Genomic DNA, 72,089 nt, shown 5'->3' with positions numbered 1-72,089 from the left:
TATTCAGTGAGTGCTTCCCACAGCTCCTGTGATTGGCAGAGGCTGGCTTTCCGGGACATCTCTTTCTACGTACTGATCCTGGGCCCAGGTCTCTCTCTGCATCCTCTATCCTGGTGTTGCTCTGTTACTGTGTCTTTGCCTTTTGCTCCCCTCTCTCTCCACCTGTGTCCCCAGAGTTCTTTCTCAGTGTCTGTCCTCCCCCACCTCCATGTCTTCCTCTCTCCCTGACACTGTCGCCCCTGCCCAGAAGGTGAAGATTCTCCCCTTTAGGAGCATCCCAGGGACATGGGCCTCTGTACCTCTCTTTTGCTTTGCCCTCCAGAGCGCCATGTGCCTGAGCAGGGAGAATACTCAGGACTGTGGGGACCAGATGCCTTGTGCAGAAGAGCCAGATGGACCAGGGTGCCCAGAGGGTAGGGGCTGGGGCTGCATTTGGGCCAAAGGAGTTGGGGGTAAAGTTGAGGAGTGGGGAAAGAAAAACAGCTCTGAGGGATGCTAGCTTTGGGAGACACCTGGGCTGGGTCGGGGATCAGAAGGCCCTTCGTGGGGGAAGAGAGCAGTTGGGGGTCCACCTGGGGCTCCCGGGGGAATCACCAGGGGACCCACAGCCCTGGAAGCTTAGTCTCGGCCTTAATTCTTGTTTGCCTATCACTCCACAGGTGGGCTGTGTCCTGACTCACCGCCTGCACCCTGTCCCCCTGGAACTTTCTTCTCCAGAGTGAGACCCCACAATGCCTCCTCCTGCCACCTCTGCCCTCGGGGATTCTTCAACTCCTGGCCTGGCCAGGATGCCTGTTTCCCTTGTGGCTCAGAGGCCACCCAGCCAGAGGAGGGCAAGGACACATGAGTATGCCTGGGACCTGGTCGAGTGTTCCAGGTATGTGCTCTGGCAGGAGGGACCCAGGGACAGGCTGCATTTCCAGGACTGTTTTGCTCTTAAGCCAAGTTCAGCTCAGGTGTAACCTGACCAGGGTTAGTTCAGGTTTCCAAGTGACTTGGGGACAGGGTTGCCAGGTAAAAGACAGGGTGCCCAGTTAAACTTGAATTTCACATAAATTATGGATACGTTTTTAATATGTCTCAAATATTTTATTTATTGATTGATTGATTTTTGGCTGTGTCGGGTCTTCGTTGCTGCGCACAGGCTTTCTCTAGTTGTGGTGACCAGGGATTACTCTTCATTGTGGTACACGGGCTTCTCATTGCGGTGGCTTCTCTTGTTGTGGAACATGGGCTCTATGTGCACGGGCTTCAGTAGTTGTGGCACATGAACTCAGTAGTTGTGGCTCGCGGGCTGTAGAGCACAGGCTCAGTAGTTGTGGCGCACGGGCTTAGTTGTTCTGCGGCATGTGGGATCTTCCCGGACAAGGGATTGAACCCGTGTCCCCTGCATTGGCAGGCAGATTCTTAACCACTGTACCACCAGGGAAGTCCCTGTCTCAAATACTGAATGGGACATACTTACACTCAAAAAGTATTCACTGTTTATCTGAAATTCAAGTTTAACTGAGCGCTCCATATTTTTGTTTGCTAAATCTGACAACCCTACTTGGAGGAGAGGGGCAGACTTAATATTGTTCTCCACCATGACCACTCCCAAAATACGCCCCAAAGTCCAAGCCCTTCCAACTCGAAGTTGTCCTATAAGCCAGCAAATACGCATCTTAATTCTTCCTTTCCGAACTTTCCATGTCTTTTTGACAGAAAAGATAGCACCACCTGGACCCTAAGCAGCATGTGTCTGTAACTTCCCCTCTGAGCTGACTCTTCCCTGCCCTGGTGATCCCTTACTTCCCCTCCCCTGCTCTTGTCCTCTGGTCCATCTCACGCAGGGTCACAGCCAAAGGGTCCTGTGTGGTTCACAGCAACCAAGTACTACCAGCCAACCTGAAATTGCTTTCCCTCCCCACCTAACCTGCAGCCCAGTGACGGGCAGTGCCCCTGCCTCCAGGGCTACCAAGATGTTGGAGAGCCAAGGGGCTGTGTCCAACGGGAATACAAGAGCTGCAAGGATGGGGCCACCTGGAACCAAGAGGGGGTCTGTTTGACCAAGGATCAATGGAATGACCACTGTGCCCACGAGGTAGGAGGCGCCCACATAGTGTACCTCCTGCACTCCTGGCCCTCTGCTCACCTGTTCACCTGCCCAACCTCCTAGCCACTGGAGGCTCATTCCACTAGCCCCCTTTTGGAAACATGGAGACCTGCGCTCTACACTCTGAAGTTGAGGAGAACTGGGAGCAACCTCCCCCAGGGAGGTGTCCCCAAGAAGTGTGAGTCTTCATGCAGGTGTGTGCCACACCAGAGGATGCACGTGGCTATGACCCAGGCCTGGGGCTCTGTCTGTGCTGGGGACAACACTCAAGTGAGATGTGCGGTCCCCTGTGCCCAACGAGACAGAGACACGTCCTGCAGCTCAGCTGTCTCGAGGGCATCCCGCAGATTTCCATCACCGAAGACACCGGAAGCCAGGTACGACGCCCCAGGTCCAACCCGTGCCGAGCCGGGCCCACTGCAGAGCCATAGACCCAGCCCCTGCAGCCCCTGCCTCCTTTCTAAGAGGGTAAGGTGTGTGACACGTTCATGCACGGGGTCTGCAGCCCTGCGCACTGACCCACATCCCTGGCCCAACCTCTGGTGCCAGAGAAAAGATATTATTGTTGATTTAATCTCATCCTATAAAACTTCTTGAAAAAGTCATGGCGTACGTTAAAGACGGGCAAGTGTCATGGAAATCTTCCCACATGAGCAAGGGACAATATTCAAAATCATGACTCCAGGTTGCCCCTGCCACTCCCAGGACTCTCAGACCTATTCCCACAACGACTTCCCCTCCAACCCCATCAGGACACTCAGACAGGGCTTGAGAAAGCACCTATGCTCTCCCCACCTCCCTGCCAGGGGAGGGTGTTACTCACTGTGTCTTAAGAGAAGAGCTAACACTGGACCTCCCTGTTCCCAGGAATTTTACCTTCTAGACAGGCCTTCCTCACCACGTGCTGTGGGCCATCCCTGCCACTTGAACCAAAGGCAGAATTCTGTCCCTCTGTATGTGGTCAGCGTGGATGGTAAGAAAGCTGGACAGAAGGAGGCCCCAGGGAGGTCTGTGGCTCAGGTCCACACGTGGGCAAATCTTGTCCTTACCACGGCATAAACGTGGCCCCTGTACACGGAAGCTACGGGGGTGATGGGCAACTCCTCTCCAGAAAGGGGTCCCCAAGAAATGCATGTGAATCCTGACGTCCCTCCCACAGTTTTTTAGAAAGTTGAATCCTGCCGAGTGCAAGTCAGGAATGGACAGCTTCTGCTGTATCCACACACTAGGACCAACTCTCTCCCCAGCCCTGCAGGCTCAGGGAGATGCCCGTCTTGTTCTAGGGACTGGCTTCCTGGGCCTGAGTAGACCAGGCCGTGACCTACTGCGCTCCCTCGGCCTGCCCCTCAGGGATCCCAGGCTCCCAGGCCAGGATGCAGGTGAGCATTTTGGCTGACACCTGTTGCCTCTCCTCTCCCTACTCCAACCTCCCCAGATCCTGGCACAAATCCACCTGAAGAGTGGCTGCCTTTCCTTGTGTTCTGAATCTTGCCCAGGAAAGTCCAGGGAAGCATATCTGAGCTCTCCTTCAACACTGAGCCTCAACTCCACGCACCTTGGGAATCTGTCTCCCCCAGAGCCAAGCATCCGAAACCCCACAGTCTGCCTCCAAACCAACGATACACTTGCCTTCCTGGTGACCCGTGAGCATTACCCCGAGTATGACCTGTGAGTGTCAGAGGGCACGGCCCTGCCACCACCGGAAATGCTCCTTGTGCCTACAGCCAAGAGACAACACGCCCCTTCCTTCCTCCACCCCAGGGGCCACTTCTACAACACACAGGGGGAATTTGACTGGGGGCACCTCCGGGCCCTGGCTGAGGAGTCCCAGCTCCAAGACCAAAGCCCTCACCTCTTTCTGCAGCAGTTTCAGCAGCCTGGGGTCTGTGTCTTTCGCCTGAACAGCAACTGGCATCGGAAGATGGTTTGTCTGTGATGGCTTTTGCCTTTTTTAAGACATTATCCCACCATTTCCCCTCTCTTTAAAAAATACTGCCTCATAATCACCCCAGACAGCTCTCCAGGGAAGGAGGTGCCCCGAATGACCCTATCAGAGTCTCAGGGTCCCACAGTCCTAACAGATAATTCTGGGGACGCCAAGGTTCACTCCAAAGCAGCCCAACCTGTGATGTGTAAGGAAGGGATGCTTGTGAGGATGATAATCCAATGTGTCTCGAAGGATATAGAATGTCTAGCCATCTCTCACAGCCCTCCACTTCATTTTCCCCTGCCCACCCCTCTTTCATCCCGAAGGTACATATCCCGAGCCAATCTATGCAGGCTTTTATCTACCCGACCTGTGCGTGATGCCACCACTGTTCCCGGTGCACTGTCTTGGTCACACACAGGATTCAGTATCTCAACCTGTCAGTCCAGCTTCCGAGAGACTGTGTTGACCTAGTCCCATAACGTGCAGACAGTTCTCCGGATAGCTATCTGATACAGATTCATTTCCCAGGGATCCAGGTATGCGCAAAGATCTGGACTATTTGGTTAGTGTCAACAGGCCTGGTTTCCCACTCTGTCCCCTGGCCAGGCTCTGGCAGACAGTGGGACCAAGGCTGAACAGGTTTCTTTCTCCCCAGTACGTCCGCACCCTCCCGCCAGGGGGCCAGTGCTTTGGGGAAGGGCCCTTTGTCCCCACAACTCCCAGGTATCTCATCCAAACTGGCATCGCCAAGATCCCCAGGCCCCTGAAGAGGTCCGACTGGCCGGGAGTCCTTGGGGAGATTGTCCTGCTCCTGGGGCTCTGCCTGCTTCTGTTGGTGAGTACAGCTGGGCAAGTGACATCTTAACCACTGTGCCAGACCACCTCCCCAGTGCCGTGGAAATGGGTCTCCCAGGGCCCGTCTGCACTAGGCATTATCCTAGTTGCTAAGATGCCAAGGTGGCAAAGGTGCAGCCTCAGGCCTCCAGCAGTCAAAGTTGAGCAGGGAGAATACAGACAAGGAGGCAAATAAATGCCAGTGAGTGTTGTGGAGCTCTGGTGAGAGTGTGCCCGGGGCCCTGGCTGCACAAAGGACAGAGATGACTGTTCTCCCTGGGTGGTAAAGACAGGCCTTCCTGAGGAGGTGATCCCCGAAAGAGGCTGGAAATACGACACGAACAAAAGTTCCGTCCCTGTACTGACAAAGGGGTTAGTGAGTTGAGGGTGGGAGGATCATGCACTTAGGAGGAGAGGTGGGGAGTGTTACGAGCCAAGGCACAGAGGCATGAAACAAGGTTCACCTGCTCAGGGAACCAAACCTGGTCCCTGTGACTGCAGCTTCAGGTGCAAGGACAGGGATGAGGCTGGAACCAGGGGAGAGAGCAAAGTGTGGATGGTCTCATGGACCCTGCTAAGAAGTTTGGACTTTAGGCAGTGGGGATCAATTAAGGATTTTGAGCAAGGGAGAAAACCTGGTAAGACTTTTATGTTTACTCTAGCAATAAGGTGAAAGAGATGGATTAGAAAGGAGAAAGTTACAGAGAGAGAGGCTGTTAGAATGGTCCAAAGAAGCAAAGATGAGGTGCTCCCTAACCACACTGAGCAGGGGTCCTTCTCCTCCGAGTGTCCTCAGAAAGGATGCTTCTCCCTCAGCTTCCCTTTCCTTCACATCGCCCATGATGTACCCTGTAGATTCAGTGTCACAGACTGAGCTGGGCCCGGAAGGCTGCTCCCCAGCCCGCCTTCAGGAAGCATCAGCAGGGCTACAACCTGGATGCCTACATTTCCCCAAGAACCAGGATAACCTCTCTGAGGAAAGGCCTACCACACCAAGACTCTGATGTCCCCAGGGTTGAGAGAGGTCATGGTGAGTGACAGGCTTGGGCTGGAATCCCAGAGGTGCCCCCAAATCCAACTGGCCAGCTCCTGCTTCCTTTGTTCATTGTTTCATTCCTCTCCACTCATTCATTCATTGCTCAGTACATGTTTATTCAGTAGCCACTGTATGCCAGACACTGCCAGCTTCCAGGCATACAGAGTGTAGAAGGGGACAGAGACAGCTAAACACAAACTTTCATAAAGAAATGTACAGTAACCACGTACAAAGTGGCCAAGTTAGGAAATGACCAGTACTTCTAAAGGAGGCATTACGTGGGGCTTCCCTGGTGGCGCAGTGGTTGAGAATCTGCTTGCTAATGCAGGGGACATGGGTTCGAGCCCTGGTCTGGGAGGATCCCACATGCCGCGGAGCAACTAGGCCCATGAGTCACAACTACTGAGCCTGCGCGTCTGGAGCCCGTGCTCCGCAACAAGAGAGGCCGCGACAGTAAGCAGCCCGTGCACCGCGATGAAGAGTGGCCCCCGCTTGCCACAACTAGAGAAAGCCCTCGCCCAGAAACGAAGACCCAACACAGCAAAAATAATTAATTAATTAATTAACTCCTACCCCCAACATCTTCTAAAAAAAAAAAAAGTAATAGTCTCCTCAGCTGTAAACCAGGGACAATAAAAAAAAAAAAGGAGGCATTACGTGTCATGCTGAGGTGTTTCCCCTTCTACTCTTGCTACTCCAAGTATGGGCCTCAGAGAGTAGCAGTTTGTTCTTCTCAGACTTCAAGGTGATTATGAAGCAGCTGGGGATCTCCTGCTGCAATAGGTCTGGAATGGGGCCCGGAATTCTGCATTTCTAACAAGTTCTTCAGCAAAGCTAATGCTGCTCATCCAAAGACCACACTTTTAGTAGCAAGTCTGTGAGGATCTGAGGAGGAAGATACATTGAGAATCTGTAGGGAAGCTCGTACTTACGTTTCAGGAAGATAACCCTGCTTCCCATCCCCCCCACAGGTGGGGACTGGCAAGCCGAGGAGCAGGTGGACCTGGAGGGCTTTGACACAGAAAACTTCTTCAGGATCCTGCTCAGGCAGTCTCTGGCAGTGACGACCAAACTCAGCCAGACCAAGGAGGAGGTGAGTAGAGAAGCTGGGCTAGCAAGCGAATTTGTCTCTGGGAGCGTTAGTGATGGGACAGAGGGCCTAAAGAAATCCTCAGTGTATCCATAATGAACCAGAAAAAAAAAAAATTCATTCGGGGGAAGGGAAGAAGATTTCAGCTTAAATTTAGGGCTGATTTTATGAGCCCTCAGGCTTCAGATCACTGGTAGGGAATCTATCCAGACCACCTGTGGAGTCTCTTAAGATCCCCACTCCTGATCTGGGTAGCCCATCTGGGTGAGAAAATGCAGGCCAGTAGGTGACAGATATTGGGAGCCAAAGAAGCACACTAGAAGTCCAAGTTTCTAAGCTGGGCCAGGGGTTCCCTAGGCGAAAGGTGTCTTGCCCTACGGCTGGGCTGGTCTTCACGGGTTTCTTCCAGTGTAAGGTCACTTTGTCCTCTGGAGTCCCTCCACAAACTGGCAGCAGAGGGCGCTGCGACCACAGCCGTGAAAGCTGCTGGGGCCTCTTGGGGCAAACTCTGCCCTCTCTCGCAGCTCAAACTCCTCTGCCTCAAACTTGGGAACGAAGCCCGCTCTCTCCAGCAGCTGTGGGGTGCTGAGCACCGCATCCCAGCTTCCAGTGGCCAGCTTCCAGAGAGCCCCCAGAGGGAGCAGCAACAGGTTGGGCTGTGTTCACGCTTCCCATCTGGTCCCGGTGCCCACATGCAACTCTCTCCCTTCACTGAGGCTGCGCACCTCCTCAGCACCTTTTGCATCTCCCAGGCCCCAGGTGTCTTAGCCCCACACCCTGCGCCCCTTTGCCACTGCTGCCACGCCCACCCTCATTGCTCTGCAGTGCCCAGGGGGAGCGGGGTGTCCAGTCCCCGAGGCTGCTGTCTCTGGCGGCTACGGCCCCTGCAGGTAAGCAGACAGGGTGGTCTCTGACCCCAGGCTGCGGAGGCAGCTGCCAGGGCCGCAGAGGAGGAGGCCAGGCGGAGGGGGCACCTGGCAGGCGAGTACGCAGCAAGCCTCAGTCACCAGCTGACGCTCCTTCGCCAAGACCTCGGCGCGAGGCGAGAGCACTGGGGCTCTTTCTGCTCAGCGCTGATGGCAGCGCGGCGGCTGCTGAAGGCGTATTCAGGCTCCAGGCCCACGAAGTCCTCCCGGGCTGGGCGGAACCCAGAAAGGTGTGTACCTGGTGAATCTGAGTCAAGCTGAGTGAGATCTGGGGAGGAGCCATGTGGCTTCTTAGGGTCCCAGGACGGGCCGCACCAAAGTGTCCTTCTTCTATCCCTAGTTGCCCCTCCCTCTGATGGGTCCTCCCTCATCCTCCTGCAGGGAAGTCCCTCAGCTGGACGCTGTGCTGGACCGCCTGTCGCAGGCCGTGCTGCAGGAGGGCCACCGCCTGAAGGCCTGGGGCGTCCTGGGCACCAGCACTGGGGCGGAGCTGCTGCGGCCAGGTGAGCCCTGCTCGCCTTCAGACAGGGCCCCGCCCGCCCCCGCCCCGGAAACCTGGCCCTGTTTTCAGGCGGAAGGAAGGGAGGAGGAAAGCTAAACCAAGTGGAAACCCCCAAGGTTGGGAGGGGCTTCCTGTGCAGCGTCCTGGGCGAAGGTCTGTGTTACAGAAGAGGGAGCCTCCAAAATGGGAAGAGCAGAGGAGGAAACAAAAAAACCACCACAAAGTATAGCTTTACATATAAGGTAGCACTTCCTGAGAGCGAAAGCCTGACTGATGAATGCAAAGGCCAGGTGTGGAAAATGCTGGACTTACCTGGAAAGGAAGAGAGGGAGAAGGATCCTGCAATATGATGATGTCAGGGTCACATCCCGAATGCGGAGTCCTGAACTGGACTCGGCACAAACACAAGATCCCCTTCCCATGGGGAGCATCTGCTACACCCCCATACCAGGGTGTGGATTGGGTAGGGTTCTCACCAATTCCTTTCAGTCTCCAGCCAAGGGAGCCCCTAACCTGCCAGATGGCCTCAGACCCAGGACTGAGCAGGAATTTGCTTTCCTGCAGCCTCAGCAAGCCCTTCAGGGGACGCCGAAGACATCAGCGTGAATCCTGTCACCAAGTTAATGGTCCCTGGCCCCAACTGTGTGATGCTCCCGGCCAGTGGCCACACAGGGCCCATACCCCCTGGCTACTTCATCCACCCTGACACTGGACGTGTGCTGCCCGAGGCTGGAAATCTGGGTTATGATCTGCAGGAAGCTACCCTGGTGCCCACCACTGACTCCAGTTCTGGTGAGACTCTGACCACTACCTAGCCCCAACCCAGCACAGGGCCCACTGGGGCCCTCTGGAATGAACTCCCCAGGGGCACAGCATAGGAGGCAGGGCTCTCTCCTTGGACAGTGGGGCTCGGTGAGCAGCAGAGCAGTGAATGCCTTCTCCCCCCTTCCTCACTTTAACATTCTTGCTGAGGAGGCGCCATGCTGGAGAGAGCTGCCAGGTGAAGGAAAGCGGTTCTCTCTGCCCCTGCCCTGCAGGGCATGCCAACGGGTGTCAACACGTCGCTCTCTCCCTGTCCAGGTGGCGTCCGAACCTCAGAAGCTGCCATCCTCCCCTATGTGCCCTACCCAACCTGTCCGGCCACACGCTCCCCTCCAGCCACCTGCCTGCCTGTCCTGCAGCCAAGGAGGACATCACAGCTGGGGGCTCTCATGACGGACCCCATAACTGGCATCGAAGTGCCCGTGCTGGCTGTGACTCTGCACCCACAAACAAGGCAGTGGCTCACTCTTGCGGGGACGTACTGCAATCCCCTCACCAAGACCTTGGCCCCTCTAGAGTTGGGGGGGCCCATGGAAGATCCGGTCACAGGAGGCATCTCGCCAATCCTGGGAGTCGGGTTGGATGAAAACACAGGTCTCCTGGCAGCCCTTGGTGCTATGCTTCTGCCTCTCCTCCCTGCCTGGCCTGGCTTCCCAATCCTCTCCTCTCAGCCCCTGGCTCCTCCACGTTCTGGTCCAGTCTGCAAACTCCACCCCAAGCCCGTATTTCCACACTTCATCCTCCCTCTGCCTCTTACCCCCACCTTTCCTCTCCTTCCCAGTTCCCCTCACCCTTTGCCATCTTTGGTGTCCCCCAGTGGGGAGAGAACAGAGTTGCTTCTGCAGCAAAAACATAGGGATGTTTTTCAACCAAGAAGGCCATTCCTCCTCCTGCCACCAGTGTGTGCTACACGCGCCCCCCGCCCCACCCTCTCCCTCACCCCATCCCCTGCCCTGCCCCTGCGACCTCCACGTGCACCCTGTCACTCACCCTGTCCTGGGTCCTGGTTCTCACGTGCCTCCTCTGCCTAAATCCCTTCCCCCTGCTTCCAGGTCAGGTGCTTGCCCTGGGAGGACTGCGAGACACCTCGGGGAACCTAATGATGCCTGGTGACAGCTTTGTGGAGCCACTGAGCAGGAAGCCAGTCTGGCTCCAGGGAGCTTCCCGACAGGAGGGCCAGACTGTGCCCCATACCGGAGGGTCACAGGCCCTGCTGGATGCCAATGTGCTGGTGGCCCAGAGGCGAGTGATTGCAGTACTCCGGAGGTCCCAGGAGAGGCCAGGGCGGAGGGTACAGGGGCTTCTGGAGACTGCCATCGAGGACATGAGACAGGCGCTGGCTTTGAGTCTGTACCACGTCCTGCAGCAGGCTCGGAGACTGCAGAGACAGAGGGAAGCAGCAGAGAGCATGGAGGCCAGCGGCGGCAGGTTAGGTACGTGTTGACCCGGGCCAAAGGCTCCCAGGCCCTGAAATCCCAGGCCCAGAATGTCCTGATGCTTCAGTGCCCCTCAGCCACCCAGGGACAAGACGACAGTCCCACTGGCCAGGCACACATGTGACCAAAGGAAGAGAGAAGGATTTCGATGACTTCATGCCCCAAGCTCATGAATGGCTTGGCTTTTAATCTCTGTCTTTTAAGCTCTTGCCGATTCCACTGGGTCTTACACTCGATGGTTGTAAAGTGTATATTCTCATGTAACTTCATAGGATCCCCAAGCACCATAACATGTTATGACACCCATTTTACATTGCAGGATCTGAAGTCAAGGAAGTTAAGAGACTTGACCGCCAGGGTCCTATAGCTCGTTAGCTGCACAGCCAGGCATAAAGCCTGAGTCTCCTGGGTCCTCAGTCCTCTTGTCACTTTCATTCCTGCAGCAGCCTTCGGCTTTCCATTAGTAAACTCAGGAGAGGAGCCCACTCAACTCCTCTACCACCCCACAGCACTAACTAGCACAGGAATGGCAGGGAAAGGAAGTAGGAGTGGCATCTTCCTGGAGCTTATCTCACTCACTCTTTCTAGAACCTTCTATCCAGGGTGTGTACAAAAAAAGAACCAGGGTTTGGGATCACAACTGACTTGAGTTTGAAGACCTGCCCCACTGTTTATTACCTCTTTGACCTTGGGCAACTTACTAAACCTCGCTCTGCCTCTGTTATAGCATTCTTAAAATGAGGATTAAAATAGTATATACTTCAGAGATCTCGTTGTAGGACCAAATAAAATATAATTTATATGGAGTTCTGAGCTCAGACTCTGGCACATGTAGGTGCTCAAGAATGTTTGTCCCCTTCTTTTCCACCTTCTCAGCCTAGCCTAGAAATTGTTCTCAGCTTCCCCAAAGTCCTGCTGCCACTCAGTCCTTCCTTTATGAATTCAAAACGCTAAGCTGGGCCCCAAAGGAAACAAATGCAGTCTTTGCAGGGAAGCCTCTCTAGTCAGAGATGTAGCCCTTTGAGCCTGGAAAGCCCCTCAGTGTGGCACTCAGCCCTCACCTCCTCCTCCCTGTGTCCCCTCCCCCTTGTGTTAGGGATGATGTGCTATCCTGGGACAGCGCTGTGGGTCCCGGTCGTATATGGGATGGAGATTCCAGACCCTGAGGGCTCAGGGCTCATGGTACCCATCCTGGGCATGGAGATTGATGGGAATTCCAGTGATGCCACGCCCCTGGCAGGTTCAATGGAAGATGCCAACGGCAAAGGTAGGAGGGAATTTGGAGCCTCCTAAAGCCCTGGGGGATCAGGCATGTAACTGAAAACCCTGTAAAGCTCCAGAAGGGTACCCCCAGTCTACTCACTCATGAGCCAAAGAGTGGGGTCATTCTGACACTACCACTAGGGCTGCTGAGACCCAAAATAGAGGTGCTCAGTGATTCCAGAACACTGGTACCACAGATCACTTATCCCCTACTGAGAAAACTGGATCCTTCCAAAGATGAGCACTTCAGAAATTCCCCATGCACCCTCACCCTCAGGGTCTGCGCCTTCCAGGAAACCCTCTAATCCCACTCAGAGCCCCTCGAAGGGTGAGCAGATTTCTCAGGCTCCTTTAGCTCCCTCCCAGCCGTGTTTCCTTCTTCCCATGACTGCCCCTTCCTTCTTTCCCCATCACTGGTTCCTGAAGCCAGTGATGGGCTTGGCATCCCACAGGTCTGGTCCCAATTGCAATTGGGGCTCAAGCCATAGACCCCTTGACTGGGGAACCTGGTCCCGTCATTGGCGCTCACATGGACCCTTCTGCCAGGGTGGTGGTGCCCGTTGTCCAGGTGCTGGAGGCCTTACCTCGGGGAGTGAGAGACCCCGGTCTGGTATGTAGGAGGCGATGACTCTATTTCTTCATTCACTCAGCAACTACATATCAAAAACCTTCTGTGTCTCAGGCACTGTGTTTGGTGCTGAATGCAGAAAGCTAGACAGGGCCCCTCAGGGCACTGGGCAGCTGTAGGTGCCAGCCGTGATCATGGTTTACAAGGGTGTTAAGGGGGCACAGAGGGGGGGCATCTAAATCACGGGGTGAGAGTTCAAGGAAGGCTTCCCTAAAGAGGCAACACTTGGGATGAAACCTGAGGAAGGAGTCAGAGAAAGGCCTCAGGGACCAGCAAGTGCAAAGGTGGCAGGTGTGAGACCACGAAGGTTCCAGGAGAACGAGGAAGGCAGAGGGGCAAAGGCAGCAGGTGAAGCCAATGAAGAAGGTAGGAAATGAATCATGAACAGCCTTGTGTGCCCGGCTGAGGCCAAGAAATGTAACTTATCATGAAAGCCATGGGGAGCCCCTGAAGGATTCTAAGTAGACATGTGATATGATCGGATACAAATATTTTCAAGACTGTTAAATTTGGAAAATTTAGAACAATACAAAAAGAAAATAATTACTCAAAATCCTACCACATTTTTTAAAGTATCTAAATAAAGATGCAAGAGCTCCCTCCTCGCCATTCCTCTCTACTCCATCTGCCATCAACAACTACCCCTTTTTGCTCCTCTATCCAGACACTACTCACCTCTCCTCCAGTCTCTCCCTCCAAATGCAGCCACTATTAACAGGTTGGCACACCTCCTCCCAGACATTTTTATGCTTGAGTATGTGTGTACCTAATCAGCATTCTAGAAAGTTCCCTCTGGTAGCAGTGCAGAGGATGGATGGGAGCAGGGCCAGACTAGAGCATGAAGCCCTGTCAAGAGGTCGTGGCAGTAATTCAGCCTTTGGCAGGTTCTCCACTGAAATGAAAATGATCTAGGGTCCTCCCGTGCATTCTCAGCCTCGTTGCAATTTCAGAAACAAAGATAGATATGTTATAAAAGATTCTTGGTAAAAGCTAAGAAATATAAATTCCAGCCCCCCGCTCACAGTTTCACAGATGAGTTTGAAGGAGCAATTCAAGGATCTGAGAACTATTTCCTGCTGCCATGTGCCCATCTCCCCTGGCCTCCCAGGAGAAAGGTGGGCAGGGGGCAGGTGACCCTGGAGAGTCCAGGTGTTAGAAAGAGGGAGGGAGGGCCTGGGAGCTTGCAGAAGGTGTGTGGTGATTATTTTTCCATCTACCATCAAGTCGTTTGGCTCACCAAGCTTAGTCACAGATGCCCGGAGCGGGGGAGGCCCAGGTCTCGAAAGGCTTTGGGGTTCTTCAGCCAGAGCCCAGGCAGTGAGGAGGAAAAGTGTGTGGGCCCTAAACAAGCTGGACATTGCAGCTGGACACCCTGGAGAAAGAGCTGAGAGCCCGGGAGCAGTACTGGCACCACCAGGGACACGAAGAGGCCCGGCTGGTGGAACACCTGAGCGCCCTGAGCCAGCAGCTGCTCTCCACTCCAGGCGAAGATGTGGGGCAGCAGGTGAGGCCCCGAGGCCCCGCCTCATGGCCTCACCCACCCATCTGCCCAGACTGCACAGGCTCCTCTTGGAAGTGGGGAGCCCTTTTCTCTCCCCAACCACAGGAATGGAGCCCATCTCAGGGCAGAAAAATCCCAGGATTTCCCAGCTCCAAGCCCAAACTAAGTGTCTCCGCAGGATGGAGGTGGGGGGAGGGGGGAGGAGCTGGCCCGTGCCCAAGCTCCTGCCTTCCCCTCCACGACGCATCCCTCAGTGCCCCCTGTCCCACCCCATAGCTGAGGGCTGCTGAGGAGGCCTGTGTGGCCCTGGAGTCCTGCTGCCTGCGGGAGACCGAGAGGAGAGCCGGAGCCCTGAGCAGCCACAGCGGCCCAGAGCGGGTCCTGCTCTCTCAAGGTGGGGAAGCAGCATCCCCGGGGCCCAGATTCCCAGAGCAGAAACCTCCTGGGAGTGGTGCCACCAATCCCAGGTGCCCAGCGGCAGTCCTCCTGCCCTCTCCACGTGTTCCTCTACCTCCCAGGTTTCCAGCCGGGCCCTGGCTCTGACCTGGCATGTTCCCCTGGCTCCAATAAACCATTGTGTCTTTCCTTCTCCTCCCTAACCCCAGAGGTGGCACTGCCATGTGGTCCTTTTCTCTGCCCCTTGCAGCAGACAGGGAGGAGTGGATACAGGAGGCGCAGGTGACTCTGGGCATGCAGAAAGTCCTGCAGAGTTTAGGACAGGCAGCAGGAAAGCTCAAGCAAGCAGTTGGCCGGCTGAGGGGCCAGGAGGAGGAGATGTGGCTACAGCAGAGTAGGAATCAGAGCCCCCAGGTCTGGAACCATCCCAGGAAGGTGAGGCTCGGAGGCTGACAAGGGGACCCGTGTGAGATAGCACATTTGCCCATGTCATCAGATGTGGCTCTTCAGGACAATTCAAGGATGGCTGGACTCAAGGAGCAGCTGGTAGTCTGGGAGGGGAGCAGGAAGAAAGAGAAAGAATCTCCATTCTACGTGGGGCATTTCATTTTCTGTGTTCTAGGTGATTTGGCATCTCTCCAATGAGTTTCAGGAGGTGGTGAGAGCGAGACAGATCTTCCTGGATAGGGCCCTCGGTCAGTTACAGTACCAACGGGAGCTGAGCCGCCTCCAACTCTTGCACACCCAGGTACTGACCTCCGGACTTGGCCAAGGGGATCTGTATGCCAACTTTTGTTGGGGGTTTCAAAGAGAAGCTCCCTAAGCAGCCACGTGGGACATGTAGGAACCAAGCACAGGACTAGGTTCTGACTATTTCATCCTAGATTGTTGCCTCAGGAACCCCTGTGTGTTTGGAGAATTACCCTGGAGACAGATTTTATGGAACAATCATCACTTCTCCCAGGGACCAGGCTGCTGCCTGCCCGCTGTTGATCCCCTTCCTGAAGAGCCTCACTGCAGCACTAGCGGGAGCTCAAGGCCATGGCTTAGGATTGGAGGATGGGGGGCCAGGAACAGGTAAGGCTGTTCATGGGTCCAATGTTCCCCTCTGCTGCTAATGCTGATCATGTTTTGATAAGTTCTAATACTATAATCAGAGCTTCAAGCTCCGTAAGAGTGTGGCCATGGTAGCTTCTTTAGGGAGAACATAAAGAAACCCAACGTGGGCTTCCCTGGTGGCGCAGTGGTTGAGAGTCCGCCTGCCGATGCAGGGGACACGGGTTCGTGCCCCGGTCTGGGAAGATCCCACATGCCGCGGAGCGGCTGCGCCCGTGAGCCATGGCCGCCGAGCCTGCGCGTCCGGAGCCTGTTGCTCCACAACGGGAGAGGCCACAACAGTGAGAGGCCCGTGTACCGCAAAAAAAAAGAAAAAGAAAAAGAAATCCAACGTATCAGTTATACACTGCCGTGTAACAAACGATTCCAAAGTTTTGTGGCTTAAAGCAACAAACATTTATTACCTCACAGTTTCTGTGGGTCAAGAATCTGGGTGCAGCTTAGCTGGGAGCCTCTGGCTCAGGGTGTCATACAGGCCACAATAGCCACAATGAGGTAGCATCAGGCCAGGGCTGCCATCGTCTCAAGGTTTGACTGCAGAGTCCAAGTTCACTCTTGTGGCTATTGGCAGACCTCAAGTCCTCACTGGCTTTTGTCCAGAAACATCGATTCCTTGCCACATGGACTTCACAGGGCAACTCACAACACAGTAACTGTTCCTTCAGAGCAAGTGAGAGAGGGCCAAAAAAAGGAAACTACAGGGTTTTTTGTATCCTTATCTCACCACTTCTGCCATATTCCATTCATTAGAAGCAAATCAGTAGATCCAACCCACACTCAAGGGGAGGGGATTACACAAGGGCATGGATACACATGGGGGATCACGGGGGCCATTGTAGAAGCCACATACCACACCTGTTGCTACGTCTAGCTCTTTTTGTCTTTGGCCACAGTCCTGTGGTCACAGTTCCCGACAACTACTTTCTTCTCCTCTGTTCAGATGCAGATAAAGTTGATGTCACATGGACCTCACCACTCTTCTCCACCCTGAGAAAACTAGATATCAGGTCCCAAGCTCACAAGGATGGAGCTGAACTGCAAGGACAGGTGCATCACAGACCAGGTAATCTCCTTCCCCTGGGAGCTCCTGTTTAGAATTATCACGGCGCACTGAAGGTATTCCATGGTGTAACCCCTAGGTCTAGGAGTATCAGAACCCTGCCTTGCCAATCATCCCTTTCTCCCCACCCATATCCTAGGATTCCCAAGGGATTTTTCCATATGAGGAATAACAAATAGAAATCAAAGTCCCACTGTAATAATAACTTGGCCAGTCCCCCCAAAGGGAATTCCTAAAGGCCCTCTATCCCCCCACCGAACACTGAATCTAAATCTTGGGATTTTATCCCATCCACATGTTACAAGGAGTTAATGGAAAAGTGGGATACACAGGGAGATAGACAGAGGAGACAGAGAAAGACGACCTTGCCCTAGAAAGAGACTCCAAATCACTTTACCAAAACCACCTCCTTGAAATTGAAAAGAGAATGTGGCTGGCTTGAACTGAAGACTCGGGTCTGTTTCAACTCACCTACCTCCCAAGTGGGAGAAGATTAACAGGAAATGAATGTAGGCCTTTCAGGTGACCACGATGCAGGCCACTAGTAAGCACAGTTCCAAAAACATCTTTGAATTTGACTAGGGGTCAGCCAACTATTGCCCACAGGCCAACTCCAACTTGCTATCTATCTTTGTATGGCCCACAAGCTTAGAATGGTTTTACATTTTTAAATGATTAGGAAAAAATGTCAGAAGAAGAATAACATTTCTATGGAGTGCTTTACAATATATCATGTGCTATTCTAAATCTTTGGTTATGTTAGCTCATTAAATCTTTATGATAATGCAGCAAAGTAAGTAGTATTAGTCATTTTATAGATAAGGAAACTGAAGCTTCTGAATAGGTCAAGCAAGCAGTGAAAAATTGTATTGCTATGGAGAAGTTCAGCTGGAATTCAGTCCCAGAGAGTCTCACCCTAGAGCCTGTGCTCTTAACCTGCTTCCCCATATGAAAAAGTATCCAATACTGTAAAGGCAGTGCCGAAAGGGAGATGCAGGCAACATATTCTGCTGAGTTCCCAGGAGGGTAGGTCACTGTATCAGAGAAGCAAGGGAAGCCTTTATAAAGGAATAAAGCCACACTTCTACCCTGATGATAGGGAACACTCAATCTGAACCCCAATTTTGTCTCTTGGCTAGAAAACCTAAAATATTTACTTTTTGACCCTTTACAGAAAACGTTTGACCATTCTCAATATTAATTCTGTCTCCCCTTGGGGTAAACTAAGAAGAATATGGGCAGAGAGGTGGGCCCTCCTTTGAGAGTTCCCACCACTACTTCAATTTTCATTGTCTTATATTTGACTTTATAATGTTGAAATCAATTTTGTATACATTGTCTTGTTTACACCTGGTAACCCAAATTCTGATTCTGTAAGACAGTGGAATTTCTTTTATAGATGAGAGAACTGATAGTCAAAGTCGTTAAGTGACTTTCCCAGGGTCTTACAGAACCTGGACCAGAACTCAGGTCCTCTGACTGCTAGCTCAGCATTCTTTCCTGAGAATTTCCCGAGTGTTTACTGTGTGCCAGTTCCTGTTCTGAGTACATTACATTTAATGCTCCAAACAACCCTATGAAATAGAAGAAAGCCTGTCGCCATCTTTTCTGGACCCTCATTCTGTTGTTCTGGAACCTCTGTTCCTAATGACTGGAAGTCAATTGCTTTTCCATGACAACTGGCAGGACAGCCTGATCCACAGTGTATATACAGCACTGGAGGATGGATGGCTGGATACAAATACACCTTTTCCTAAGCTGAATTGTGTTGCTGTTGTTCTTGTTCTTTTCATTAATATATCATTACTGTATGCAAAAGTCAGTGAAATCTTACTGTTTTCTCTTGATCTCTGCAGCCCCCAAAACCTCTTTGCAGGATCTCCCAAAACCTCAGATAACGCAGAAGGAAGAGCTGACAACCGTGCAATCCACAGACCTCTCTGCCAGGGAGTTTGTGGTTTACCAGCATGGCCTTTCCATCCTGCATCTCCTCATCCCACAGCTTCATGTGAGTCTGGTTCTGGTCGCTCTGTGGAGCAGTCATCCCTGGAGCCAAGAAGGTCAGGGTCACCAGGAAGGAGGCTTTGAGGTGGTGGATATTCCTTAGAATGAAGCACTCAGAGCAGGGAACTTTCCAAGTCTCCCCTTTAAGGAGAATGATTGGAGTCATTTTACCAATCAAAAGTCTAATCTCTCAAATGATAGAATAATACGTAGAATGAATTAGGTACTTTGTACATAACAGAAAATGTTCTATTAGTTTGCATGAATTAACTCATGTAATCTTCGCAAAAACCCTATGGCACTGATGTTATTTTTTTTCTCATTTTAAAACTGGTGGTGGGGGGGCGGGGGAGATACAGAATGGTTGAGTAAACTTATCCAAGAGCACACAACCAAAAGGGGAGAGCCAGGTTAGAATCCAGGCACCATGGCCTGAGAGCCCTCATGCCTGACTGCCACTTTACCTCTGTTTAGAAAAGTAGTAAATCAATGCTTGTAGTTAGCATAAATTTCGAACACTGAGTTAAATACTCCTTCCACTTTCCTGTAGTCTATACTGAATCCACTTATCCTGTTACAATTTAAATTGATGTCTCAATGCATTGACTTCCCTTTCTTGGTTGGTGCTACATAACTGAGCTACATGAGAATTTTTTAGCAAAAGGGTGGGTTTTGTTTTTGTTTGTTTTTTATTCTTTTCAGGCTCCAGAAATCACCCTGCAGATTGCTTCTCGTCTTCCTGCCATGGAAGCCTCAGACAATGCCTTCCAAGGTTCCTTCTTCTATCAGGTGCTTCAAATTCCCAGTCTCAGATGCGGGGTTTGTAGAATTCTAGGGTCTAGTAAAGAGAGACAGAAGCAAAAAGAACAGATGCAATAGAACATTTTTCTCTCTCAAGTCCTCACATATTTTATTCCCTCTAGGTAATGTCATTTAGGTAAGGCATAATAAATGTCCCCATGTAAGAGCTTTCTCTAATTAGTGAAATGACTATGTCCTGGCTTGTGCCCAGAGAATCATAATGGCTTTGTGCCCATTAATGAATCTCTGTCCTTATCAAAGCGGGTGGTTCCAGACTGGTGTTTCCCGTAAGAGTCATGGTCCCAGCTCAGGAAATCCTGTGCATTCAGCATCTTTCTACAGAGAGGGATCTAAATTGTTCCTGTCCTGGTAGTTCCTCAAATATGTAGACTGGCAGTGCCTTGGTGGAACACTCAGCTGGTGTATATCGACCTTACACACTATGACAGTAAACAATGATTGTGAGAGGGGAACTGCTAACCAATGTTAGAGGACTAGTAAATGGCTTATACTTGACTAGTAGGTTGTTAGGGGATTTAATAAAACCCAAAAATACTCATATATGATATTCTCCAGGCATTAATTTACTTGATCCTCAGGGCAATTTATTAAGTAAGCAAGAATTTAATCCTTTCTTACTGATGGGGAAACAAACTCAGGATTCATTGAGTGCTATGTGCCAGGCACTTGGCCATATGCCTTACATGCATTATCTCATTTATAACTTACAGCACCCTAACCCCAAGGTAGGGGGTGTCGTTTCCATTTTATGAATTAGGAGATTGAGACCCAGAGAGGCCACGTAACTTGCCGGAGATCACAGCGTGGCAAGAGTTGGAACTCAAGTCTGGGTGTATTTGACATCAGACTTTAAATCACTAGTCTGTGCTGCCATCCACAGCTAATTCCAGAAACTGACCTCAGTCTGATTCCAAGCCATCTAAGGCTTTTCCATGCCAACCTATTGCCTCTGAAGAGAATGAACAAGGAGTTATTTCAAATCAATTAGGCAAGACAGGAGATTTGAGAACCTGATTACAATAATGGCACAAAAGACAAAGAAAGCCTGAGAGCCCTGAGAAGGCAATGCTTCTCAAACTCCGGTCCTTGGATCTCCTGCATCAACCACCTGGGGAGTTTGGTAAAAATGGAAATGGTGAGCCCACAGAACCAGAAATTCTGGGATGGGCCCCCAAAATACAATCACTCCTAGGTGATTCTTATTCACACTAAAGTTTGAGAACCACTGAGTAAAGAAACAGTAATTGGAGGACATTGATGATAAAAAAAAACAGAGATATATGGGGCTTCCCTGGTGGTGCAGTGGTTGAGAGTCCACCTGCCAATGCAGGGGACATGGGTTCGTGCCCTGGTCCGGGAAGATCCCACATGCCGCGGAGTGGCTGGGCCCGTGAACCATGGCCGCTGAGCCTGCACGTCCGGAGCCTGTGCTCCGCAACGGGAGAGGCCACGACAGTGAGAGGCCCGCGTATCGCAAAAAAAAAAAAACCAGATAGATGAATAACTTTTCTCTGAATTTCCAAGTTTGTTTTCTGTAAGCTAGGGGTAGCAAAAATATTGGGAGACAGATTTATTGGGAAAATGATTTATTCAGAGAGTTGAGCTAAAACGATAATTTTTCCCTTGACCTTTGAATCTTCCCTTCAGTAAATTTTCATTAAGCCCAGGGAGTCCGTGACTTTATGATTCCCATAGTTGTTTTAGATCATATAAAACTAGAAAAAGAAAAGAGGCAGTGGAAATGTTCCCCAAGGTTGACCTCTCTGTGTTTGGGTATTTTCTCCACTCAGAGTGCTGAAAACACACTGTTTGTTAGGAGAGAGTGTTTGGCATCAGTGGGAAGTTTCGTTCTGCTGTTGATCCACTGCCTGGCCCACATCGCTGTCGATGACCTCCAACAGGACTCCAACCCCACCTTCCTGAGGTCATTTTACAAGGTATTTATAGCATGCACAGGCGTTTTGCTTCCCCTTCTCTGTGACTGACGCCCCATTCCCCAGGACAGTAAGTGCTATGAGCTTTGCAACATTTCAAATCTACTTAAGTCCCACTGGCGGCCTTTGGTTCCTACTGCCTTTCCCAATCAAATTTCCCGTGGCAGCATATGACAGAATGCATGCACCACTCTAAGAATTCTGGAGAGAAGTGGTCTTCCTATGCAAACAGCATCACGGCTTTCTGTGGATGTTTCATTGTCAACACTTGGAGCCTCAGCAGAATTACAAATGATAATAGTAACCCGTGGTGGGGGCAAGTAAAGACGATAAATCTCAAGCCCCATTTTTCTTTCAACTATTACTTTAAAGCTTTAATAGCAGTTGCCTGGAAGCTGAACTGATATGCCCACCTCACCTTTTCCTTGACCAGGGGTTGAAGGCCTATTTCAGGGAAGCATTCTCTATCACCCTGCGAATGTCAGCAGTTTCCCAGGACAGTAAGCTTGGCCAAAGCATAAGCGCTATTCTGCTGGGAGAGCAGCCCATGTCTGAAAGAGGAAGAGATCTTCTCTCTAAACTCATTGAAAGGAAACATGAGTCTCACTTGGAGCCAGAGTCATCAGAGGAGGTAACTGGCTTTAACTTGTGTAGCACATGGTTTTAAAATTGACTCCTTCGCAGAGTAAATGCCTCAGTGTATGACCTATTCAGATATTTCTGGCCTCCCTAGGTGGTACACTGCCTTGACACTCAGGCTGCTTCTCAAACCACATATGACAATATTTTTTAAATCCTATATTCTGCAGGGCAGACAGTGGGGACCTGGCTCATGGGGATTGCAAACACGGCTCCACAGTTAATTCATGTCCCACTAACATATTATCAATAAGTAAACAGATTTCCATCTATAAAACTCACTGTGACTTAGAGATTAAATTCAGATGCCCAAGTGGTAGCCTATTTACCCAGGCTTACTGTGTGCTGTTTTCTGTGCAAGCTTGACAATGATGTTCTTTTTTTTTTTTTAAAAAAAGATGCTGGGGTGGGAGTTTATTAATTAATTTATTTATTTTTGCTGTGCTGGGTCTTCGTTTCTGTGGGAGGGCTTTCTCTAGTTGCGGCGAGTGGGGGCCACTCTTCATCGCGGTGCACGGGCCGCTTACTGTCGCGGCCTCTCTTGTTGCGGAGCACAGGCTCCAGACGCGCAGGCTCAGTAGTTGTGGCTCACGGGCCTAGTTGCTCTGCGGCATGTGGGATCTTCCCAGACCAGGGCTCGAACCCGTGTCCCCTGCATTAGCAGGCAGATTCTCAACCACTGCGCCACCAGGGAAGCCTCGACAATGGTATTCTTAATACTTATTAAGCACTTTTCTAAGGATATTATCTCAGATTTTTTTTTTTTTTTTTTTTTTTTTTTTGCAGTACACGGGCCTCTCACTGCCGAGGCCTCTCCCGCTGCGGAGCACAGGCTCCGGACGCGCAGGCCCAGCGGCCATGGCTCACGGTCCCAGCCGCTCCGCGGCACGTGGGATCCTCCCAAACCAGGGCACGAAGCCGTGTCTCCCGCATCGGCAGGCGGACTCCCAACCACTGCGCCACCAGGGAAGCCCTATCTCAGCTTTTTAACTATTAAAATATAAAATTTAAATCTATGAACTTCCACTAAAAGACTGTCTTCCACTAAAGGTCAATTCATTCTTGAGTTATAAAGAGGAACATATTCTTTTTTTCACTATGTATATAAGACTTCATAAATTTCAAGGCATATATATATATATATATATATATATATATATATATATACATGTATGTCTCATTTGAGCCATGCAGCAATCCTGCAAAATAGGTACCATACATATTTTTACTCACATTTTGTATTTAAGGGGAAATTAAGCAATTTGCCCTAAACCGTACAGCTATTTGTAATGGTGGATCTGGGACTAGATTCTAGATATCTGACACCTAAGGAAATATTCCATATACATCTCCCTGTAATCAAACCTCCATTAGTTACTAAGTCAGATTTATTTGTGGTTGTTGGAGGTGATGGTGATGTTGGTCAATTCTCTATCCTCACCTAACAGCAGCATTTGACAATATGATTACTTTCTCCTCCTCCATCTACCTTCTTTACTTGGCTCCCAGGACACCGGCCTCCTCTGGTTTTCCTCCTGCCTCGATGACTGTTCCTTGTCACTCTCCTTTGCTGGTCTCTCCTCTTCTCCCTGGCCTCTTAATGTTGGAGGGACAGGATTCAGTCCTGTCCTCGTCCCTTCTATATTCACTCCCCTCAGGGGTCTCCTCTAGTGATCTAGCTTTAAATCCCACCTATATGTCAACAACTCTCAAATTTCATCTCCAGCCCTGACCCAACTCTCTAACTCAACTCATATATCCAGCTGCTTACTAACCATCTCCACTGGGATACCTAGTAAGTATCTCTAACTCAACATGCCCCAAACCAATCTTCTTTCCAAACCTGCTCCACTTGAAACCTTCCCCATCTCTGTTGATGGCAACTGTGTTCTTTTGATTTTTCAGGCCAAAGTCTTCTCTTCAGGCCAAACCTGTCTCTCTGTTACATACACTCCCAACAAATCCATCAGGATATTTTTCAGAAACTCTTCCTTCGCAAACTGCTCCTTCAAGTATATCCATAATCTAACCACTTCTCATCACCTGTGCTGCTACCAGCCTGGTGCAAGGCATCTCTTGCCTGGGCTGCCATTAGACTCACTAACCCATCTCCCTGAGTGCAACCTTGCCTCTCTTCAGTCTGTTCTCAGCATAGTCCCATAGTCATCCTTTGAAATTGAAAGTTGGGACTGCTCAAAGTCCTGCTGTGGTCCCCATTTCACTAGGGTAAAAGCCAAAGAAGCCAAGTCCCCTTTGTGTCTCACCCCCTCACCTACTACTCTTCCCCTCATTCATTCAACTCCAACCACACTTCCCTCCTTGCAGTTCTTCAGACACACCAGGGACACTCCCTTCTTAAGGGTTCCCTCTGCCTGCAATGTTCCTTCCTCCAAGGCAGTAGCTCCCAACCAGGAGCAATTTTATCCCTGGCTGGACATTTGGCAATGTCTGGAGACACTTTTGATTGTCTGACTCAGAGGAGGTGTGTGCTACTGTTAGCTAGTGGGTAGAGGCCAAGGATGCTTCTAACCATCCTACAGTGCATTGGACAGCCCCACAACAAAAAAATCATCTATCCCCAAGTGTCACTAGTGCTGAGGTTGAGAGACCCTGGTCTAGGCCTGACTCCCTTGCTTCCTTCATGAATTTGACTACTTCATGAATAATGACTACCGTGGCAACCCTGTCTTAATCTGCAACCCTCTTTACCCTGTTCATCAGCTTTTCCTTACTCTGCTCTACTTTTCTTTATCCTATATCATGTCCTAATGTACTACATAATTTACTTACATTTGGTTATTGCTTTTCTTCCCATGCTAGGATGTCAGCTCCATGAGGGCAGAGTTGTTGTGTTCTTTGCTTTTTCTGCTATAGCCCGTGTGCCACTCTAAGAACAGGCTTTCAATATATTTACTATGCTATTGAATAGATTTATATGAACCCTGATGCTATGCAGTAAAACATTTCAATCTACCAGAGCTAACTAGGAGGCAGATAATAGCAAACATTACACACTTGCCACACGTCAGATGTTCTGCTGGGAGTTTTACATGCATTATCTCATTTAATCTTCCCCATGCCCTTACAGGGTAGATGTTACTTTTATTCCTAACTTACAGATGAGAAATCTTCTGAGGCTTAGAAGTATTAAAAACAACTTTTCCTGGGCTTCCCTGTGGCGCAGTGGTTGAGAGTCCGCCTGCCGATGCAGGGAACATGGGTTCGTGCCCCCATCCGGGAAGATCCCACATGCTGTGGAGTGGCTAGGCCCGTGAGCCATGGTCGCTGAGCCTGCACATCCGGAGCCTGTGCTTTGCAACGGGAGACGCCACAACAGTGAGAGGACCGCGTACTGCAAAAAAACAAAAAAAAAAACAACTTTTCCAAGACAGAGATAGTTGTGGAGCTGGGATGTTAGTACTCTGCCAACCACCATCTATGGAGAGGTCTCATTTTATTTTAATAGCAGAACTGTATATAGTACACTCAGGTACTGGTTAAGAAGATTCAAGAGTACTTAAAAGAAATGAGAGCCAAGATATTAAGTATATTATCATTTATCTTCCATACCCTCTACAGTATATTAGGAAAAACAAAGATCTTCTCCTTTTTACCAACATGGAACACTTTCTGAAAAGCATCCTCGCTGCAGAGCAACAAATCCCAAGAAAACCAAGAGATCAGCTTGGGGATGAAGATAAGGTAAGATGCCCATATGATCTACAGCATTGAGACTGTACTCTGCTATATACTCTGGAACTTTTTATTGTATGTTTAGGGCCATATTTATCATTGAGCATGTCAGCAGAACAAAGGATGGGAAATTAATGGTGGTATGAACAGGTAACATCATCAGTCACTTATTAAAAACTTTACCAACAGATGGTGGATCTTAGATCTTAGAGTTAATCCCTCTGCCTTCAGGCAGGTCAGGCATTAATCTTAGAGAGCAGGAACTGAGACTCAGACTTGCCCCAGTTCACCCAGCTAGGAAAAGACAAACAGCAACTAGGTCCACTGCCTTCTCATTCAGGGTTTCTCCCACTGTACAGTAATGATGCCTACTGCTGTTTTATAAAAGGTTGTTTTCAGTCTTAAGCACTTAAAATGTTGTTATACTCTTAAAAACCAACAAATATTTTGGTTCCAAGTGATCAGAATTAATATTTTGTAATGCATAATTAGCAAAGAGAAAACCCCAAGCATCCTCATTTTTCTCATGCAGAGCAGTGATCTAAACATGTTGAGATCAAGATCAGAAACAAGCACCCTAGAGACGTAACCGAGCACTGACTCTAGCCCTGGGCCCCTGTCCACTTTAAAGTTATCACCAGAGTCTGGGGTGAAAATTACTTTTAAAACTTTATTAAAGTATAATACAACTTTTTAAAGTGCACATATCATAAATGTACACCTCTTGAACTAGCCAAATGAACGTTCCCAGGTAAGCAACCAGACCAAGAAATAGAATGTTACCAGCTCCCCAGAAGCACCCCATGTCTCCCCTCCCAGTCACCTAAGAGTGGCCACTATCCTGACACCAAACATCATAAATTGTTTTTGCTTATTCGTGAATTTTATATCAATAGAATCATAAACTATGAGTTACTTTATTGCTCAAATTTGTGAGATTTATCCATATTGTTGCAGGTAGTTGTAGCTTGTTGATTCTCTTTGTTGTAAAGTATTCCATTGTACAGATATATCACAATTTATTCACTCTATACTGATGCACAGGTGGGTATTTTCCAGCTTAGGGTTTTTACAAATAGTTGTGCACCTTTTGATGACTATACCTAGTCAGGTATTTACTTAGGACTAGAACTTCTGGGTCTGAGGGTATGGATATGCTCAATGTCAGTATCTGCTATCAACCAGAGTCCCACCAGCCATGGAACAGAGTTCTGTTTGTTCTCCATCTTTATCAGAACTAGCATTTTCCATCTTTTTTATTTTACCCATACTTCTGGGTGTGTGGTTTTAATTTGCATTTCCCTAATGGCCAATGGAACCGAACATCTTTCATATATTTATACAGCATTTGACTGTACTCTCGAGAGAGATGCCTATTCAAGCCTTTTGCCAATTTGTCATTGGATTGCCTATTTTTAATTGATTTGCAGGAATTCTTTATTCTGCGACTATTTTTCCTCATTCTGTGGATTGTCTTTTTATAGAAATAACTGCATGTTTCTTTTTCTGTTTTATTTTTAGATCTAGAAAGAAAATGGTGGCCTCATTTCAAGTCTGCATTATTAAAAGGTGTTAAATATATCAGTATAACATCCAATGGAGCTGAAAAGAGAACATTCGTATATAAATCACATAAATGTGTATTATAATTTGGGGTAGGTACATAACATAAAGGGCTACTTCCTGACACGAAAGAAAAACATGCTGACATTTTCACTGTGACTAAAAGATTAGACCACATATATTATTATAATATTCATTTAAAGATATTGACTGAACCTCTTTTAAAAATGTAAAATTTGTATATATCATCATTTATCAGGCTAACTTATCTAAAATTGTTTGTTACCAAGTCACACAAAAGGAGATGGATATAGTTACAAAATATTTGGTGATCTGGAATGAGAATACATAAAATATAGGCCATGTGGCATACGTAAAATTCACTTTGGAGGCCCTGATTGGAAAATTTCAAAGGGATAAGCAGTTACCTAAAACTGAAGCTTCAGGGTAGATTTGAATATTAAGTAGGAGAGATACAACCATCACATGAATTCAGTGTAAGCCAAAATAAATTTTTTAATATAAACTCCAAACCTCAGATTACAATACAAAGTCTGCAACTCAAGCTGTTTCTCACATGGATAAATTTCTTACTGTGTTTCAAGATAGCAGAAGGGTTTTTTTAAATATATAAACTGATATTGAGTCTCCCAAGCAATGCAAGGAAAGCAGACAAGTTAAGAATTAAAACTGTAATTTAAATAAAAATTATATGGATGGATAATGAATAATAGCTAATCATTTAATGCAGTGACCATCTCATAGTCAAATTTTTAGTCCTGCAGGTCTTTGTCCTAATTAAAATATGTTCAGATATGGCTGAGGATTTAGCTTTAAATCCAACCAATCAAAATACAGTAAATTACTTTAGAGAAAAATTAAAACACTGAGACAACATGACAAGAAGATTTACAATTAAGGTTTAACAAAGAGTTTTAAATCAAGCCCTAAGGATGATCTGCTCAGAATCAACTCACTACATCTAACCTCTCCATTTCTCCAATCTTACACTGACATTGGGTTTTCATTTCTCTGTTGCTAGAGATTGGTCACTTAGTCATCTTAAACATTCATTCAGTTTAAATCATAGATTAGCCATCAGGCAAAGCAAGTACAAAATTTGTCAGCCTTAAAGCTGTTTCATTAGTGGGAATTCCCTGGCAGTCCAGTGGTTAGGACTCTGTACTTCCACTGCCAGGGGCCTGGGTTCAACCCCTGGTTGAGGAACTAAGATCCCACAAGCCACGCAGAGCAGGCAAATAAATTTTTTTTTAATTTTTAAAAAACTGTTTCATTAGTTACTATCTCAGTTAAAATTACCTGCTGCCTTCATAGAATAGATACCAATAAAATGATAGTTGCCCTTAATAATGGGCTATGTGGGGCCTCCCTGGTGGCGCAGTGGTTGAGAATCCGCCTGCCGATGCAGGGGACACAGGTTTATGCCCCGGTCCGGGAAGATCCCACATGCCGTGGAGCGGCTGCGCCCGTGAGCCATGGCCGCTGAGCCTGTGAGTCCGGAGCCTGTGCTCCGCAACGGGAGAGGCCGCAACAGTGAGAGGCCCACGTACCGTAAAAAAAAAAATAATAATAATGGGCTATGTGGCAGCTGTTCTGTCTCTTCCATGAACTGGGAATTCTTAAATAAAGCATACCTCCGAAATCATTGCATAATAACTTCATAAGATTAAAGCCTTGTCCAATACTCTGAGAAGGTAAGTCTTATTTTGATACGATAAATATTGAGTGTGTGTCAAGAACTTTATTTAATTATTCACATAAATTATGCAATGTATTTCCTAGAAAGCATCGTGAACATTAACTAAGCCAGACATACAAGACTATTTAGAATAGTTAGACTAAAACTCCAGATCCTCACAAAGAAAAAGTCGTGCAAAAACAAAAGTTTTTTTTTTTATGTTCCTCATACTTTGCTGAACAAGGCACCTACCAAAACATGACTCTATTAACCTCTTGGCTGAATTCTTGGGCCCTCCATTTGATTCTATTAATACACTAACAGCTGCAGGCTTTTACTAAGTGCATGATTTTTAATGGAAATACCATAGATTATAAGGCAGAGATCATGTTCTTCTTCCTGCTGCATTATGCGTTTTATTGCTGAATCAAATCAATAGTAAGCTTTTAAAGTTTTGAGACTCTAGTATCTTTAAGGAATTAGGAATTAGCTTGTGTGCACGCATATATACACACATGCACAACTCATTGATCAAAAAAAAAGAATAAGAAAACCTCAATAGATACAGAAGCCATATTTTACCAACTACCAGCAATAAGAACCTTTTCCCAAAAATACAATGCTTAAAATAATTCTTCTTGAAACAATTTTTATTTCAAAAGTGGTACATAGACTTCTGCTTCCAGAAGGATGAATCAGACATACTTTTCCCTATTCCTCCCACTGAGAACAGCTAAGCCTCTGGACATTACATACAAAAACAAACAAGAAGATTTTGAAATGCATAGAGAAGAAAGTAGGCCAGCTAGGGAACTCAGAACCCAAAGTAGGATATGGTGGTGAACTCCACAGAGTCCCTTTTTCCCTTAATATTCCAGACTTGGATATAAAGAAGCCAGCAACCCATAAATACGAACGAGCACAGACCAAGAAAGCCCCCCAAAAGCCTTCTCTCTCTAGCCAAAGGACTAAGAAAGGGGCAGCCTAGCGAGACAGAAAACTTTGAGATAATAATTGCTTTACTCTAGTCAAATATCAGAAAAAAGCTGACTCCACCCATGCCAGCAAAGGTTGAGTGAGGAATCTAGACCTTCACCCTTGCCAGGCTGCAACAAGACACCACAACCTCCTTTGGGGGTGGTGTCAGAGTAAAGAACCAAGCAGAGAACTAGGAGTTTTTACCTTTCCATCCGCCCCAGGCAGTAACAAACCCCTCTACACCTCATGGTATCAGTGGAGACCACATGGTGAATCTACCAACATATGGCAGTAATGCGCTACCTTATTACCACCACCTCCCTGCTGAAGTAGCATCAGTGGAGGCCAAGTGGTGAGTCAGAACTTTTACCATTGCCCACTGGTAATGATACCACCCTCATTAAAGCATTTATGAGTACCACATGGTGAGGTGGAATTCCCATACCTGCCCAGCAGGTATAAGAAACCCCTTCCCTGCATGTCAGTGGAGGCCAAGTGGGGAACCTGGACTTTCATCTCCCATCAGGCAGTAACAAGGCAGCATCCTCTCCCCTCCCACCCAAAGTGGGTGGAATAGTGTCAAAGGAAATCAGCTAAAACAAAGTTTAAATAAGATCCCAAGCCTTATAATATCAAAAATATACAGGTTTCAGTCAGAGAACCAGAAAGATATAAAACTGAGTGGAAAAAAAGACAATAGATGCCAACACCAAAATGACAAAGATATTAGAATTATATTTCAAAGAGTTTAGGGGCTTCCCTGGTGGTGCAGTGGTTGAGAGTCCGCCTGCCGATGGAGGGGACACGGGTTCGTGCCCTGGTACGGGAAGATCCCACATGCCACGGAGCAGCTGAGCCCATGAGCCATGTCCACTGAGCGTGTGCATCCGGAACCTGTGCCCCGCAGCGGGAGAGGCCACAACAGTGAGAGGCCCGCGTACCACAAAAAAAAAAAAAAGAGTTTAAAAGAACCATCATAAAAATACTTCAACAAGCAATTATGAACATGCTTGAAACAAATGAAAAAAATGGCAGTCTCAGCAAGAAACTATAAAGTCACAAAAAAGAAACAGAAGAAAAAGAAGAAACAAATGAAAAATTTAGAACTGAAAAATATACAAACCAAAATAAAAAGCTCAATGGATGGGCTCAACAGTAAAATGGAAAGAATAGAGGGAGGAAAAAAGTGAATTTTTAGATAGAACAATAGAAATTACCCAATATGAACAACAGAGAGAAAAAAAGACTGAACAAATGAATGTATCAGTGCCTCAGGGAATTATGGTACTATAACAAATGATCTGGCATTCAGGTCATCAAAGTCTCAGAAGAAGAAGAGAAAGATGGCAGGCTATAAAAGTACTCGAAGAAATAATGGCTGAAACTCCTCAAATTTGGAAAGAGACATAAACCTACAGATTCAAGGAGCTGAGTGAATATGAGACAAGATAAATCCAAATAAATCCGCACCAAATGCACCATAATTAGATTTCTGAAAACTAAAAGCAGAGAAAAAATTTGAAAGCAACCAGAGAAAAATGACACCTCACCTATAGAATAAAAACATTTTTATGACAGCAGATTTCTCATTAGAAAGCATAGAAGCCAGGAAGAAGTAGCACACTTTTCTAGTGCTGAAATAAAAACCATCAATCCAGAACTCTATATCTGGTGAACATATTCTTTAAAAATGAAGAGAAAAATCAATACATTCACAGATGAAGAAAAACTAACCCAGACTACCCTAAAAAAAAGCTAAAGGAAATTCCCTAAAAGGAAAGGAAACAAAACATCTTGGAACACCAGGAAGGAAGAACACAGTAAACAAAAATAAGGATAAAAACAATATCTTTCTTTCCTTCTCCTTTGAGTTTTCTAAAGTATGTTTGAAAGTTAAAGTAAAAATTATAATGCTGTCAGATGTGGCTCTAAAATCTATGTAGAGGAAATATTTAATACAATTATAAATGGAGGAGGATAATGAGAAATGAAGGGGGTTCAGGTTTTGACACTTCATTTGAACTGATAAAATAACAATCGTAAATCATGACAAGTTTTGTACTTATAATGCAATACCTAAAGCAACCACTAAACACACACACAGAGAAAGGCAAGAAGACAAATGAAAAGCAGAGAGAACAAATGGAAAACAAAAATTAAACAGCAGATTTAAGAACTAACATATCTATAATTATAATAATGTAAATAGTCTAAACACACCAATTAAAAGACAGAAATTGGCAGAAAATATGACTCAACTATATGGACATCATCAACTATAACCAGGTTCACAGCAGGTTGAAAGTAAAAAGATGGGAAAAGATATACCATGCATACATTAATCAAAAGAAATACACCATGCATACATTAATACACCATGCATACATTGATCAAAAGAAAGCAGGAGTGGCTACATTAATATCAGATAAAGCAATATCAGGGCAAAATAAATTACTAGAGACAGAAAGGAACATTATATAATGATAAAAATGTAGGTCTATCAAGAAGACACAGCAGTTCTAAATGTATAAAACAACAGAGTTGTACCATATAAAACAACAACAGAGTTGTACCAAATGTAAAACAAAAACTGATAGAACTCAAAGGAGAAATAGACAAATTGCAATTATAATTGGAGACTTCAACATCCCCTTTCAACAATTTATAAGACATCTAGACAGAAAATCAGCAAGGATATAGAAGAACTCAACACTTAATCAATAGTACTACTTAACATTAGTGGAACATTCCCCCAAACAACAGTAGAATAAATTATTTTCAATATTCTCTAACCAGAATATAATCAAATTAGAAACCAGTAACAGAAAAATAACAGGTAAATCTCCAAATACTTAGAAACTAAACAACATCTAAATAATCCAAGGATCAAAGAAGTTGTCTCAAGGAAAAATTTTAAAATACATTGAACTGAATGACAATGAAAAGTCAACATATAAAAGCTTGTCGGAACAGGTGAGCAGTGTTGAGAGGGAAATTTATAGCCCTGAGTACCTATATTAGAAAAGAAGAAAAGTCTCGAATCAAAAATCTAAGGTTGGGGAAATCCTTCAAGATGGCAGAGGAGTAAGATGTGGAGATCACCTTCCTCCCCACAGATACATCAAAAATACATCTACATGTGGAACAGCTTCTACAGAACACCTGCTGAACGCTGGCAGAAGGCCTCAGACTTCCAGAAAGGCAAGAAAATCTCCGCATAACTAGGTAGGGCAAAAGAAAAAAGAGAGACAAAGGAATAGGGATGGGACCTGCACCTCTGCGAGGGAGCTGTGAAGGAGGAAAAGTTTATGCACACTAGGAAGCCCCCTCACTGGCAGGGGTGGGTGGGGGGAGCTTCGGAGCCTCAGAGAACAGCGCAGCCACAGGGGTGCGGAGGGCAAAGCGGAGAGATTCCTGCACAGAGGATCGGTGCCGACCAGCACTCACCAGCCTGAGATGCTTGTCTGCTCACCTTCTGGGGTGGGTGGGGGCTGGGAGCTGAGGCTCGGGCTTCGGAGGTCAGACCCCGAGAGAGGACTGGGGTTGGCTGTGTGAAGACGGCCTGAGGAGGCCAGTGCACCACAGCTAACCAGGAGGGGGTCCGGGAAGAAGCCTGGGCCTGCCAGAAAAGCAAGAGACCATTGTTGCGGGGTGCGCGAGGAAAGGGGTGGGCCCAACATAGGAGCTTCTTGCTCCGTGCGCTCACAAATGGCAGGGCACCGCCTACACAAGGTCCAGGGGCGGGTGCAAGCCACAGTTGTTATCTTGGACACCAGAGGCGGGCAAGATGGCTAACGCTGCCACCGCGGGTCCTGTGAGCAAGTGCAGGTCCCTGCCCACACCTTCCCGGGAGCCTGTGCAGCCCACCACTGCCGAGGGTCCCACGGCAGTCTGAAGCATGCCATGCACTCTTCTGGGGCCAGCTTCGCCAGGAGAGCGCACAGTGCACCTCAGGCTGTTGCAACTTCCTGCCGCCTTCTGCCATCGCAGGCACACCCCGCACACCCCAATTGTGACTGCTTATCCCTCCCTCTCCCTGGCCTGAGTGAGCAAGTGAGTACTAATCAGCCACTGAATTCGCCCCTCTTGCCTGGGCGGGGGAACAGATGCCTGAGGGTGACCCACACGCAGAGGCGGGGCCAAAACCAAGCTGAACTCAAGGGGCAATGGGATCAAAGAAGAGGAAGGGATCTCTCCCTGCAGCCACAGGAGCAGCAGATTGCGTCCTTGCAAACGGTTGGTGAACCCTGCATCTGTGGAATATCTGATTTAACGAGTGTTCCCACAATTGAGGCTATGGACTTTGGCGGCAACTGTGAACTTTGGGAGCAAGTACACGCAGGAGTAAGGCCAGATCAGACAGAGTCTGAGTTGGCCACAAGTGCCCACTGCAGGTCCAGAGACCTACCTAGAAGTATTGGAGGACGTCCTAGGAAGGCAGGGATTGGCTGTGGCTCACTGTGGGGGCAAGGACACTGACAGCTGAGACCACAGGAGAATGTTATTATTATTACTATTGTTTTTTTATTTTGTTTTGTTGTTGTTCTTTTTTTTATTATTCTTTTAATTTTATTTTTTATTTACTTTTTATTTTTATGGTTTTATTCTCTTTTTTTACTTATTTTTTTATTGGAGTATGATTGCTTTACAATGTTTTGTTAGTTTCTGCTGTACAATAAAGTGAATCAACTATATGTATACCTATATCCCCTCCCTTTTGGACCTCCCTCCCACCCCACCCATCCCACCCATCTACGTCGTCACAGAGCACCAAGCTCAGCTTCCTGTGCTTTTATAAAGCATGTTCCCTCAAGCTATCTATTTTATATATGGTACTGTATATATGTCAATCCTAATCTCCCAGTTGGTCCCACCCTCTCCTTCCCCGCCATGTGTCCACATGTCCATTCTCTACACCTATGTCTCTATTCCTGCCCTGCAAAAAGGTTCATCTGTACCATTTTTCTAGATTCCACATATATGCATTAATATACAATATTTGTTTTTCTCTTTCTGGCTTATTTCACTCTGTATGACAGACTCCACGTCCATCCACATGTCTACAAATGACCCAATTTTGTTCCTTTTTATCGCTGAGTAATATTCCATTGTATATAGGTACCACATCTTCTTTATCCATTCATCTATCAGACATTTATATTATTTCCATTTCCTGGCTATTGTAAATAGTGCTGCAATGAATATTGGGGTACATGTGTCCTTCTGAATTACGGTTTTCTCAGGGTATATGCCCAGTAGTGGGATTGCTGGGTTGTATGGTAGTTCTATTTTTTGTTTTTTAAGGAACCTCCATACTGTTCTCCGTAGTGGCTGTATCAATTTACATTCCCACCAACAGTGCAAGAGGGTTCCATTTTCTCCACACACTCTGCAGCATTTATTGTTTGTAGATTTTTTGATGATGGCCATTCTGACTGGTATGAGATGATATCTCATTGTAGTTTTGATTTGCATTTCTCTGATAATTAGTGATGTTGAGCATCTTTCCATGTGCCACTTGGCCACCTGTATGTCTTCTTTGGTGAAATGTCTATTTAGGTCTTCCAACCATTTTTTAATTGGGTTGTTTGTTTTCTTGGTTTTGAGCTCCATGGGCTGTTTGTATATTTTAGAGATTAATCCTTTGTCCGTTGCTTCATTTACAAATTTTCTCCCATTCTGAGGGTTGTGTTTTCATCTTGTTTATAGTTTCCTTTGCTGTGCAAAAGCCTTTGCTTCATTAGATCCCAGTTGTTTATTTTTCTTTTTATTTTCGTTACTCTTGGAGGTGGGTCAAAAAAGATCTTGCCATGCTTGATGGCAAGAGTGTTTTTCTTATGTTTTCCTCTAAGAGTTTTATAGTGTCCAGTCTTACATTTAGGTCTTTAATCCATTTTGAGTTTATTTTTGTGTATGGTGTTAGGGAGTGTTCTAATATCATTCTTTAACATGTAGCTGTCCAGTTTTAACACCACTTATTGAAGAGTCTGTCTTTTCTCCATTGTATGTTCTTGCCTGCTTGGTCATAAATTAGATGGCCATGTGTGTGTGGGTTTATCTCTGGGCTTTTTATCCTGTTCCAGTGATCTATGTTTCTGTTTTTGTGCCAGTACATATTGTCTTTTTTTTTTTTAATTTATTTATTTTTGGCTGCATTGGGTCTTTGTTGCTGTGCACGGGCTTTCTCTAGTTGTGGCAAGCGGAGGCTACTCTTTGCTGTGGTTCACGGGCTTCTCATTGTGGTGGCTTCTCTTGTTGCAGAGCATGGGCTCTAAGCACATGGGCTTCAGTAGTTGTGGCATGCAGGCTCAGTTGTTGTGGCTCATGGGCTTAGTTGATCCATGGCATGTGGGATCTTCCCGGACCAGGGCTCGAACCCGTGTCGCCTGCATTGGCAGGCAGATTCTTAACCACTGTGTCACCAGGGAAGCCCCCATACTATCTTGATTACTGTAGCTTTGTAGTATAGTCTGAAGACAGGGAGCCTGATTCCTCCAGCTCCGTTTTTCTTTGTCAAGATTGCTTTGGCTATTCGGGGTCTTTTGTGTTTCCATACAAAAGAAAAATTGTAAAAATTTTTGTTCTAATTCTGTGAAGAATGCCATTAGTAATCTGATAGGGATTGCATTGAATCTGTAGACTGCTTTGGGTAGTATAGTCATTTTCACAATGTTGATTCTTCCAATTCAAGAATGTGGTATATTTCTTCATTTGTTGTTTATGTCATCTTTGATTACTTTCATCAGTGTTTTATAGTTTTCTGAGTATGGGTCTTCTGCATCCTTAGATAGGTTTATTCCTAGGTATTTTATTCTTTTTGTTGCTATGGTAAATGGGATTGTATCCTTAATTTCTCCTTCTGAATTATCTTAGCTTTTGCTTGTCTGTAAAGGTTTTAAACATGGCAGTGTGTACATGTCGATTCCAAACTGCCTAACTATCCCTTCCCCCACCCTTCCCCCCAGTAACCATAAGTTCGTTCTCTAAGTCCATGAGTCTGTTTCTGTTTTGTAAATAAGTTCATTTGTATCATTTCTTTTTAGATTCTGCACATAAGGGATATCATACGATATTTCTCTTTCTCTGTCTGACTTACTTTACTCAGTATGACAATCTCTAGGTCCATCCATATGGCTGCAAATGACATTTCATTCTCTTTAATGGCTGAGTAATATTCCATTGTATATATGTACCACATCCTCTTTATCCATTCCTCTGTTGATGGACATTTAGATTGTTTCCATGTCTTTGCTATCATAAACAGTGCTGCAATGAACATTGGGGTGCGTGTATCCTTTCAGACCATGTTTTCCTCCAGATATATGCCCAGGAGTGGGATTGCAGGGTCATATGGTAGCTCTATTTTTAGTTTTTTAAGGAACCTCCATACTGTTCTCCATAGGGGCTGTACCAATTTACATTCCCACCAACAGTGTAGGAGGGGTCCCTTCTCTTCACATTCTTTCCAGCATTTATTGTTTGAGGATTTTTTGATGATTTTTTTTGACTGATGTGAGGTGATAGCTCATTGTAGTTTTGATTTGCATTTCTCTAATAGTTAGTGATGGTGAACATCTTTTCATGTGCCTCTTGGCCATCTGTGTGTCTTCTTTGGAGAAACATCTATTCATGTCTTCTGCCCATTTTTGGATTGGATTGTTTGTTTTGATGATATTAAGTCTCATGAGCTGTTTGTAAATTTTGGAGACTAATCCCTTGTCGGTGACATGATTTGCAAATATTTTCTCCCAATCTGTGGGTTATATTTTTGTTTTGTTTATGGTTTCCTTTGCTATGCAAAAGCTTTTGCGTTTAATTAGGTCTCATTTGTTTATTTTTCTTTTTATTTCCATTATTCTGGAAGATGGATCAGAAAAGATACTGCTGCAATTTATGTCAGAGAGCTTTCTGCCTATGTTTTCCTCAAAGAGTTTTATAGTATCCAGTCTCACATTTAGGTCTTTAATCCATTTTGAGATTAGTTTTGTATATGGTGTTAAAGAATGATCTAATTTCATTTTTTACATGTAACTGTCCAGTTTTCCCAGCACAATTTGTTGAAGAGACTGTCTTCCCAGCGTTGTGTAGTCTTGCCTCCTTTGTCATAGATTAATTGACCATAGGTGCGTGGGTTTATTTCTGAGCTTTCTTTATTGTTCCATTGATCTATATTTCTATTTTTGTGCCAGTAACATAATGATTTGATGACTATAGCTTTGTAGTATAGTCTGAAGTCAGGAAGCCTGATTCTTCCAGCTCTGTTATTTTTTCTCAAGATTGCTTTGGCTATTCAGAGCCTTTTATGTCTCCATACAAACTTTAAGATTCTTTTGTTCTAGTTCTTTGAAAAATGCCATTGGTAATTTGATAGAGATTGCACTGAATCTGTAAATTGCTTTGGGTAGTATAGTCATTTTCACAATATTGATTCTTCCAATCCACGAACATGGTATATCTTTCCACCAGTTTGTGTCTTCTTCGATTTCTTTCATCAGCATCTCATAGTTTCTGGAGTACAGGTTTTTGTCTCAGATATGTTTATTCCTAGGTATTTTATTTATTTATTTTTTCATGCGATGGTAAATGGGATTGTTTCTTGAATTTCTCTTTCTGATCTTTCATTGTTATTGTATAGGAATGCAAGAGATTTCTGTGCATTAATTTTGTATCCTGCAACTTTGCCAAATTCATTGATGACCTCTAGTAGTTTTCTGATAGCGTCTTTAGGATTTTCTATGTATAGTATCATGTCATCTGCAAACAGTGACAGTTCAACTTCTTTTCCAACTTGGATTCCTTTTATCTCTTTTTCTTCTCTGATTGCTGTAGCTAGGACTTCTAAAACTATGTTGAATAAAAGTGGCGAGAGTGGACATCCTTGTCTTGTTCCTGATCTTAGAGGAAATGTTTTCAGCTTTTCACCATTGAGTATTTTAGCTATAGGTTTGTCGATAAGGCCTTTATTGTGTTGAGGTAGGTTCCCTCTATGACCACTTTGTGGAGAGTTTTTATCATAAATGGGTGTTGAATTTTGTCAAAATCTTTTTTGGCATCTATTGAGATGACCATATGATTTTTAGTCTTCATTTGTTGATGTGGTATATCACACTGACTGATTTGCAGATATTAAAGAATCCTTGCATCCTAGGATATATCCCACTCAATCATGGTGTATGATCCTTTTAATGTATGGTTGGATTCAGATTGCTACTATTTTGTTGAGGATTTCTGTGTCTATGTTCATCAGTGATATTGGCCAGTATTTTTTGTGTGTGTGTGGTATCTTTGTCTGGTTTTGGTATCAGGGTGATGGTGGCCTCACAGAATGAGTTTGGGAGTGTTCCTTCCTCTGCAATTTTTTGGAACGGTTTCAGAAGGATAGGCGTTAGCTCTTCTCTAAATGTTTGATAGAATTCGCCTGTGAAACCATCAGGTCCTGGACATTTTGTTTGTTAGGAGTTTTTTAATCATAGTTTCAATTTCAGTGCTTGTTATAAGTCTGTTTATATTTTCTATTTCTTCCTGGTTCAGTCTCAGGAGACTGTGCTTTTCTAAGAATTTGTCCATTTCTTCCAGGTTATCCATTTTATTGGCATACAGTTGCTTATAGTAGTCTCTTATGATCCTTTGTGTTTCTGCAATGTCACTTGTGGTTTCTCCTTTTCATTTGTAATTTTATTGATTTCCATACTCTCCCTTTTTTTCTTGATGAGTCTGACTAAAGGTTTATCAAGTTTGTTTAGCTTCTCAAAGAACCAGCTTTTAGTTTCATTGATCTTTGCTATTGTTTTCTTTGTTTCTATTTCATTTATTTCTGCTCTGATCTTTATGATTTCTTTCCTTCTACTAACGTTGGGTTTTGTTTATTCTTCTTTCTCTAGTTCTTTTAGGGGTAAGGTTAGATTGTTTATTTGAGATTTTTCTTGTTTCTTGAGGTAGGATTGTATTGCTATAAACTTCCCTCTTAGAACTGCTTTTGCTGCATCCCATGGGTTTTGGGTCATTGTGTTTTCGCTGTCATTTGATCTAGGTATTTTTTATTTCCTCTTTGGTTTCTTCAGAGTTCTCTTGGTTACTTAGTAGTGCACTGTGTTTTTTACAGTTTTTTCCTGTAATTGATCTTTAGTCTCATACATAGTGGTCAGAAAAGAAGTTTGATATGATTTCAATTTTCTTCCGTTTGGTAAGGCTTGACTTGTTACCCAAGATGTGACCTATCCTGGAGAATGTTCATGTATACTTAGGAAGAAAGCATATTCTGCCACTTTAAGGTGGAATGTCCCATAAATATCAATTAAATCTATTTGGTCTATTGTGTCATTTAAAGCTGTGTTTCCTTATTAATTTCTGTCTGGATGATCTGTCGATTGGTGTAAGTGAGATTTTAAAGTCCCCCACTCCTATTGTGTTACTGTCGATTTCCCCTTTTATAGCTCTTAGGATTTGCATTATATATTGAGTTGCTCCTCTGTTAGATGCACATATATTTATAATTGTTATATCTTCTTCTTGGATTGATCCCTTGATCATTTCCTGTAACAGTCTTTAATTTAAAGTCTATTTTGTATGATATGAGTATTTCTACTCCAGCTTTTTTTTGATTTCCATTTGCATGGAATATCTCTTTCTATCCCTTCACTTTCAGTCTCTATGTGTCCCTAGGTCTGAGGTGGGTCTCTTGTAGATAGCATATATACAGGTCTTGTTTTTGAATCCACTCAGTCAGTCTATATCTTTTGTCTGGCACATTTAACCCATTTACATTTAAGGTAATTATTGATAAGTGTATGCCTATTGCCATTTTCTTAATTGTTTTGGGTTTGTTTTTGTAGGGCTTTTTTTCTTCCCTTCCTCTTTTGTTCTCTTCTCTTGTGGTTTGATGACCATCTTTAGTGTTGTGTTTGGATTTTTTCTTTTTCGTGTGTGTGTCTCTTGTACTTTGGGGGTTTCCTGTTCCCATGCAGTTTTGAAAGAAGCAATTGTAAATGGATGATTTTTCTCACCATACCTAAGTAGGACAGGAAAATAAAGTATTCATTAGGGATTCAAATTCTCACAGGTTTTATCTCTAATCTTGCGGTTTTGATATAGCAGTCTATATATGTGCAAGGGTGTTTGGGGTTTTTTTTTTTTAAGTTGGTAGTCTCTTTCCCACCTAGAGGGGTTCCTTTAACTTTTGTTGCAAAGCTGGTCTGGTGGTTCTGAATTCTCTTAGCTTTTGCTTGTCTGTAAACTTCTGATTTCTCTGTCAAATCTGAATGAGAGCCTTGCTGGGTAGAGTATTCTTGGTTGTAGGTTCTTCCCTTTCATCACTTTAAATATATTGTGTCACTCCCTTCTGTCTTGCAGGGTTTCTGCTGAGAGATCAGGTGATAATCTTATGGGAATTCCCTTGTATGTTATTTGTCATTTTTCCCTTGTTGCTTTTAATACTTTTTCTTTGTTTTAATTTTTGTCAATTTGATTACTTTGTGTCTCAGTGTTTTCCTCCTTGGGTTTATCCTGTCTGGGACTCTCTTCACTTCCTGGACTTGTATATTGATTACTTTTAATCACAGCAAAAAATACATAGTTCCTTATATTTTCCCCTATACATTTGCTTCAGGGAAACATAAGAAGCTCTAAAGAATTTTGCAGGGCTATAAAGCTCATGGATGGCTCCATCTGTGCCAAGTTCTAGAACAGTGATGGAATTGATTTCTTCTTGAGTACAACTTGGAACAATTCATTTTAACGGCTGTCTCTAGTACTATGTTGCATGGAATTGTGAGACAATCTCTACACCCAAATAAGAACATTATGATTTATTAGCACATCCATCAAGGGGTACAGGAGTAGTAATACATGTGCCACAGATTTACCATCTGTTTTCTGGAAGTTCTTTCAAGCCAACCTCACAATTTTCACAAAGCACTTTGTTAATAAAACCATCTCTGCAAAAGTTCTTACAAACCCATTCTTCTGTCACAGTCAAGTATTACATTATATTTTAGATATAGTAACTTTTATACACGTCTGTTTCATTTTTTAGTCCAACAAATTTGAGGTGTGAATAAAACCTACAGAGAAAATCATTCATTGAAATTCAACATAACATCATTATGGAATATATAAGATAAAAACAAGAAAGACTAAACAGGACTGAGAATCAAACTGGCAGTAGGAAAGCTTAAAACAATTATGGTTTATAAAAGAAGAAAGAAAAATATGAAAGCAATCAAATAATAGTTATGACAAAGAAAATTTTCCAGCATAAAGAGATTTGGTATCCCCTAAATGGACAAAGAACACATTCAAATATAATATTACAGAAGATAGCTTTAGAAAAATTAAATCTGCAGATCAGAAACAGCCACAATGTTTCAGGAAAAGAATGATACAGAATGACTGAGACATAGACTTCAAGTATAAAGAAAGAATTTTTCAGACTGTCAGGCAAAGGGATTCACCTAAAAAAGTAAACATACATGTTTGTGTCAGTGTCGGAAAGTTGGGGAAATCAAACTGGTCTCAGGTTTCTCTACAGCAAGTACAATGCCAGAAACATTAGATTAGAGTGATGGCTATGAAGCTATTAAGTGAAAGAAAACATGACCTAACATTTTAATCCTCAGACAAGTTGTTCTTCAAGTATAAAAGAATAAAGAGCCTGAAGCACAAATGAACTCACAGGATAGAACACCTATGAGCTATTTGTGAAAAGGCTGCTTAACAATAAAATCCAGCTAATCAAAGGTGAATCAAGCTGTGGGAGCTCAGCATCGAGGGACCGGCCTAGCTGGGGCCCGTGGCCCTGCATCTTCTGACTGTGATGCCGGTACTGCAAAGGCTGCAAGGCTGCAGCCACTGGGCTCTGTGCGCCCGAGTGGCCGGGACGTGAGCTGTGGCCCCCAGGCAGGTGTGGGCATTGTGTCCACAGAGAGTATTCATGAGGCCCTGCTCAGGCCATGATCACTCAGTGAAGCTGTGCTGCGACAGCTCAGCCAACTTCTTCTCACGCTGTGAGGTCCAATGCAGGCTGCAGTACTTGGTGCCTCCACCTACTGTGCGCACTTCGCTGTGGGAGGGCCTGCTGGATTTCAATGCTGACCGCCTCCATGAGGTGGACTGGGCGCTTCGACTGAGCACCCTCTGCCTCTGATCTGTATCCAGAGTTTCTTCCAGCCATGGCACGGTGAGACAGGGCAGACAGCAGAAGCAAGAAGAACTACAATCCTGCAACCTGTGGAACAAAAACCACATTCACAGAAAGATAGACAAGATGAAAAGGCAGAGGACTATGTACCAGAAGAAGGAACAAGGTAAAACCCCAGAAAAACAACTAAATGAAGTGGAGATAGGCAACCTTCCAGAAAAAAATTCAGAATAATGATAGCGCAGATGATCCAGGACCTCAGAAAAAGAATGGAGGCAAAGATGGAGAAGATGCAAGAAATGTTTTAAAAAGACCTAGAAGAATTAAAGAACAAACAAACAGACATGAACAATATAAATAATACAATAACTGAAATAAAAACCACACTACAAGGAATCAATAGCAGAATAACTGAAGCAGAAGAACGGATAAGTGACCAGGAAGACAGAATGGTGGAATTCACTGCTGTGGAAGAGAATAAAGAAAAAAGAACGAAAAGAAATGAAGACAGCCTAAGAGACCACTGGGACAACATTAAACACAACAACATTTGCATTATAGGGTTCCCAGAAGGAGAAGAGAGAGAGAAACACCACAGAAAATATTTGAAGAGATTATAGTCAAAAAATTCCTGAACATGAGAAAGGAAAGAGCTACCCAGGTCCAGGAAGCGCAGAGACTCCCATAGGGGATAAACCCAAGGAGAAACAGGCAGAGATACATAGAAATCAAATTGGCAAGAATTAAAGACAAAGAAAAATTATTGAAAGCAGCAAGGGAAAAACGACAAATACCATACAAGGGAACTCCCATAAGGTTAACAGCTGATTTCTCAGCAGAAACTCTACAAGCCAGAAGGGAGTGACATGATATACTTAAAGTGATGAGAGGGAAGAACCTACAACCAAGATTACTCTACCCAGCAAGGATCTCATTCAGATTCAGTGGAGAAATCAAAAGCTTTACAGACAAGCAAAAGCTAAGAGAATTCAGCACCACCAAACCAGCTCTACAACAAATGCTAAAGGAACTTCTCTAAGTGGGAAACAAAAGACAAGTAAAGGACCTACAAAAACAAACCCAAAACAATTAAGAAAATGGTGATAAGAACATACATATCGATAATTACCTTAAACGTGAATGGATTAAATGCTCCAACCAAAAGACACAGGCTTGCTGAAAGGATACAAAAACAAGACCCATATATATGCTGTCTACAAGAGACCCACCTCAGACCTAGGGACACATACAGACTGAAAGTGAGGGGATGGAAAAAGATATTCCATGCAAATGGAAATCCAAAGAAAGCTGGATAGCAATACTCATATCAGATAAAATAGATTTTAAAATAAAAACTCTTACAAGAGACAAGGAAGGACACTACATAATGAACAAGAGATCAATCCAAGAAGGTAATATAACAATTATAAATATATATGCACCCAACATAGGAGCACCTCAATACATAAGGGAACTGCTAACAGCTATAAAAGAGGAAATCAACAGTAACACAATAATAGTGGGGGACTTTAGCACCTCACTTACACCAATAGACAGATCATCCAAAATGAAAATAAATAAGGAAACAGAAGCTTTAAATGACATAATAGACCAGATAGATTTAATTGATATTTATAGGACATTCCATCCAAAAACAGCAGGTTACACTTCCTTCTCAAGTTCGCATGGAACATTCCCAGGATAGATCATATCTTGGGTCACAAATCAAGCCTCAGTAAATTTAAGAAAATTGAAATCATACCAAGCATCTTTTCTGATCACAACACTATGAGATGAGAAATTAATTACAGGGGAAAAAAACATGAAAAGCACAAACACATGGAGGCTAAACAATACGTTACTGAATAACCAAGAGACCACTGAAGAAATCAAAGAGGAAATCAAAAAGAAGGAAGAGGGAAGCTTATATACAAGCCTACCTCAAGAAACGAGAAAAATCTCAAATAAACAATCTAACCTTACCCCTAAAGGAACTAGAGAAAGAAGAACAAACAAAACACAAAGTTAGCAGAAGGAAAGAAATCGTCAAGATCAAAGCAGAAATAAATGAAATAGAAACAAAGAAAACAATAGCAAAGGTCAATAAAACTAAAAGCTGGTTCTTTGAGAACATAAACAAACTTGATAAACCATTAGCCAGACTCATCAAGAAAAAGAGGGAGAGGACTCAAATCAATAAAATTAGAAATGAAAAAGGAGAAGTTACAACAGCCACCGCAGAAATACAAAGCATCCTAAGAGACTACCACAAGCAACGCTATGCCAATAAAATGGACAACCTGGAAGAAATGGACAAATTCTTCAAAAGGTATAACCTTCCAAGACTGAACCAGGAAGAAATAGAAAATATGAACAGACCAATCACAAGTAATGAAATTGAAACTGTGATTTTAAAACTTCCAACAAACAAAAGTCCAGGACCAAATGGCTTCACAGGTGAATTGTATCAAATATTTAGAGAAGAGCTAACACCTATCCTTCTCAAACTCTTCCAAAAACTTGCAGAGGAAGGAACACTCCCAAACTCATTCTGTGAGGCCACAATCACCCTGATACCAAAACCAGACAAAGATACTACAAAAAAAGAAAATTACACACCAATATCACTGATGAATATAGATACAAAAATCCTCAACAAACTACTAGCAAACAGAATCCAACAACAAATTTAAAGGATCATACACCACAATCAAGTGGGATTTATCCCAGGGATGCAAGGATTCTTCAATATACACAAATCAATCAGTGTGATACACCATAATAACAAATTTAAGGATAAAAGCCATATGATCATCTCAATAAATGCAGAAACAGCTTTTGACAAAATTCAATGCCCATTTATGATAAAAACTCTCCAGAAAGTGGGCACAGAGGGAACCTACGTCAACATGATAAAGGCCATATACAACAAACCCACAGCAAACATCATTCTCAATGGTGAAAAACTGAAAGCATTTCCTCTAAGATCAGGAACAAGACAAGGATGTCCACTCTCACCGTTATTATTCAACGTAGTTTTGGAAATCCTAGTGATGGCAATCAGAGAAGAAAAAGAAATAAAAGAAATACAAATTGGAAAAGAAGTAAAACTGTCACTGTTTGCAGATGACATGATACTATACATAGTGAATCCTAAACATGCTACCAGAAAACTACTAGAGCTAATCAATGAATTTGGTTAAGCTGAAGGATATGAAATTAATGCACAGAAATCTCTTGCATTCCTATACACAAATGATGAAAAATCTGAAAGAGAAATTAAGGAAACACTCCCATTTACCATTGCAACACAAAGAATAAAATACCTAGGAATAAACCTACCTAGAGAGACAAAAGACCTGTATGCAGAAAACTATGACACTGATGAAAGAAATTAAAGATGATACCAACAGATGGAGAGATATACCATGTTCTTGGATTGGAAGAATCAATAATGTGAAAATGACTATACTACCCAAAGCAATGTACAGATTCAATGCAATCCCTATCAAATTACCAATGGCATTTTTTACGGAACTAGAACAAATAATCTTAAAATTTGTATGGAGATACAAACAACCCGAATAGCCAAAGCAGTCTTGAGGGGATAAAACGGAGGTGGAGGAACCACACTCCCTGACTTCAGACTACACTACAAAGCTACAGTAATCAATACAATATGGTACTGGCCAAAAACAGAAATATAAATCAATGCAACAAGATAGAAAGCCCAGAGATAAACCCACACACCTATGATCAACTAATCTATGACAAAGGAGGCAACAATATACAATGGAGAAAAGACAGTCTCTTCAATAAATGGTGCTGGGAAAACTGGACAGCTACATGTAAAAGAATGAAATTAGAACACTCCCTAACACCACATACAAAAATAAACTCAAAGTGGATTCGAGACATAAGTATAAGACCAGACACTATAAAACTCTTAGAGGAAAACATAGGAAGAACACTCTTTGACATAAATCACAGCAAGATCTTTTTTGATCCACCTCCTAGAGTAATGGAAATAAAAACAAAAATAAACAAATGGGACCTAATGAAACTTCAAAGCTTTTGCACAGCAAAGGATACTACAAACAAGACAAAAATACAACCCTCAGAATGGGAGAATATATTTTCAAATGAATCAATGGACAAAGGATTAATCTCCAAAATATATAAACAGCTCATGCAGCTCACTATTAAAGAAACAACCCAATCCAAAAATGGGCAGAAGACCTAAATAGACATTTCTCCAAAGAAGCACATGAATGTGGCCAAGAAGCACATGAAAAGCTGCTCAACATCACTATTTATTAGAGAAATGCCAATCAAAACTACAATGAGGTATCACCTCACATCAGTTAGAATGGGCATCATCAGAAAATCTATAAACAACAAATGCTGGATAGGGTGTGGAGAAAAGGGAACCCTGTTGCACTGTTTGTGGGAATGTAAATGATACAGCCACTATGGAGAACAATATGGAGGTTCCTTAAAAAACTAAAAATAGAATTACCATATGATCCAGCAATCCCACTACTGGGCATATACCCAGAGAAGACCATAATTCAAAAAGACACATGCACCCCAATGTTCATTGCAGCACTATTTACAATAGCCAGGTCATGGAAGCAATCTAAATGTCCAACGAGGGACGAATGGATAAACAAGATGTGGTAGATATATACAATGGAATATTACTCAGCCATAAAAAGGAACGAAACTGGGTCATTTGTTGAGACGTGGATGGATCTAGAGGCTGTCATACAGAGTGAAGTAAGTCAGAAAGAGAAAAACAAATATCGTATATTAAGGCATGTATGTGGAACCTAGAAAAATGGTACAGATGAGCCAGTTTTCAGGGCAGAAGTTGAGACACAGATGTAGAGAATAAACATATGGACACCAAGGGGGGAAAGCCTCGGGAGTGGGGGGATGGTGGTGTGCTGAATTGGGCAATTGAGATTGACATGTATACACTGATGTGTATAAAACTGTAGACTAATAAGAACCTGCTGTATAAAAAATGAATAAAATAAAATTTATAAAAAAGAAAGGTGAATCAAAATAGATTTCACATATAGAAAATATTGATGAGCATTCATTGAATAAGTTGAAATACAGAACTAAGAAAAATCAACTATTAAGAATAATTATTTCAGGAGAGAACTTAAATGTGAAACCTTGACATTAAAAATGTTGCATATTTGAAAGTTACCAAGAGAGTAAAAACAGTTCTCATCCCCCCCCAAAAAAGTAACTATTTATGCTGACAGACGTTAACTAGACTTATTGTGGTAATCATTTCACAATGTATACAAATATCAGATCATGTTGTGCACCTGAAACTAATGTTATATGTCAATTAAACCTCAATTTGTAAAGTGACATGGAAGATAAGGGGCAAAGAAAAAAATGAAGAATGTTAATGTCTGCAGCTTTCATAGTAACAAATAAGCAATACTGCATTTTTTTTTAAGTTATAAAGACTGTCTGGCCTCCTGGTGGTCCTTTTTTTAAACCATAAAAGAAATATTTCAAAAAATAAAATCTTATGACTATTTCAACAACTTTCAGTTTTACTTTAGGTTTCTTTTTTTCTGAGGTCAAGTAAAATTAAATCTAAATATCTATCAAGTAGCTCCCATAGTATGGTTTTCTTATTAAATTTTCTATATGTCAATTCTTACATTTGTATGTATATAAAGGATCACTGGAAAGATAGTCACCATTTAATGTTAATAATGGTAATTTCTGGTTGGATGGGAGGGATTTTTATTTCCTTGGTACTATGCTTTTTTCTGCTTCACTTGAGTTCTTCATAGTGAGATATAGCATCCACAAAGTGTCATAATTAAGGCTATTATGAGGTTTAGAAATAAGCCAAATTTTTTAAGGGAATGATGTCGTAAAAAGTAGTTTTCAGGCAAGCTCTTACTGACCTTATAAAATAGAACAGTAATGGCAGGTAATAAAGTAGAACTTGAATACTATGAGGATCACTCTTCCCTAAATGAAGGTCTACTTTTTTTTTTTTAATGGCTAATGAAAAACAAGAACTTTTAAAACTTTCTTGCAACAAACTCAACTAAGAAGGTATTAAAAACACAGCACGTTTATTTAAACTGTTACTCTTCATAATGCATTGAATCTTATTACAGGTCAATATCTTCATTCTATTACCTTATAGGGTACATTCATTTGTGTTATATAAACCTTCATTTAAAATTAAAGAATTAAAAGTACAGCTAAGAACACAGTCATGATCTGCATGAGAGGATTCACCATCATGCACCCTAGTCCCTAATGTGGTTATTTTTTCTGTTTCCTGGGCCTCTCGAGCTTAGACTTGTTTTCATTTCAGAGAAAATAAAGTAGCTCTGCTGAGCTCTACCCCGCCAGGGCCCAGCCGCTGCACTATCGGTGTGTGTTGACCCAGTGGTACCTGTCCACCCGGTGCCCAGCAGCAGGCCTGTGACCCTTAGGGATCTTATGCAATGCATGATAAGCATTTCCTAGGAGGCCCATTCGGCCATCCCCCATATTGTTTTTGCGGGGAATATGGAACCAAGATTGAAAGGGCTGTTTCAAGTTTTCAACCTGGGGAGAAAAAAAGAAGAAAAAAGGAGCATGATGATTTTCTGTAAACTGATAAGCCACTTCTAAGGATTAAATATAAACCCATAACTCAAAGGTTCAACTTTTCAAAAGCATAGGAAATACAAATGAATAGAAATCAAAGTAGATCATTATCTTTGGAAAACTGAGTTGCATTTTAGGGTATGAAGTAAGTCACTTCATATCTTTTAACAAAATTCTTTAGTCCAACCAAGAATTTTAAAAACAAAACATTTACTCAAATTAGAATATATTCCTGTGTTCTCTCCAACGTGATCCCTACCTCGCTCAACCCAAAACTATCTAATCACAATCTCTGGGGTTGAGGTCTAGAAACATCCATCTTAAACATCTCAGATGACCAATATAAATGTTTTGCAGACCACACTTTCAAAGGACATTGTTCTAAAAGAATATAGCTGACTACAGATCTGATCCTTAGATTAAGAAGATCTCTCTAAGCATAAAAATAGAATTAAGGGCAAACATTTTACTACATAATTTTAAACTTTACATATAGAACTAAATATAAACTACATATATAGTTTAGAAAACTAAACAAGCTAGCGGAAAAAAGTTTTCCAGTAATATGACAAGGGGTTAAAATATTTCTAACCTTTGAAAAGCCTTTAAAAACACATTAGGGCCTCAAATGATAAATGGGTGAAGGAGAAAAAATTCATAAGACAGTAAGTAACTACAACACTTAGGTACATGGAGTTTTTGTTTTAATGTTTAATTTAGTTAATAAAAATGATATTTTTCAATGAGAATACCCAATTTTAGGGAAAATGATAAACACTTTCACATAGAGCTGGTAAGACTACAAAGACATCTTTCTAGAAGGTACTTTGTCCTGTGTTAAGAACTCATAAAATATTCATACACAATGACCCAGTAACTACATGTCTGAGAATCAAATCTCTAGAAATAACTTAGAATTTTGACATCTCTGTAAAAATTAGCTTTTTTACTATCACAATAATATGAAAACAACCTAGATGTCTTCCAATAATACATTAGCTAAAAAATTATAAGGGAAGCAAATGATTTAAAATATTTAAATTGCTTTAACGTGTCAATACATAAGTGATAAAGAAAACAAATTTACATACATACAAAGGGTCAGAGATTCTCCCTAAATCAGTGCGCACTCAGCCAAGTAGAGGGTATAAAGAGAGAGAAGGAAGAAAAAAAGACAGAAAAGGTTTTGCCAGAATATTATTACTGTGATTTTAATCTTTATAATCTTTCCATATTTTCCAATTATTTGTTTCTTTGCTTTTACAGTGAGCATACTCTTTTCAGAATTAGAGTAGAAAAAAAATGTACAGAGAAGAAATGGAGAACATTTTACCTGATAAATACTCTTTGGATTGCTGACTTTAGGAATTATCTGAGGCTCTTTGTTACAACTTTCTTCATCAGAGGAAGTGCCAGAGGAGTAGTCTAATGTGGCTCTATTAACAGCATCACTGATTTGTTGGGATAATTTCCATTCCTCCCATCTGTCTTTGAAAGAAGCAATTGTAAATGGATGATTTTTCTCACCATACCTAAGTAGGAAAGGAAAATAAAGCATTCATTAAGGATTCAAATTCTCACAGGTTTTATCTCTAATCTTTTCTGGAAACAACTCAGTAATTTACAAGAAGAGTTACTTTTAAAAAAAAAAGAAAACAAATTCTCAAAGCTTGGCCAAGATAGTGGAGTAGGAAGATCCTGAGCCTACCTCCTCTCATGGGCACACCAAGATTACAACTATTTAGAGAGCAACTATTGATGAGAGACTGGAATCTAGCAGAAAAGATTTCTACAACTAAAGTTATAGAGAAGGAACCACAATGAGACCAGTAAGAGGGGCAGAGTCATGGTATAGGTCAGACCCATACCCCTGGGTGGGCAACACACAAGTGGGGGGCTAATTACAGTTGTAGAGGTTCTCCCAAAGAAGCAATGGGTCTGAGCCCCACATGGAGCTTCCCAGACCAGGGATCCTGTACCAGGAAGATGTGCCCTCAGAATGCTTGGCTTTGAATGCCAGTGGGGCTTACTTTGGGAAAGTCAGAGGGCTGTGGGAAATAGAGATGCCACTCATAAAGGGCCCACACAAAATCTCCAGGACCCAGGGCAGAAGCAGTAATTTGAAAGGAGCCTGGGCCAGACTCACCAGCTGATCTTGGAGAGCTTCCTGGAGAGGCAGGGGGCAACTTGAGCTCATCCTGGGGACACAGACACTGGCAGCAACCATTTTGGGGAGCTTGTTCTACCACGTGGACATTCGTGCTGGCAAGCGCCATTTTGAAATCTTTCCTCTAGCTTATTAGAACCAGGACCCAGACCCGCCCATCAGCCCTTCAGCACCAGTGCTGATATGCCTCAGGCCAAGCAACTACAGGTGGGAAAACAGCCCCACCTACTAGCAGGTACACAGCCTTAAGAGCCCCTGAGCCCACAGATGCCCCAGGATGCAGCACTGTCCAACAGAGGGCCCAGGGCCTGGCCCCACACACCAGTGCACCAGCACTAGCCCCAGGACCCACAGGGCCCTGCAGGCAGAGACCCCAGGACCCAGCTCTGCCTACCAGTGAGAAGGAATCGGCCCCAGGATACCCTGGACCCTGACCCCACCACCAAGGAGCCAGCACCAGCCCAGGGAGGAACCTCACCCACCAGTGGGCATCCTCAAGACCCCTGGGCCCTGGCTTCCCAGCCCACCCACCAGCAGGCTGACATCAGCTCCAAGATCACCTGGGCCCAGGCCCCATCTACCAACAGGCCAACACTAGCTCTGAGACTCCTTGGGTCCCTCAGCCAGCCATTCGGGGATACAGCCCCACCTACCAGCAAGCCAAAACAAGCTTTGGGGCACCTCAGACCCTGTAGCCAGCTATGTCAGGGAGCTGCCCCACCCCCCAGCAGGCCTATACCAGCTAACTCTAGGACCCACAGGCCCTGCAGCCAGAAATTTCAGGACTCAGCTCTAGTGAGCCAGTGAGCCAACACTAGCCCCTGCACCCTCTCAACCAGAGCCCAACCCATTGGCAGGCCAACACCAGCTCCAGGACACCATGAACCCCTCAGCCAGCCACCTTGGGATCCAGCCCCATTCACCAATGGGCCAGCATCAACTCTGAGACACCCCACAATGCACAACCAGTTGTATCAGGAACTGACCCTACCCACCAGCAGGCTGACACTAGAACTGGAAACCTCAGCCCCACAACCACCAAGGCCAGAACCCAGCTCTGCCCATCAGTGAGCCAGCACTAGCCCCAGGACCCCCTTCCCCATGGTTCCACAGCCAGTTTCCTAATGACCCAACATCACAACCAGCAGCTGGCAGCCTCCATACATGGCAGGGCCTGGCAACCAACCAGATCGGGGACCAGCCCCACCTACTAGACCACCCACAGTAGTCAGTCCACCACAACATAAGGACCCACACATCCCACATAGGGGGCACCCCTAGAGCATATAGTTCTGGTGACTAGAGGGGAGTGCACTGCTGGGATGCACAGGATGTCTCCTACAAAAGGCTACTTCTCCAAAGCCAGGAAATGTTATCAACCAACCAGATACATAGAAATAAAAACAAATTGGGCAAAATGAGGAAACAGAGGAACATGTTCCAAATGAAGGAATGAGATAAAACCCCAGAAGAAGAATTTTAGGATAAAGGTAATCTACCCAATAAAGAGTTGAAGGTAATGATCATAAAGATGAACAAAGAACTTGAGAGAAGAATGTAGGGAAATAGTGAGAAGTTAAACAAAGAGTTAGAAGATACAGAGAAGAACAAAGCAGAACTGGAGAATTTCACTGAAGTGAAAATACACTAGAAGGAATCAACAGTAGACTAGATGATACAGAGCAACAGATCAGTGAGCTGGAAGACAGAGTAATAGAAATCACTGAAGCTGAAACAGAAAAAAAGAATAAAAAGAAATTAGAATACTTTAAGAGATCTCTGGAAAAACACCAAGAATGCTAACATTCACATTATAGGGATCCTAGAAGGAGAAAAGAAAAAGGGTCAGAGAATATATTTGAAGACATATAGCTGAAAACTTCCCTACCTGGCAGAGGAAACAGATATCCAGGTCCAGGAAACACAGAGAGCCTCAAACAGGATCAACCCAAGGAGGAACACACCAAGATACATTGTAATGAAAATGGCAAAAATTAAAGATAAAGAGAGGATATTAAAAGCAAGGAAAAAGCAACAGGTTGCATGTAAGGGGGCTCCCCATAAAGCTATCAGCTGACTTTTCAGCAGAAACTCTGCAGGTCAGAAGGGTGTGTTGCAGTATATTTAAAGTGATGAAATGAAAAACCTATGGCCAAGAATATTCTACTTGGCAAGGCTTACCCTCAGATTTGAAAGAGAGATCAAAAGTTTTACAGATAAGCAAAAGCTAAAAGAGTCCATCATCACCAAAGCAACTTTACAAGAAATGTTAAAAGGGGCTTCGTTAAGCAAAAAAGGAAAACCACAACTAGAAACATGAAAATTATGAAAGGAAAAAGCTCATTGGTAAAGGCAAAATATACAATAAAGGCAGTAAGATCAACCACATACAAAGCTAATAGGAAGGTTAAAAGACAAAAGTAGTAAAATTGCCTAGATCTGCAATAAGTAGTTAAGGGATACACAAAACAATTAGATAGAAAATATGATGTAAAAAAGCAGTAATCATGAGGGGGGAGGAGTAAAAATGCAGGGTTGTTAAAATGCATTTGAAATTAAGAGATGAGCAATTTATTTATTTTTTTTTTAAACATCTTTATTGGGGTATAATTGCTTTACAATGGTGTGTTAGTTTCTGCTTTATAACAAAGTGAATCAGCTATACATATACACATGTTCCCATATGTCTTCCCTCTTGCGTCTCCCTCCCTCCCACTCTCCCCATCCCACCCTTCCAGGCTGTCACAAAGCACCGAGCTAATATCCCTGTGCCTTGCGGCTGCTTCCCCCCAGCTATCTACCTTACTACGTTTGTTAGTGTGTATATGTCCATGACTCTCTCTCGCCCTGTCAAAACTCACCCTTCCCCCTCCCCATACCCTCAAGTCCGTTCTCCAGTAGGTCTGCGTCTTTATTCCTATCTTACCCCTAGGTTCTTCATGACATTTTTTTCCCTTAAATTCCATATATATGTGTTAGCATACGGTATTTGTCTTTTTCTTTCTGACTTACTTCACTCTGTATGACAGACTCTAGGTCTATCCATCTCATTACAAATAGCTCAATTTCATTTCTTTTTAAGGCTGAGTAATATTCCATTGTGTATATGTGCCACATCTTCTTTATCCATTCATCCGATGATGGGCGCTTAGGTTGTTTCCATGTCCTGGCTATTGTAAATAGAGCTGCAATGAACATTTTGGTACATGACTCTTTTTGAATTTTGGTTTTCTCAGGGTATATGCCAAGTAGTGGGATTGCTGGGTCATATGGTAATTCTATTTGTAGTTTTTTAAGGAACCTCCATACTGTTCTCCACAGTGGCTGAACCAATTCACATTCCCACCAGCAGTGCAAGAGTGTCCCCTTTTCTCCACACCCTCTCCAGCATTTATTGTTTCTAGATTTTTTGATGATGGCCATTCTGACTGGTGTGAGATGATATCTCATTGTAGTTTTGATTTGCATTTCTCTAATGATTAATGATGTTGAGCATTCTTTCATGTGTTTGTTGGCATTCTGTATATCTTCTTTGGAGAAATGTCTATTTAGGTCTTCTGCCCATTTTTGGATGGGGTTGTTTGTTTTTTTGTTATTGAGCTGCATGAGCTGCTTGTAAATTTTGGAGATTAATCCTTTGTCAGTTGCTTCATTTGCAAATGTTTTCTCCCATTCTGAGGGTTGTCTTTTGGTCTTGGTTATGGTTTCCTTTGCTGTGCAAAAGCTTTGAAGTTTCATTAGGTCCCATTTGTTTATTTTTGTTTTTATTTCCATTACTCTAGGAGGTGGGTCAGAAAGGATCTTGCTGTGATTTATGTCATAGAGTGTTCTTCCTATGTTTTCTTCTAAGGGTTTGATAGTTTCTGGCCTTACATTTAGGTCTTTAATCCATTTTGAGCTTATTTTTGTGTATGGTGTTAGGGAGTGATCTAATCTCATACTTTTACATGTACCTGTCCAGTTTTCCCAGCACCATTTATTGAAGAGGCTGTCCTTTCTCCACTGTACATTCCTGCCTCCTTTATCAAAGATGAGGTGTCCATATGTGCGTGGGTTTATCTCTGGGCTTTCTATCCTGTTCCACTGATCTATCTTTCTGTTTTTGTGCCAGTACCATACTGTCTTGATTACTGTTGCTTTGTAATATAGTCTGAAGTCAGGGAGCCTTATTCCTCCAGCTCCTTTTTTCGTTCTCAAGATTGCTTTGGCTATTCGGGGTCTTTTGTGTTTCCATACAAATTGCGAAATTTTTTGTTCTAGTTCTGTGAAAAATGCCAGTGGTAGTTTGATAGGGATTGCATTGAATCTGTAGATTGCTTTGGGTAGTAGAGTCATTTTCACAATGTTGATTCTTCCCATCCAAGAACATGGTATATCTCTCCATCTATTTGTATCATCTTTAATTTCTTTCATCAGTGTCTTATAATTTTCTGCATACAGGTCTTTCGTATCCTTAGGTAGGTTTATTCCTAGATATTTTATTCTTTTTGTTGCAATGGTAAATGGGAGTGTTTTCTTGATTTCACTTTCAGATTTTTCATCATTAGTATATAGGAATGCCAGAGATTTCTGTGCATTAATTTTGTATCCTGCTACTTTACCAACTTCATTGATTAGCTCTAGTAGTTTTCTGGTAGCATCTTTAGGATTCTCTATGTATAGTATCATGTCATCTGCAAACAGTGACAGCTTTACTTCTTCTTTTCCGATTTGGATTCCTTTTATTTCCTTTTCTTCTCTGATTGCTGTGGCTAAAACTTCCAAAACTATGTTGAATAAGAGTGGTGAGAGTGGGCAACCTTGTCTTGTTCCTGATCTTAGTGGAAATGCTTTCAGTTTTTCACCATTGAGGATGATGTTTGCTGTGGGCTTGTCATATATGGCTTTTATTATGTTTAGGAAAGTTCCCTCTATGCCTACTTTCTGGAGGGTTTTTATCATAAATGGGTGTTGAATTTTGTCGAAAGCTTTCTCTGCATCTATTGAGATGATCATATGGTTTTTCTCCTTCAATTTGTTAATATGGTTTATCACATTGATAGATTTGCGTATATTGAAGAATCCTTGCATTCCTGGAATAAACCCCACTTGATCATGGTGTATGATCCTTTTAATGTGCTGTTGGATTCTGTTTGCTAGTATTTTGTTGAGGATTTTTGCATCTATGTTCATCAGTGATATTGGCCTGTAGTTTTCTTTCTTTGTGACATCCTTGTCTGGTTTTGGTATCAAGGTGATGGTGGCTTCGTAGAAGGAATTTGGGAGTGTTCCTCCCTCTGCTATATTTTGGAAGAGTTTGAGAAGGATAGGTGTTAGCTCTTCTCTAAACGTTTGATAGAATTCACCTGTGAAGCCATCTGGTCCTGGGCTTTTGTTTGTTGGAAGGTTTTTAATCACAGTTTCAATTTCAGTGCTTGTGATTGGTCTGTTCATATTTTCTATTTCTTCCTGATTCAGTCTTGGCAGGCTGTGCATTTCTAAGAATTTGTCCATTTCTTCCAGATTGTCCATTTTATTGGCATAGAGTTGCTTGTAGTAATCTCTCATGATTTTTTTTATTTCTGCAGTGTCAGTTGTTACTTCTCCTTTTTCATTTCTAATTCTATTGATTTGAGTCTTCTCCCTTTTTTTCTTGATGAGTCTGGCTAGTGGTTTATCTATTTTGTTTATCTTCTCAAAGAACCAGCTTTTAGTTTTATTGATCTTTGCTATTGTTTCCTTCATTTCTTTTTCATTTATTTCTGATCTGATTTTTATGATTTCTTTCCTTCTGCTAGCTTTGGGGTTTTTTTGTTCTTCTTTCTCTAATTGCTTGAGGTGCAAGGTTAGGTTGTTTATTCGAGATGTTTCCTGCTTCTTAAGGTGGGCTTGTATTGCTATAAACTTCCCCCTTAGAACTGCTTTTGCTGCATCCCATAGGTTTTGGGTCGTTGTGTCTCCATAGTCATTTGTTTCTAGGTATTTTTTTATTTCCTCTTTGATTTCTTCAGTGATCACTTCATTATTAAGTAGTGTATTGTTTAGCCTCCATGTGTTTGTATTTTTTAAAGATCTTTTCCTGTAATTGATATCTAGTCTCATGGCGTTGTGGTCAGAAAAGATACTTGATACAATTTCAGTTTTCTTAAATTTACCAAGGCTTGATTTGTGACCCAAGATATGATCTATCCTGGAGAATGTTCCATGAGCACTTGAGAAAAATGTGTATTCTGTTGTTTTTGGATGGAGTGTCCTATAAATATCAATTAAGTCCATCTTGTTTAATGTATCATTTAAAGCTTGTGTTTCCTTATTTATTTTCATTTTGGATGATCTGTCCATGGGTGAAAGTGGGGTGTTAAAGTCCCCTACTATGAATGTGTTACTGTTGATCTCCCCTTTTATGGTTGTTAGTATTTGCCTTATGTATTGAGGTGCTCCTATGTTGGGTGCATAAATATTTACAATTGTTATATCTTCTTCTTGGATCGATCCCTTGATCATTATGTAGTGTCCTTCTTTGTCCCTTTTAATAGTCCTTATTTTAAAGTCTATTTTGTCTGATATGAGAATTGCTACTCCAGCTTTCTTTTGGTTTCCATTTGCATGGAATATCATTTTCCATCCCCTTACTTTCAGTCTGTATGTGTCTCTAGTTCTGAAGTGGGTCTCTTGTAGACAGCATATATAAGGGTCTTGTTTTTGTATCCATTCAGCCAATCTGTGTCTTTTGGTGGGAGCATTTAGTCCATTTACATTTAAGGTAATTATCGATATGTATGTTCCTATTTCCATTTTATATATTGTTTTGGGTTCGCTACTATAGGTCATTTCCTTCTCTTGTGTTTCGTGTCTAGAGAAGTTCCTTTAGCATTTGTTGTAAAGCTGGTTTGGTGGTGCTGAACTCTCTCAGCTTTTGCTTGTCTGTAAAGGTTTTAATTTCTCCATCAAATGTGAATGAGATCCTTGCTGGGTAGAGTAGTCTTGGTTGCAGGCTATTCTCCTTCATCACTTTCAGTATGTCCTGCCACTCCCTTCTGGCTTGTAGGGTTTCTGCTGAGAGATCAGCTGTTAACCTTATGGGGATTCCCTTGTGTGTTATTTGTTGTTTTTCCCTTGCTGCTTTTAATATGCTTTCTTTGTATTTAATTTTTGACAGTTTGATTAATATGTGTCTTGGCGTGTTTCTCCTTGTATTTATCCTGTATGGGACCCTCTGTGCTTCCTGGACTTGATTAACTATTTCCTTTCCCATATTAGGGAAGTTTTCAACTATAATCTCTTCAAATATTTTCTCAGTCCCTTTCTTTCTTTCTTCTTCTTCTGGAACCCCTATAATTCGAATGTTGGTGCGTTTCATGTTGTCCCAGAGGTCTCTGAGACTGTCCTCAGTTCTTTTCATTCTTTTTTCTTTATTCTGCTCTGCAGTAGTTATTTCCACTACTTTATCTTCCAGGTCACTTATCCGTTCTTCTGCCTCAGTTATTCTGCTATTGATCCTATCTAGAGTGATTTTAATTTCATTTATTGCATTGTTCATCGTTGCTTGTTTCATCTTTAGTTCTTGTAGGTCCTTGTTAACTGTTTCTTGCATTTTGTCCATTCTACTTCCAAGATTTCAGATCATCCTTACTATCATTATTCTGAATTCTTTTTCAGGTAGATTGCCTATTTCCTCTTCATTTGTTAGGTCTGGTGGGTTTTTATCTTGCTCCTTCATCTGCTGTGTGTTTTTCTGTCTTCTCATTTTGCTTATCTTACTCTGTTTGGGGTCTTCTTTTTGCAGGCTGCACTTTCGTAGTTCCCGTTGTTTTTGATGTCTGTCTCCAGTGGCTAAGGTTGTTGAGATGAGCAATTTAAATAATCACGTATATAGATTGCTATATATAAACCTCATGGTAACCAAAAATTAAAATCCATAATAGATACACAAAAAACAGAAAGAAATTTGAACATAACACTAAAGATAGTCATCAAATAATGAGGGAAGAGAGAAAAGAAGAAAGGAACAAAATAACTACAAAAACAACACCAAGACAATTAATAAACTGGCTGTAAGTACATATCAATCAATAATTACGTTAAATGTAACTGGAATAAACGTTCTAATCAAAAGATATAGAGTGACTGAAGATACAAAAACAATACTCATATATGCTGTCTACAAGAAACTCACTTCATATCTAAAGACACACATACACTGAAAGTGAGAGGACAGGAAAAGGTATACCATGTAAATAGAAATGAAAAGAAAGCCAGGGTAGCAATACTTACACAAAGTAGACAAAGTAGACTCTAAGATAAAGTAGACTTTAAAACAAAAACTGTAACAAGAGACAAAGAAGGACATTACATAATGATCAAGGGATCAATCCAAGAAGAAGGTATAACAATTGTAAATATATATGCACCCAACATAGGAGCACCTAAATATGTAAAGTTAATATTAACAGAGATACAGGGGCAACTTGACAGTAATACAATAATAGTAGGGGACTTTAACTCCCCACTTATATCAATGGACATATCATCCAGACAGAAAATCAAGAAGGAAACACTAGCCTTAAATGACACAGTAGACCAAATGGACCTAACAGATATCTACAGGGCATCCCATCCAAAAGCAGCAGAATACACATTCTTTTCAAGTGTACATGGAACATTCTCCAGGACAAATCACATGCTAGGCCACAAATCAATTCTCAGTACATTTAAGAAGACTGAAATCATATTGAGCATCTTTTCTGACCACAATGCTGCAAAACTAGAAATCACTATAAGAAAACTGAAAAAAAAAAACCCCGCAAACATGTAAAGGCTAAACAATATAAACTAAACAACCAATGGATCATTGAAGAAATCAAAGAGGAAATCAAAAAATACCTGGAGACAAATGATAACAAAAACACAATGATCCAAAAATCTATGGGATGCAGCAAAAGTAGTTCTAAGAGGGAAGTTCATAGTGATACAAGCCTACCTTGGGAAACAAAAGTCTCAAACAGCCTAACCTTACATCGAAAGAAACTAGAAGAAGACAAAGTCCAAAGTTGATAGAAGGAAATAAATTATAAATATCAGAGCAGAAATGAAATAGAGACAAAAAACAAACAAAAAATAGGTCAATGAAACTAAGAGGTGGTTCTTTGAAAAGATAAACAAAATTGATAAACCTTTAGCCAGACTCATCAAGAGAAAAAGAGAGGGCCCAAATCAATAAAATCAGAAATAAAAAAGAAGTTACAAACAATAAAAAGATCACAAGAGATTGCTATGAATAACCATATGCAAATAAAATGGACAACCTAGAAGAAATGGACAAATTCCTAGAAATGTACAATCTCCCACGACTGAACCAGGCTGAAATAGAAAACATGAACAGACCAATTACCAGTAATGAAATTGAATTAATAATGGAGAAAAAAAAAGAAACCCCCAAACAACAAAATTCCAGGACCAGACAGCTTTACAGGTGAGTTCTAGAAAACATTTAGAGAATAGTGAACACCTATCCTTCTCAAACTCTTCCAAAAAATTGCAGAGGAAGGAACACTTCCAAACTCATTCTATGAGGCCACATCACCCTGATACCAAAACCAGACAAAGATATCACAGAAAAAATTACAGGTCAGTATCGCTGATGAACATAGATGCAAAAATCCTCAACAAAATATTAGCAAATCAAATCCAACAATACATTAAAAGGATCATACACCATGTCAAGTGGAATTTATCCCAGGAATGCAAGGATGGTTCAATAACCACAAATCAATGTAATACATCACATTAACAAGTTGAATAAAAGATCCTATTATCATCTCAATAGATGTACAAAAACCTTTCAGCACTATTCAACATTCATTTATAATAAAAACTCTCCACAAAGTGGGAAGAGGGAACATCTCTCAACATAACAAAGGCCATATATGGTAAGTCCACAGCTAACATCACACTCATCATAAAAAGTTGACAGCATTTTCTCTAAGATCAGAACAAGACAAAGATACTGACTTGCACCTCTTTTATTCAACATAGTATTCAAAACTCTAGACAGAGCAATCTGACAAGAAAAAGAAAAGGAATCCAAATTGGAAAGGAAGAAGTAAAACTGTCACTGTTTGCAGATGACATGATAGTATACACAGAAAATCCTAAAGATACCACCAGAAAACAATTTGGTAAAATTGCAGAATACAAAACTAGTATACAGAAATTTGTTGCAGAAATCTGTTACATTTCTACACACTAACAATGAACTATCAGAAAGAAATTAAGAAAACAATCTCATTTACCATCACATCAAAAAGAATAAAATACCTAAGAATAACTAAGGAGGTAAAAAACCTGTACTCAGAAATTTATAAAACACTGATGAAAGAAACTGAAGACAAAAACAGATGGAAAGATATACAATGTTCATGGATTGGAAGAATTAATATTGTTAAAATAACCATAATATCCAGGGCGATCTACAGATTCAATGCCATCCCTATCAAAATACTAATGGCATTTTTCACAGAACTATAGCAAATAATTCTAAGATTTGTATGAAAACACAAAAGACCCCAAATAGCCAAAGCAATCTTGAGAAAGAACAGAGCTGGAGGTATCAAGCTCCTGCACTTCAGCCTATATTACAAAACTCTGGTAATCAAAACAGTATGATACTGGCACAAAAATAGACATATAGATCAGTGGAAGAGAACAGAGAGCCCAGAAATAAACCCATGCACCTATGGTTAATTAATCTATGACAGAGAGGCAAGAATATACAATGGGGAAAAGACAGTCTCTTCAATAAGTGGTGCTGGGACAACAGGGCAGCTACAAGTAGACAATGAATTTATAACAGTTTCTCACACATATAAATAAACTCAAAATGGATTAAAGACCTATATGTAACACTGAAAACCACATAAACTCCTAGATGAAAACATAGGCAGAAACCTAATATAAATTGTAGTAATATTTTTTTTGGATCTGTCTCCTAAGGCAAATAAAACAAAAATAAACAAATAGGACCCAATTAAATTTAAAAGCTTTTGCACAGCAAAGGAAACCAAGAAAGCAAAAAGATAACCTACTGAATGGAAGAAAATATTTGCAAATAACATAACTGACAAGGAATTAATATCCACAATATACAACTCAATATGAAAAAAACAACAAACAAACAACCCAGTCAAAAAATGGGCAGATAGGATTGGTTCAAGATGGCAGAGTAGAAGGACATGCTCTCACTCCCTTTTGTGAGAGCACCAGAATCACAACTAAGTGCTGAACAATCATTGACAGGAAGACACTGGAACTCACCAAAAAAGATACCCCACATTCAAAGACAAAGGAGAAGCCACAGTGACATGGTAGGAGGGGCACAATCACAATAAAATTAAATCCCATAACTGCTGGGTGGGTGACTCACAAACTGAAGAACACATATACCACAGAAGTCCACCCACTGGAGTGAAGGTTGTGAGCCCCACGCCAGGTTTCCCAACCTGGACATCTGGCAATGGGAGGAGGAATTCCTAGAGAATCAGATTTTGAAGGCTAGAGGGATTTGATTGCAGGACTTCGACAGGACTGGGGGAAACAGAGATTCCACACTTGGAGGGCACACAGAAAGTAGTGTGTGCATCAGGACCCAGGAAAAGGAGCAGTGACCCATAGGAGACTGAACAAGGCCTACCTGCTAGTGTTGCAGGGTCTCCTGCAGAGGCAGATGGTGTCTGTGTTTCACCATGAGGACAAGGACACTGGCAGCAGAAGTTCTAGGAGGTACTCCTTGGTGTAAGCCCTCCAGAGTCTGTCATTAGCCTCACCAAAGAGCCCAGGTAGGCTCCAGTGCTGGGGCATCTCAGGCCAAACACTCAATAGGAAGGGAACCCAGCCCCACCCATCAGCAGACAAGCAGATTAAAGTTTTACTGAGCTCTGCCCACCAGAGAAACACCCAGCTCTACCCAACACTAGTCCCTCCCATCAGGAAACTTGCACAAGCCTCTTAGATAGCCTCATCCACCAGAGGGTAGACAGCAGAAGCAAGAAGAACTACAATCCTGCAGCCTGTGGAACAAAAACCACAATCACAGAAAGACAAGATGAAAAGGCAGAGGGCTATGTACCAGATGAAGGAACAAGATAAAACCCCACAAAAATAACTAAATGAAGTGGAGATAGGCAACATTCCAGAAAAAGAATTCAGAATACTGATAGTGAAGATGATCCAGGAACTCGAAAAGAATGGAGGCAAAGATCGAGAAGATGCAAGAAATGTTTAACAAAGACCTAGAAGAATTAAAGAACAAACAAACAGAGATGAACAATACAATAACAGGTGGGCTTCCCTGGTGGCACAGTGGTTGAGAGTCCGCCTGCCAATGCTGGGGACACGGGTTCGTGCCCTGGTCTGGGAGGATCCCACATGCCGTGGAGCGGCTGGACCCGTGAGCCATGGCCACTGAGCCTGCACGTCAAGAGCCTGTGTTCCACAACAGGAAAGGCCACAACAGTGAGAGGCCCGTGTACTGCAAACAAAAACAAAAACAAAACAATACAATAACTGAAATGAAAAATACACTAGAAAGAATCAATAGCAGAATAACTGAGGCAGAAGAACGGATAAGTGACCTGGAAGACAGAATGGTGAAATTCACTGCTGTGGAACAAAATAAAGAAAAAAGAATGAAAAGAAATGAAGACAGCCTAAGAGACCTCTGGGACAACATTAAACGCAAAAACATTGGCATTATAGGGATCCCAGAAGAAGAGAGAGAGAAAGAACCCTATAAAATATTTGAAGAGATTATAGTCGAAAACTTCCCGAACATGGGAACGGAAATAGTCACCCAAGTCCAGGAAGCACAGAGAGTGCCATACAGGATAAACCCAAGGAGAAACATGCTGAGGCACATAGTAATCAAATTGGCAAAAACTGAAGACAAAGAAAAATTATCGAAAGCAGCAAAGGAAAAAGGACAAATAACATAAAAGGGAACCCCCATAAGGTTAACAGCTGATTGTTCAGCAGAAACTCTACAAGCCAGAAGGGAGTGGCATGACATATTTAAAGTGATGAAAGGGAAGAACCTACAACCAAGATTACTCTACCCAGCAAGGATCTCATTCGGATTCGATGGAGAAATCAAAAGCTTTACAGACAAGCAAAAGCTAAGAGAATTCAGCACCACTAAACTAGCTCTACAACAAATGCTAAAGGAACTTCTCTAAGTGGGAAACAAAAGACAAGAAAAGGACCTACAAAAATAAACCCAAAACAATTAAGAAAATGGTCATAAGAACATACATATCGATAATTACCTTAAACATGAATGGATTAAATGCTCCAACCAAAAGACACAGGCTTGCTGAATGGATACAAAAACAAGACTCATATATATGCTGTCTACAAGAGACCCACCTCAGACCTAGGGACACATACAGACTGAAAGTGAGGGGATGGAAAAAGATATTCCATGCAAATGGAAATCAAAAGAAAGCTGGAGTAGCAATACTCATATCAGATAAAATAGACTTTAAAATAAAGACTGTTACAAGAGACAAGGAAGGACACTACATAATGATCAAGGGATCAACCCAAGAAGAAGATATAACAATTATAAATATATATGCACCCAACATAGGACCACCTCAATACATAAGGCAACTGCTATCAGCTCTAAAAGAGGAAATCAACAGTAACACAATAACAGTGGGAGATTTTAACAACTCACTTACACCAAAGGACAGATCATCCAAAGAGAAAATTAATAAGGAAACACAAGCTTTAAATGACACGATAGACCACATAGATTTAATTGATATTTATAGGACATTCCATCCAAAAACTGCAGATTACACTTTCTTCTCAAGTGTGCACGGAACATTCTCCAGGATAGATCAAATCTTGGGTCACAAATCAAGCCTCAGTAAATTTAAGAAAATTGAAATCATATCAAGCATCTTTTCTGATCACAACACTATGAGATTAGAAATCAATTACAGGGAACAAAAAATAAAACACACAGACACATGGAGGCTAAACACTACGTTACTAAATAGCCAAGAGGTCACTGAAGAAATCAAAGAGGAAATTAAAAAATACCTAGAAACAAATGACAGTGAAAACACGATGATCCAAAACCTATGGGATGCAGCAAAAGGAATTCTAAGAGGGAAGTTTATAGCAATACAATTCTACCTCAAGAAACAACAAACATCGCAAATACACAATCTAACATTACACCTAAAGGAACTAGAGAAAGTAGAACAAAAAACCTAATGTTATGGGCTTCCCTGGTGGTGCAGTGGTTGAGGGTTCGCCTGCCGATGCAGGGAATACGGGTTCGTGCCCCGGTTCGGGAAGATCCCACATGCTGTGAAGCGGCTGGACCCGTGAGCCATGGCCGCTGAGCCTGCACGTCCGGAGCCTGTGCTCTGCAACAGGAGAGGCCACAACAGTGAGGGGCAGGCCCGCATACCGCAAAAAAAAAAAAAAAAAAAAAAAAAAAAGCAAAAACCTAATGTTAGTAGAAGGAAAGAAATCATAAATATCAGAGCAGAAAAAAATGAAAAAGAGACAAGGAAAGCAATAGCAAAGGTCAATAATATTAAAAGCTGGTTCTTTGAGAAGATAAACAAGATTGATAAACCATTAGCCAGACTCATCAAGAAAAAGAGGGAGAGGACTCAAATCAATAAAATTAGAAATGGAAAATAAGTTACAACAGACACCGCAGAAATACAAAGCATCCTAAGAGACTACTACAAGCAGCTCTATGCCAATAAAATGGACAACCTGGAAGAAATGGACAAATTCTTAGAAATGTATAACCTTCCAAGACTGAGCCAGGAAGAAATAGAAAATATTAACAGACCAATCACAAGTAATGAAATTGAAACTGTGATTAAAAATCTCCCAACAAACAAAAGTACACAACCAGATGGCTTTACAGGTGAATCTATGAAACAATTAGAGAGGAGCTAACACCCATCCTTCTCAAACTCTTCCAAAAATTGCAGAGGAAGGAACACTCCCAAACTCATTCTGTGAGGCCACCATCACCCTGATACCAAAACCAGACAAAGGTACTACAAAAAAAGAAAATTACAGACCAATATCACTGATGAATATAGATGCAAAAATCCTCAACAAAATACTAGCAAACAGAATCCAACAAAACATTTAAAGGATCATACACCACGATCAAGTGGAATTTATCCCAGGGATGCAAGGAGTCTTCAATATACACAAATCAATCAATGTGATACACCATATTAACAAACTGAAGAAGAAAAACCATATGATCATCTCAATAGATGCAGAAAAAGCTTTTGACAAAATTCAACACATATTTATCATAAAATCTCTCCAGAAAGTGGGCAGAGGGAACCTACCTCAACATAATAAAAGTCATATATGACAAACCCACAGCAAACATCATTCTCAATGGTGGAAAACTGAAAGCATTTCCTCTAAAATCAGGAACAAGACAAGGAGGTCCATTCTCACCACGATTATTCAACATAAAGTCCTAGCCACGGCAATCAGAGAATACAAATTGCAAAAGAAATAAAACTGTCACTGTTTGCAGATGACATGATACTATACAGAGAAAATCCTAAAGATGCCACCAGAAAACTATTAGAGCTAATCAATGAATTTGGTGAAGTTGAAGGATACAAAATTAATACACAGAAATCTCTTGCATTCCTATACAATAATGATGAAAAATATGAAAGAGAAATTAAGGAAACATTCCCATTTACTATTGCAACAAAAAGAATAAAATGCCTACGAATAAACCTACCTAGGGAGATAAAAGACCTGTATGCAGAAAACTATGACACTGATGAAAGAAATTAAAGATGATACCAACAGATGGAGAGATATACCATGTTCTTGGATTGGAAGACTCAATATTGTGAAAATGACTATACTACCCAAAGCAATCTACAGATTCAATGCAATCCCTATCAAATTACCAATGGCATTTATTTATTTATTTTTTTGTGGTACATGGGCCTCTCACTGTTGTGGCCTCCCCCATTGCAGAGCACAGGCTCCGGACGTGCAGGCTTAGTGGCCATGGCTTACGGGCCCAGCTGCTCCGCGGCATGTGGGATCTTCCCGGACCGGGGCACGAACCCATGTCCCCTGCATCGGCAGGCGGACTCTCAACCACTGCGCTACCAGGGAAGCCCACCAATGGCATTTTTTATAGACGTAGAACAAAAAACCTTACAATTTGTATGGAGACACAAAAGACCCCGAATAACCAAAGCAGTCTTGAGGGCAAAAAACAGAGCTGGAGGAATCAGACTCCCTGACTTCAGACTATACTATGAAGCTACAGTAATCAAGACAATATGGTACTGGCACAAAAACAGAAATATAGATCAATGGAACAAGATAGAAAGCCCAGAGATAAACCCACGCACTTATGGTCAACTACTCTATGACAAAGGAGGCAAGGATATACAATGCAGGAAAGACAGTCTCTTCAATAAGTGGTGCTGGGAAAACTGGACAGCTACATGTAAAAGAATGAAATTAGAACAGTCCCTAACACCATATACAAAAATAAACTCAAATTGGTTTAGAGACCTAAATGTAAGGTGGGATACTATAAAACCCTTAGAGGAAAACATAAGAACACTCTTTGACATAAATCACAGCAAGATCTTTTTTGACCCACCTCCTAGAGTAATGGAAATAAAAACAAAAATAAACAGATGGGACCTAATGAAATTTCAAAGCTTTTGCACAGCAAAGGAAACTACAAACAAGACAAAAAGACAACCCTCAGAATGGGAGAAAATATTTGCAAACGAATCAACAGACAAAGGATTAATCTCCAACATATATAAACAGCTCATGCAGCTCAATATTAAAAGAACAAACAACCCAATCTAAAAATGGGCAGAAGACCTAAATAGACATTTCTCCAAAGAAGACATACAGATGGCCAAGAAGCATATGAAAAGCTGCTCAACATCACTAATTATTAGAAAAATGCAAATCAAAACTACAATGAGGTGTCACCTCACACCGGTCAGAATGGCCATCATCAAAAAATCTACAAACAATAAATGCTGGATAGGGTGTGGAGAAAAGGGAACCCTGTTGCACTGTGCGTGGGAATGTAAATTGATACAGCCACTATGGAGAACAATATGGAGGTTCCTTAAAAAACTAAAAATAGAATTACCATATGACCCAGCAATCCCACTGCTGGACATATACCCAGAGAAAACCATAATTCAAAACCATAATTCAAAAATGCACCCCAATGTTCATTGCAGCACTATTTACAACAGCCAGGACATGGAAGCAACCTAAATGCTCATCAACACATGAATGGATAAAGAAGATGTGGTACATATATACAATGGAATATTACTCAGCCATAAAAAGGAATGAAATTGAGTCATTTGCAGAGACGTGGATGGATCTAGAGACTGTCATACAGAGTGAAGTAAGTCAGAAAGAGAAAAACAAATATCGTATATTAATGCATATATGTGGAACCCAGAAAAATGGTACAGATGAACCAGTTTGCAGGGCAGAAACTGAGACACAGATGTAGAGAACAAACATATGGACACCAAGGGGGGACAGTGGTGGGGGGTGGGTGTGATGAATTGGGAGATTGGGATTGACATATATACACTAATAAGTACAAAATGGATAACTAATAAGAAACTGCTGTATAAAAAAATAAATAAAATAAAAATTTTTTTAAATGTTCAGAAGACCTGAATAGATATTTTTCCAAAGAAATGAACATACAAATGGCTAACAGGCACATAACGAGATGCTCAACATCTTACATTATTAGAGAAATGCAAATCAAAACAATGAGACATCACCTCACACCTGTCAGTATGGCTATCATCAAAATGTCTACAAATACCAAATGTTGGCGAGAACATGGAGAAAACGAAACCCTTGTACACTATCGGTGGGAATGTAAATTGGTGCAGCCACTATGGAAAACAGTATGGAGGTTCCGCAAATTAAAAGTAGGATTACCATATGATCCAGCAATATATATCCTAGGTATATATCCAGAAAAAAAAACACTCCTGGGTACATATCCAGGAAATTTGAAAAGATGCATGCACCCCAATGTTCAGGGCAGCACTATTTACAATAGCTAAGACAGAAGCAACCCAAGTGTCCATCAACAGATGAATGGATAAAGAATATGTGGCATGTATATATACAACTGAGTACTACTCAGCCATAAAAAAGAATGAAATTCTGCCATTTGCAGCAACATGGATGGACCTAGAGAGTATTACACTTAGTGAAGTAAGTCAGACAGAGAAAGTCAAATACTGTACTATATCATTTATATGTGGGATCTAAAAAATAAAACATATGTATATAGCAAAACAGAAACAGACTCAGCAGACATAGAAAACAAACTAGTGGTTATCAGCAGGGCAAAGGGAAATGGGGAGGGGAAAGATAGGGGTAGGTACAAACTACTATGTATAAAATAAATAAGCTACAAAGATATAGTACAGCACAGGGAATATAGCTAATGTTTTATAATAAATTTAAATGGGGTATAATCTGTAAAAACTTTGAATTACTATGTTGTATACCTGAAACTAATATAATTTTGTAAATCAACTATACTGCAATTAAAAAAAAAAACAAATTGAAATGGCTTGACAGCAAAGCACATTGAGAGACATTATGACCTTCAGCTACTAATACTGTCGTAATTGGCAGGGGTCAAGGATTCTATAAAAGCTTTCCAGGAATTAACTAAGATAAAGTCAGACTACTTTCTTTTGATTCAACTGATGGACTGAATTGCCGATGGTAAATAACTCCTCTTCCCCCTTGACACTGCCTATAATACTTGGACATTACAATCTACAGTTGGCAATATGATGCAGTGATTAAAGTCAAATTTCAAATACTATGCAAAAATCTTTGTGCTTCCCACTCCATCCACCCTAATTGGGAAGTCTGTGTTGTCTGATATAGTTTGCATCTAGTCTTAGCCACCCTGTGCCTTCCCTGCTAATCCAGGGCTTTGGAGCATCACCTTTCACAAAGGTGCATAGAGCTGACTAAATACCCTAAGATTTCCAAGGGCCGCAGAGCGCACAAACTAACTCCAATGAGATTACTCACCTACAGCACACTTCAAAGGGATCTACCCATATGGTCATCTCCTTCGGAAGTCCCAGGTGAGAAAAATCCACATTACTTTCAGCACAAGCCCTTTCTAGAATAGGATCTTTATTCTGATTATTGTTTATCCTGATACACCTTTAAAAACAAGGAAAGGGAAACAAAGATGTGGTGACAGGTACTTTAGCTGGAGAATCATGTTGTAGGCAAGAAACTCCAATACACACAGCTCCCACCTCACTCCCATCTTTCCTCAACTCCTTGGCCACCCTCCAGTTTTACAGCAAGAGTAAAATACCGACTTTTTACACAGCAACTCAGAACATGGATTCCATTACTAAGTCACACCAAAGGTTCACTGTATAACCTTCAGGGTAAACACAAGTTAGAAATTGTTTAATCCACCTCACATAAATAGGTTTGCTCTACAGTTTTTGACTTGTACTATCACCTACCACATCTCCTTTTTTCAAGTCCAAGTTCAAACAAATAAATTTGAGCCCATAAAATTTTCATTACTTAAAGGCTGCCAACAAAATCATCGCAGGTGGTTACCTCCCTTTGCCATGCATATCAACTCTCACCTGAAAGCTTGCCCTTTAGAAGGGTGATCAGAGTGCCAGTGACTTCTGTATGTTTCAAACAAGATCGTCATCAACTTTTCTGCAAAGTCTTCTATCTGTTGTTTACTCAATTTATCATGTTTTTTTGCTAATCTTGTGACAAAGAAGACTGTTGTTGCTATTTCATCTCTCATGATTCAAGAAGAGTCGACGAGTCGGTCTGCAGCCATTAAAAGGAGGCAAAGAGAAATTAAACAGAAACAAGGGTCTAACTTATTATCAACATGTAATTGCCATTTGGAAATTTTATATACCTTAAATTTAAAACAGAAGTCATTTGTTAGTCTTTAATGAACTAAAAAAAAGCACATCAATACTATGAATCAACAAAACAGCCAGAAGCACCAATTCCTCAACTAACCTTTAATGATTTTCAAATCATTTGAATGATTTTCAAAGAAAAAAAATCTTTTAAATA

At 42.6% G+C, this 72,089-nt stretch overlaps 1 protein-coding gene across 1 annotated transcript; it reads right to left on the bottom strand.

Moving 5' to 3' along the window:
• Positions 1–49,522: 49,522 nt before the first annotated feature.
• Positions 49,523–71,805, bottom strand: BTG4 (BTG anti-proliferation factor 4). The gene is made up of 4 exons (XM_065883123.1): positions 71,633–71,805; positions 71,049–71,186; positions 51,081–51,279; positions 49,523–49,705 (listed from the first exon to the last, which is right to left on the bottom strand). The coding sequence occupies exons 1-4, from the start codon at positions 71,803–71,805 to the stop codon at positions 49,523–49,525; spliced, it is 693 nt and encodes a 230-aa protein (XP_065739195.1).
• Between the last annotated feature and the right edge of the window lie 284 nt (positions 71,806–72,089).

Source organism: Phocoena phocoena, chromosome 8, assembly GCF_963924675.1.
Source record: "Phocoena phocoena chromosome 8, mPhoPho1.1, whole genome shotgun sequence".
Lineage (NCBI taxonomy): Eukaryota > Metazoa > Chordata > Mammalia > Artiodactyla > Phocoenidae > Phocoena > Phocoena phocoena.
The sequence above is the reverse complement of the archived record's forward strand: the minus strand, read 5'-3'. Positions and strand labels throughout refer to the sequence as shown.

Excerpts from the sequence above, each read along its gene's own strand:
- BTG4 (XM_065883123.1), bottom strand. The coding sequence starts at position 71,805 with ATGAGAGATGAAATAGCAACAACAGTCTTCTTTGTCACAAGATTAGCA. Across the intron at positions 51,280-71,048 it reads CCCTTTGAAGTGTGCTGTAG|GTATGGTGAGAAAAATCATC; the intron begins GTGAGTAATCTC and ends TTTCCTACTTAG. Across the intron at positions 49,706-51,080 it reads ATCCAAAGAGTATTTATCAG|GTTGAAAACTTGAAACAGCC; the intron begins GTAAAATGTTCT and ends TTTTCTCCCCAG.